The following is a 72089-nucleotide window of genomic DNA, read 5'->3' as shown; positions in this document are numbered from 1 at the left end:
GACTGTGAATTCTCTTCTAATTCTAGTGAAGGGATATCATCAGAAAAAGTCAGGAATGTGGTATGGGTATAGGGATGATAAGAGACTTGGAACCTCTTTAAAGAGCTAGGGTAGGGTAGTGATATGTTCTAGGCTGGGCCCAATTCAGGCCAGTCCCCTAGTGTTTTAGGTTTGATATAAAACAAACTGAGACACTGGTAGGTCATTCAAAAATTAAGAAAAGGAAATTAGCTTACAGGAGAAGGATATTCAACAAGGATAGTCATTGGGGACACACCTGGAGTTGATTCAGCTGAATGAATCTCCTTTGCCTGATATCCATAAAGACAAACTACCAAAAATCAGAGAAAACTTTCAGCTATTTAAGGCTACTTCTCACTTGTGTAATGTGAGACTGATGTCAATCATCTGAACCTTTTATCCTCTGAGATGACCAAGTTTCAAAAAAACTAAATACCTTTTAAAGAAAAGCTAATCTAACTTACAGGGCAAGGATTAACCTAAGGTAATGTTATTATTATTGATACTAAACCTCTTTTACCCTTAGTTTCCTTACCTGTAAAATGAGTCTAACAATATCACCTACTTTACTGGGTTGTTGGGAAGATCAAGTGAATTAATATATGTGAAATGCTCTGAAAACCTTAAAATACTATATAAATTCTACTTCCTGCTGCTACTGCTGCTGCTGCTGCTGTTGCTGCTGCTACTACTACTTACATAAAACCAGCCACTCAAAATTGACAATTTTTTATTTAAAAAATAACCATTTCCTTAACAAAAACATTAAAGAAATAGTAACATCATAGATATCCAAATAATAAAGCAAATACAGGAATAATGAATATACCATTATCTCTACATAAACCTGTATCATACTTAGAACAGTGCATTTCATTTCTCTGAGAGTGAACACACAATTACAGAAACCTGCCAAGCAAGCATGTGTTGGTGAAGAGAACTTAGGTACTTGAGGTTATTCATGACTCCGGAACTGTAAATTTCAGTTCCTTGAAAAATATTGCTTTTGTGTTGAAGAGAAACTGATACTGCTAAACTGAGTTGAGCCATGCTGTGCTTGACTAACATGTCACTGAACAGGATGTCTCAGTCAAACTAGCTGATCCGAAGTGACTTCTCCAATTCTTTGTGTCTATTTTCTTCTTCTGCTTAGCTGGACTTACTTTTTAACAGAAACTGAAGTTTACATCAGTTTCAGCTTCAACTTTAGCTGATGCAGTTCTGACACCTGTCTTTTCTCTCTGTGTCTTTCTTTGTCTCTTTGTCTTCCCTCCTTCCCCCAAAACTCCCCCTCCCCTTTATCTTTCTGGCTGTGGTTCATTTCTGCAAACAACTCTACCTTAACTTATGGTTAATAATCAAATTCTCCTCTTGGGTCTAAAATCAGATAAAATAGATTTATTCATAATCAGGAAACAGTTCTAATGCACATCTTTTTCTAGTATATTACAGCTTGCCACAATCAAACTCTTGAGTCAGATTAACTGTTTCTCTTTTGACTCTGAGCAGATTTATGTTCTAAAGGACCATTACACTTATATCTACTTTATATACGTATCTTGTAAATACCTATGTCTGTACCTATTAGAATCCATTAGAATGAAGCTTCCTGAGTCCAGGGACATTTTTATTTTTGTCTTTGGATCCCCAGCATATAAGAGGCACTGAATAAATGTTTTATTGCTTTATTTGATCAGTAAATATGTCTATGTTTTTTTTTTTTTTTAAGGAGAGCAGCAGTTTCTCCCTTACCACTAATCTCAGTTTGAATATCAGAAGTGATTACTACAGTTGCCCAGGAAACTAAGATTACTAAAATAAACTTTCCTCTGATGCAGGGGCATCCAGGTTTTTATATGCCTGTTGCTTGTGTAAACATACTTGAGGTTTTCAAGTCCTCTTACATCAAGAACCTAAGGAAAGGTGTTAGATCCCTGACAAGAGAACTCTTTTCGGGTAGGCAAATTCAAATGCTATTCTTTCCTGGTTCCTCAGGATTAAAGTAGAATCTCCTGAGGGTACCTTTTGTGAAAGGCAGGACTCTCCCAGAAAAGTCTTATTTAGCATATTCAGGGTGATGGTAAAGGCCCTGTGTAGGGGAAGTCAGAAACCCAGTGATACTTCTGGGGGAAGTGAGAGGAATATCAGGTAGCCAGAGAGAAGCTCACCTTGAATGTGGCCATAGAAGAAGGGGAGAAGTTTTCATATATTTTCCATTTAAAGTATTTTTTTACTAACTAGGTGCTAAGATTACTTGTTTCTATATTGCTAGATTTTAAGTATTCCCTGCATTTTAGTGTCCTGGGTCAGAACCCCATTGAGTTCAGTATAGTTACTGTTTTGTTCTTAGGACAATGTACCATTTCACCAGGGGTATGCTTTTCTCAGTGACCATGATTGTGTTTCCTCATCTCCAATACCCTTGTGGTTGAGTAAGGGAATATGGCAACTATGTGTGTAATGCTGACCCCATAGACCCTTGGGGCTACAGTGCCATGAATTTCCTACCTCTAAAAACAAACAGCACAGAAGGGAAAACTACAATTTCCATTCATTATAGCAGAGTTCATTTCATTCTGCCCATTAACCTGATACCCTTGTTCAGAGTAATGCTGCTGCATAAAGCCAAGTTATTATGGTTAAGGTTGTATGCTGCTGGGCTGGTAATTAGGAACCTTACAGCTTTATGTGACCCAGTGGAACAAGGAGGGCCTGTTGGCATTTTGTTAGTGTAACTCATTTTCCTTTGGAAAGAAAGTGACACAGGAAGAAGAACATTTTCCCCTTGCTCTAGGAAGGTGAGATTCTTTCATTTGATGTACAATATGTTGCTCATATTATTTCAAAAGGCAGTTGGTCCTGTCTTATGAGGGGGTGAGGTAACAGAAGTCACTAACTCAGTTCAATTTGGTAATTTTTGAAATCACCAGGGGGGTATGAAACTGAAACCCAAGCAATTTAGGATAAATATTTATATGATCAATTTTAACCTTAAATTATCATCAATGAAAAATAGTTCTATACGTTACAGAGGAAATCATCATTCTAAGAACATTTATGTCAGGTTTTGGGGTGGTAGTATTGATGATTTAGATTTTTTTAATGAAATTCTGTAAATGTAAAACCAGAATCCTTTTTTTTTGGCTTATAATGATAACAGCTCAGAATTACTATATGGTGTTTTACAGATTACAGTGTTTTCTCCACCAAAACTCTGTTTGCAGTTTCCTTTCCCTGAAAGAATGCAACCTCCTTGAAGGCAGGAGATGTTTCGCTTTTTCTTGGTATTCCTAGCACCAGTATAACATCTGGAATATAGGATGTACTTAATAAGTATTAGCTGAATGATTGTAAGTGGTTCAAAAATATTTGCCAGTGGTTACAAGGTCACAGGAAAGAATGACTAGATCAGTCTAAATATATCCCTAATAAAGAAAATACAGGGGACAGTGGATAGAGTGCCAGGCCTAGAGTCAGGAATACTTAAATTCAAATCTGGCCTCATATACTTTCTAGCTTTGTGATCTTGGGCAAGTGAGTTAACTTTGTTTGCTAGTTTCCTCCTCTGTAAAATGAGCTGGGGAGGGAAATGGCAAATCATTCAAGCATCTTTGTCAAGAAAACCCCAAATGGGGATCATGAAGAATTGGACACAACTGAAACAACACAGTAACAATAATACTGAAAAACAATTCAAAGCATACAATCTACTGATAATGGGCCAGTAGAAGGGGTGTGCTAGTAAATGTTTAACAATCAGCTCTCTGAAAAAAAGTATACATGGCACACATTTAATTTTAATTTGTTTTTAGCAACATTTTCTCCATCACTTTCTTAAGTCTAGATCATTAATGAGACTATAAATCAAGCTCTGATTTGCAGCTTTTGCCAATTTCTGAGATGCAGATTTTCACACTGAATATTTAACAATGGTCTCTCCCAAGGCAATCTGATCTGACTCTAGCATACCCTTGGCCCAGTAGCATCACTTTTGTATACAAATGGAAGCACAATGATTGTCACTCACTAACTGACTTGTGGGTATATTTCAGTGTTGTTTAAAACAGGTCAAAGAACATTAATCTTACTGCTTCCCCAACTTTATTACAATGAATCATGGCATCATAATGATAGAATCTTGGGAAAAATTATTAGGGAACTTAGAGACCATGTGATTCAAGCTCTATTTAAAGGCAAGGGAGATGGTGGAAATCAATAAACAATTACAAAGCAATTGCTAAGTGATTTCTAAGGACCCTTCCAAATCTAACATTTTACTCCTCTATGATTTTGAATGGTTAGTAAAGACTCACCTTGGATTTGATTCTTGACCCAAGAAACATGATATAATGGATAGGACATTGGACCTCAGTTTGGAAAGATCTGGGTTTAAATCCATCCTGAGACATTTACTAGCATTGTGCCTCCTGGGCAAGCCACACAATCTCTCCTTTCCTGAGTTTCCTCACTTGTAAAGTAAGGGAGATGGACTCAAATCACTTTATAAAGTTGTTGGGAGGATCAAATCATATAATATTTATGACATTCCCGGCACACAGTAGGCACTTACTATAAGCTTGTTTTCCCCCCTCTAAGTTCCTTTTTAGCTGGGAATCCATGATATTATTAAATTCCCTCAGGGTTAGTCTAAAATAAGGTAGCTTCATGCACTTGCTTCCAAAATCTTCCCTTTACTGTTCAGATTTTCACTGTTAATTCTAATCCTTTACCATTCTTTCTTGAAAGTGTCCCTGCCTTGGAGGCATGGAAAAAGAATGGAGAAAATTTACCTGGTTTGCAGAAGTCCTTTAGTAGAGTGATGCCAGAAGAAGGCCCTGCTCATATTACCTTCAAGAATATGCTCAAACAATCCCGTGTTTTGTTTAGATGAAATCACAGACTGACTCCAAAACATGAGGAAAATTTCCTTTTTCTTTTGGATTCTAGGCTTCCATATGGTATTTTCAGAACACCAAAGCTAAGCAGTCATGCTATGCTTCAGGCCCATTCGAGAGCAGACTATAGTCTGGTACCCCTTATCGCATGGCTTGTCTCCATTATGGTGGAGCTTCTTCTATGGGGCTTCTTCATGTTTTGTCTCCCCATTTTCCTGTCCTTGTATTTATTTTCCTTGCTCTATTTTGCCCCATGTCCAGTCTACACCAGCTTGTTCCTTTAAATTTGACATATCTGGTTCTTTGCTTACACCATAGTCTGACTTAACCAAAGACATTATCACCCACCCTTGGACTCCTTGCTTCCCACTACATGTTATCCAAACTTCAACAAATCTTTGGTCTGCTGTTTAGTTTTTCTTGTAGAAAGGAAGGGGGGAAAGATAGAAGACTACTCCCTTCATATGATTCATGGATACTGGGATGATTCTCTTAAATATTACCATTTTTCCTACTTCTGTTAAATAATCTTTGAAAAATTAGTTATTATTTTCCTATTACAGTATAAGTAGTTGATTTTTTTTGCATAAGCAATGGTAATGTTGAAGCTCATCTGTTTATTTTTCCCCAATTTTATTAAATTCATATCTTCTCGATTGCATGAGTTTTTTGGGTCCATAAATGATCATGTATGTAGAGCACCTTATTGAGAGCATCTGTTAAAACAAAGGAAAATTCCTTTCCAAGATTGTGTTTAGAATTCTATGGTGTTCCCATCTGGGCTAAAGGCCTTATTTTTCTTGATCATGTCTTTATTGTTTATGCTTCTTTTGTCAGTTCAGTAGTGACTATTAATGATTCCACTTGATCTTTGCTTATGTTGGGGGATATAATCTAAATTATTCAAATAAAACCTGTCAACTTTTGCTTCTAAGTCTTGCCTCGAGTATCTTCTGAATTTAAATATCTGCTAAACTTTACTTAGCAAATGCCTCTAGCATCCTCTCCATGGTTTCTTTTGTTGATGAAGTTTTATGTCACTGTGTATTTGATGACAGATAGCTGTGGTATTTTTTTTAGTCAGTAATCAAGCCCACAGCCCCTGCTATCAACTTCATTTTATCTTCATCAAAGCTGTTTGACTTTTCAAATAACTTTGTTATTGACTAGGCCAGATCCCAATTCGAAAGTCTTTGGCAGTTTTTTCTCTCAGTTTTTCTTCTAAGTGAATCCTTTTGTATGGGGCCCAAAGACCTACATTATACTGAATTCTAGGCTTTGGAGACATGAGATTTTAGTGGCACTCTCATTGATGTCTACTCACTCTGTCTTATCATCCCTCATAAAGGATACTTGATTTGACTGAAAGTAAATTTGACTCAGAACAGTTTATGCCTTGGATGAACTTAACCTTGGTGTGTACTTTCTTTTAATAAGCAAGAAAATTACATTTCAATATGATGTTTGTAGGTAGGTGGGATGGCATAATGGTATACTTGCAGTCAGGAAGATTTGGGTTAAAATTCTACCCAATATTCTAACTACCTTGTAGTCCCCATTGAACAGCAGGCCCGCTGCCTCTACCTAGCAACTCCTTCCCCTCCCCCCCCCAATATCCTAACTTCCTCATATATATGCCTCACTGCTCATTAGAATAATAGGTGTATCTATGAGCTCACATTTCTCAAAGAAACAGCAAGCATGTTCATGTGATGGGATCCCAGTCATTGCCTCTAGCTAACCACTGTCCCCAGACCCATTCCTCATATTTCCCACAGAAACAGCAGGTGTGTCCATGCACTCAACCACAACCACATCCATATAGTCTCAGACAGGACCACAGTACTCAGCCAATAAAAAAGCAGCACCACAAGGATGCCCAAGCAGTATGTGGATCCCAAAACAAAGAAGGGACTTTCTCTGAGTAGGAACAGTTCCTGTACAGTAATAGCAAAACTGTCTTTAGGTGAACTTGTGACATAGAGAGGCTTATTATGATATCATTATTGTACATACAAACCGCTCCTCCGCTCCCCCAACCCTCACTGGGTTTTTCTGTATGCTTTGTGGATAATCACATGCATAGTTCCACTGAGGCTGGGACTCCTTCCCTATTACTCAATCGTTTAACAAACCCTTCCTGCCCTTTTAATATTCATATTTTCTATTACGTAATTGCATCTTTACCCTATAAAAATCTGTCTTGCTTTCTCTGAAGTTGCTGGTTCCGCATCATGAGAGGCATCAATCTCAATAAATGCCTATACTTCGATTAGAAGTGGTCTGACTGAATTCTTTAGAATGGTTCTACCACAACACATAATGAAACTGCAACAATAGGGAAGTTAAAACCTGTTGACTCCTCAAAGCAGCTGTCTAAGATGATAAGTTATATATGGGCTGAGATCTGCTTCAATGAAACAATCCCCAACTGCAAGCTTCCATACCCACTATGTACCAGGCTCTGGGGATACAGACACAAAGAAGGAAATAATCCTTACTTGATAGGAGTTCAGAGATGAAATCATGGATCTTTGACTTATGCAATTCTTCTGCATGGTCCCACAGTTCCTTCACAGTTCTGCACAAGTCTTCCATACCTGGGTTAACAAGCAAGCAAGTCTATTTCCTCGGTCGAGTCTTTTTGGAGATCATATCTACAGTAACAGTAAAAGCACTGTTGCTTGATTAAGATCTCTAGTAATTCTTTAACTGTTCTCTCACCTTATTTGGTGGGTCTGTGATCTAAATTATTCTCCTCTCCCTGGTGAATTCCCTGCGCAGTTCCTTCTTTTCATCATTCTCAGCTTCATTATCTTTTTGCTAATATTTCAATTCTTAAAAATGGCTGAAATTTCTTTTGCTCCTTTGAGGAATTACAAATTCACTGTGTGTTTTATTAGCTAGTTATTCACCTGACTAAAGAGGTAAGTATGGAATCAGAAACTTACAGTGATTTTTATGTGCTATGATTTGATGCCTAGTACAGTGGTGGACACATAGGAGGTAAGTGCTCAGTAAATACTATGGTTGGTTGATATGGCTTACATGTACTTATTAATGCTTCAACCTATGAGCAAGATAATTGATTTTTCTCCTAGTTTGTTCGTGAGAAAAACAATTGTAATTTAAAATGTACAGTTCATTTATCAGCATTTAGTTAATTGTGACTATACTTCATTAATCTTTAATTTTTTCTTTATCTACAAACTCTATTCCTATTTCTTCACTCAGGCCTGTCTGGGAGAGTTCCATCCTTCAGTGATGGTTGGCAACTTCTCTGCATTTCCTAGGATCTTGTCTGGGCCTAGATGTGATGGCAACCATGTGACCTCAATGGGTGGAGCTATCTTTGATCCTACTTGCATTACATCATCTCTTTAACAGCCATCCTAATACTACTGTTACTTCTTATTTCAAAATTCTTACCTTCTGTTAGACTGCCCCATAATATCCTATTTCATCTCTGAAGGATATCCTTATCTGTAATCTCATTTGCAGAATTACAGTGCTTGATGTATCTTGTAATGGATGCTTATAGATTTAAAAAAAAATTAAAATTTTTATTTATTTTGTTAAATATTTCCCAAATGCATTAACAAAATTTTATTATAATTTTTTTTTTTTAATTTTGAGTTCTAAATTCCCTCCCTCCCTTCGGGGTCTCCAGCCAACTTTGAGAAAGCAAACAATAACATACCAATTATACATCATGTAAAGCATATTTCCTTATTAACCATGTGGCAAAAGAAAAACATGCATATACACACAAACAAGAAAAATAAGGAAGGTGAAAAAGTATTCTTCAATCTGCCCTCAGACTTCATCACTTCTCTCTGGAGGTAGATAGCATTTTTCATCATGACTCCTTTGGAATTGTCTTAGATCATTGTCTAAGGATTAGAGTGATGCTTATACAGTTCCAGGTTTTAGTAAGCAAGGATACCTTTTTTTCCCAGTCTGTCTTTGAGGATTCACTGGGATCCCTGCCTTTTCTCTCTCTCTCTCTCTCTCTCACACACACACACACACACACACACACACACACACACACACACACACACTCAGGATCACCACCACTACTGCCTACTACTGCCACCACCACACCAATCTCAAGGGAAGTATAGGCGCTTAATAAATGTTGGTTGATTGATTGATTGAAGTACATACTTCAATAGAACACACATTATACATACAATAGCAACTTGAGTCATAAAGAAAGAGCTGTTTTTGCACATAGGTTGCTTCAGATTTATTGCATCCAGTGTCCACATTGTTCAGTTGACTCTTGTTTACACAGCTTTAGTAGCTTAAAGTCATACTGAGATTGAATAGATAGACAGCATCCCATTCTTACGTAGACAATAAAGAGTCAATGGCTGAAAAGGATTAGGAGTTACAATAGCTGACATTCACATAGGGTTTTCAATTTTGCAAAAGTGAATTACATTTTAGATTTCATTTCATCTTCATGACAATCATGTGATAAGCATCACAGGTGAAATAATCCCCATTATAGACAAAGAAACTGAGTCTCAGAAGCTTACCCTTAGATACATGTCTAACAAATATCAGATGGGATTTTCAACCAGGTCTTTTTTTGATACAAATCTAGCACTCTACTATAGCAAGCTACTGTTAATTGATTCTCCTTCCCTCATCAGGTCTGACTACTCTTGCTTATAAGCCAGATAGTTTGAATATAGTTGAAAAAAAGGATAATGTTTTTTGTCATCTGTCTAGAGAATAAAATATCATATATATTAGAATTAGTTTTTCTTATAGATATAATGCCAGAAATGGGAAAGAAAAAAACAGATTGATCAACTCTCTCCTGGTATGTCTCTTTTATTTTATAACTTAACTTCTTAAGGTTAAAACACATTTCTAGCAAAATAAGGAGGCAGAAACTTGCACATTCAATGTGCATCTGCTTTCTACTTCTCTTTGTGCACTGCCCATTTTGACTCTCAACAACTGAAAAGGACAGATCTTATTTCCCCAGCCTTGGCCTAACAGTTCTTAATGAGCTAATGAGAAATTGCAGTAGTGAAAGGAATCAAGGCTGGAAGTTTGTGTGACCTCTGATGAAAGCAACACTGTAAGGAAGGCCATTTTATACAATAAAGAGAAGTTTCTAAAAATTTTCTTTTAAACAGAAATCAGATAGAATCATGGCTGGCATGTGGCTCTTTGCAAATAATTGAACCATTATTATCTATGCCTGGAATGTGCTCCCTCCTTATCTTTGCCATATAGAGTCCCTCTTTTTCTCAAAGAAGTATCTCAGGCACCATCAATCCCCTTAAAGATCTTATCCTTCTCAAACTATTTTACTTAAAAAAAAGATTTTTACTTATTCTTTATATTCAGGTCAAGTCATCAAAAATATTTGAAGTCACTGCTATGTGCCGACCATGACGTTAAGCTCTGGGGATACAAAGAAAGGTAAAAATCAGTTTCTGCTTTTAAGGAGTTCATTGTCTGCTGAGTAGACAACACGGGAAGAGGGCCATGAAAGTGGCAGAAGAAGGTTCTGTGGAATACTCAGATTTGGTCAGACATTGAAAATGTCAAGGTCATCCATTGCATCCTGGGTGCTCTTGATCTTTGTCTTGCCACTGGACTTGGATGACCCTGGAAGAGAGAATGAGGCTGATGACTTCAAGCAACTCTGCCTCACTTAAATTCAATTTACATTCAAGTCAAAAGGTACTTGATAATAATAGGAAAGTTAGAACTATGTAAAGGTTTGAGGGGAGAAAATTAGTTCAGTTTTGGACATGTTGAGTTTAAGATATTGGTGAGGCATCCAGTTCAAGCTGTGCAATAGGTGGTTGGAGATACGAGACTGGAGATCAGGAGAGATATTAAAGCTAGACAAATAGATCTAAGTATCATCTATGAAGAGGTAATAATTGGATCCATGAGAGTAATGTGATCATCAAGTAAAATAGGAGAGAGGGAGATGAGAAGAGAGCCCAGAACAGAAACCTGGGGGTTACTATCAGTTAGTGGATGTAACCTGGATAAAGATCCAGAAAAGGAGTTTTAGGGGTGGTCAGACAGATAGAAGGAGAACCATGGTAGAGCAGTATCATAAAAACCCAGAAAGGAAAGAGTTTCAAGGAGAAGTAGGTAGCCACCAGTGTCAAAGGCTTTAGAGAGGTCAAGAAGAATAAGGACTGAGGAAAACACACACACACACACACACACATACATTAAGGAATCCTTATTAATGATCTTTGGACCATTCTATCATTTGATAGGAAGCAATGAGAGATTTTAGGAGGGATAAAAAGGTTTGGAAAAGACATTGTTTTGACTGGAAGAGTGAATTGATTAGCAAGGTATAAAAGGATTGCCTGGCTCCATTGAGGAATGAGGTGAGATTTATGTAACAGATTTTTAATGGACCCAGTTACCATGGTTTCATGAGTTTCACTTTTTCTTTTAGCAGCATATGAGTGACTGAAGAAAGTGTGGATGGTGGGAGTAACCATGACTAAGGCTTGACAAGGAAAGATTTTGATAGGATAAGGGGGCAACATACTAAGAGAACCTAGGAAAAAAATGAGTGGTATAAGGATTGAAGGTCATGGTGAGGATGAAAAAAAGAATTTGGAGTTGCAATGCAGAAAGAGAGATGGAACATTGTGACTTCATAAAGGGATTTCAGAGTTTACGAACATGGAAGCAGTATTGGGGTGATGGCAAGATCTACAGTATGAACGTCTCTGTCTTTAGCTAAGGTAGTATAAAGGAGTAGGTCGTGTGAAATGAGTTAAGGTGAGGGAACTGTGAGTTTAGGTCATTTGAGAAAGTATCTTTATGTATGTGGAAGTACCCCAGTATGAGGGCTAGATCTGAGGCAAGAATTGAACTCATTGAGAAAGGAAAGAGAGTGCCTTAGAGGTAGACACCAGCTAGCCGAATCTTAATTAACTGATAAATATGGATTAATGTACCTCTAGAGAACTGGGCTTACTGAGTGATCATGGTGGAGGGAGAGCTTGTAAGTGGCAATAAGCAGCATGCAAATCCCCCTATTCCACCTTTGATCAGTAGATTGTGGGGTGTGAGTGAAAGAACAACTAGTGCTGGAAAAGGTGTTCAAGAAAACAGTAGGAGAGACTGAATTTTCAGTGAGTTCAAGAAGACAAAGGGACTGAGAAATCTTTGAAAAGCTTTAAAATGAATGCTAGTTTATTACCTATGGAGAAGGCAGCACCCCCTTATGCATGCATATGGACATGTGTGCACACATGTACATATGTATACATATGTATATAGACACATATACAAATACATATGTTTATATACATGTACATACATATGCACACATGCACACGCACATATAACTTGCTGTCTCCCCCATTAGAAAGTAAACTCATTGGGACTAGGGATTATTTAATCCTTTGTACTTATTTGTATCTTCAGCATCTACCATAATGTCTGGAACAAAGGTGTTTAATAAATGCTTGTTGAGTGATTTTTTTTCCTTATCTTTCTTTTACAGCAAATGTATTAGTAAAATTTTAAATCTTATTTTCTTGGAAGGTACTTAACTAATACAAGTTTGTTTTCCTCAAGAAATGAAGCCATCTGATTTATTTTGGTGTTTCTTAGGAAAGTTTCTTTAAATTCATAATTGTTAGTTTTTAACACTTTCTCATTTCCACTATTCTTTCTAATATTTTGACTTCCTTTATAATTTGCTCTACAAACAGAATATATTTATTGCAAATAACAATAGATAATAGTTATTTTGATTTCTACAACTTTGTCTCTTTGAATACTTAAATGCAAAGAAATATTACTTCATATGACTTTACTTGGTGATCTTATCAACTCCCATGGATTTAATTATATCATCTCTAAGCTGATAATTCTTGAATCAACCTTTCCTGCCCCAGACTCCTATCTCTAGTCTCCAACTACCTTTCAGGAATCTCAAACTCTATGTCTAGTAAACATGTAAATTCTATATGTCCACAGTGGAACTTGTTATCTTTTCTCCTTAATCTTCCCCACCTCCTATCTTCTCTGTTACTATAAAGGGCAAAACCATCCTACTTGTTCCACAGGGTCACAACTTGTGTGTAATCCCAGATGTCTCATTATCTCTCACTACTACATAAAATCTATTGTGAAGGCCTTTCTATTTCATCTTTGCAATATCACTTATATAGACCCCCTTCTCCCTTCCAGACTCCGCTCTGGTACAGACCTTCAAAACCTTATGTCTATACTACTGTAATAGCCTGTTGGTACATCTGCCTGTCTCAAGTCTCTCCTCACTCCTATTCATCCCTCATTCAGCCACCAGTGACTTTTCTAAAGTGCCCATCTGATCATCTCACCTCCCAATTAAATAAACTCTAGTGGCTCCCTGTTGCCCCCAGCATAAAATACAAAGTGTTCTGTTTGACTTTCAAAGCCCTTCATAACCTAGCCCTCTCTTACATTTCCAGTATGCCTTAGTCTTCAACTCACACTCTTTAGGGTGATACTGTCCTCCTGGCTGTTCTACAAACCAGAAATCTTTCAGCTCCAGGCATTTTCTCTGTCTACCCCCTGGGTCTGGAATGTTCTCTCTCCTCTGTTACACCTACTTTCCTGACTTCTTTTACATCCCAGTAAAATCCCAACCTTTACTGGAAACCTTCCCCAGCCCCTCTTAATAGCAATGATCTCTATTGTCTTCTATTTATCCTGTATATAAGTTACTTTGTATATATTTGTTTACATCTCTCCCTTATTAGACTGTAATTTCCTTGAAGGCAGACTGTCTCTTCCTTCTTTTTATTCCCAACACTTATCACAGTGTTTGGTACTTAGTAGGCACTTGATGATTTTATTTATTAAAAAGTTTATTGATTGATTAATTGATACTGGCCTCCTGGCGGTTTCCAAGAACAAAACAGTCCTCAGCTCCTGGCATTTTCTCTGGCTGTCCCCCAAGCCTAAAAATGCTCTCCCTCCAGAGCACTAACTACTGACTTTCCTGGCTTCTTTTACATCCCAATTAAAATCCCATCTTTTACTGGAAGCCTTCCCTAGCCCTGCTTAATTCCAGTGCCTTCTCCCTCTTGATTATCTCCTATTTATCCTGTATATAGCTTGCTTTGCATAAGTTTGTTTACTTGTTGTCTCCTCTATTAAATTTTAATCCACCTGAGGTCAGAGAGTATCTTTTGTTTCTTTTTGTATCCCCAATATTTAGCACCATGCCTGGTATAAAGGTACTTAAAAATAATTGTCGATTGGATTAAAATAGGGACTATTGCAACAATTCACAATTCAATAATGCACATTTTCTCCCCTTTTTTGAATATAAATTTCAGTAGAATATTGACTTTAACTGTCTGAATTTCCAACCTTCAGTAGTCTGTATTTTTAAAATTACACTGTGAACTTTTTATTCATTTCCTCACTGTTCACTGAAGCCCACTTGAATCTCTAATGTCTTTTCCAAAATGTTTCTACTACCTTTCCTCCCGATAAATACCACCGGTGGTCTCTTTGAGGGTACCTATTAACCTTTTAACATTTTATTACCTGTTAAGCAGCTGGAGCTTCATCTAACAGCAAAATTGAACAAGACAAAAATGTTACATGGTTGTTGACCTTAAAGATAGTATTAGCTGTTCTGTAATTTTGACCTTAGTGAATAAGTGGTAATGTTTTCTTGTTCGTGAAGTCTTATTTTCCATTGAGAAGAAGGTTTTACTTAATATTAAATAGATCTATTGTGATGGTTACCTTCTAAGTGCATAGCATGTTGTGGATGTATGCATGAGTGTCTAGTTAGCTTAGATGGTTGCATAAGAGAATGATGCAAATGAAGCAAATATCTGGGGTTCAGTGAATAAAACGATGAACAAGCTTCATCCTACTCTATGACCATAGACTAATTCAGACTTTAGCCAGCCATCTTTTACCATTGGCCCCAAGGTGGTGGGGAGGGGGAAAAGGGACTGTACGAGAGAGTGAGACTATTTGTGTAAATATACTCCTTAAAAAATGGAAAAAAACAGTTTCGCATATTCAATTCCATTCTGATGGTGTTAGCTTTCCCCTCTTTTTATACTAAGAATAACACATTTTTTTTTTATGGAATCAAAGATTCTTGGAGTTGAAAGTACATCAGAGCCATAATTGACAATTTTGGACTCCCCCTAGGACAAGCAGATTCATTCTTATGCCAGGCACAAGCTGTGGGAATTGTGCCTAGGACTGACAACACAAAATGGACCCTCAACTCAACTGTATATTTCATGATATGGAAATAATACAAAAAGGACAAATTAAGACACAGTCAGTTGGGTGGAAGGGAGAATCACTTCTATACTCCTGAAGGAATGCTTGTGTGTTACTTTTTGTAGCCTTTAATTTAGCATCCTGGGAATAACTCTAGTCACTTCTATCCTAGTTTTAATTCTGTTCAGAGGTTACCTGATCCAACATACCCAGGAGCAGGACTTGAGCTAGGGTCAGGTAGCATGACTATAATATGTCTTGCATTTATTTTTGTAATGATTTGTACAAAATATGTTTGTATATTTGGGAAGAGAATTTCAGAAAATGAGATTGGAGAAAAAGATGGTTTCACTTCCAAAAGCAATGAGCACAGAAGATACTCAATAAAGACTATTTGATGGGGAAGAGAATGAGGCACTTGGTGTTTTTCTTCAACTTTAAATCCCTGACAATGTTTTATTCTTCTGTTATGTTCATTTGTTATTTCCCCTTTGGAGCAATTGTCATATGTAGAAGCTGACAATTTTTCTTTCTCACTGTTATTTATCCCACCCAGCATTCTGAGTTGAGTTTTAACAGTTTTTTTTTTTACAAGTGAGATGTTTTTAAACTCAGTAGAGGAAACAGAAACAGCAACAAAAACAAGAGAACAAAATTTTCTTTGCAGTTACCTGATTCTGAGGGTTGACACTGGAAACAATACATTAGTATGTGGGAAAACAATTCTGTTGAAATTTAAAAATACTTTTCCCTTTAGGAGGGCCTAAATTTAGAATCTGAGTGCAAGTAGGGTTATTTCTTGACTGACTTCATTTGCAAAGAAGGGAACTTTAAGAGAAGTTGAAGACATGTTTTGATTTGTGATTTCATTTATATTAATTTTACACTTTTCCCTTCTTTTTCTCATTATATCCTGGCATGACACCTTCTGTTTTTGAAGCTTACACCATTATTTTACCTTTTTAGTTATGGACAAAAGGATGTGCCCTTACATTTTCAATTATTCACAATAGATTAGTAGAATGGTGTCTCTATGTGTACATATATACATATTTTCTGGACTTTGAAGTTAGGTTGCTAAAGACCAAATGTAGAGGTCGACTTGGGTTCTGGGTTGAGAGGGATGTTGTGGTAGAGGGGAATAGAATCAGCCAAAAGATCTGGGTTTGAAGCTTTGCTCTGCCATTTATAAGTCATAAGACCACAGGGCACTATGATACTCAAACCTTTACAGAATTCTAGAGCTTAAAGGGGCCTTTGGGGACATAATTGGACCTGTGCCTGCATAGTTGTCCTTTCTGTTAACACTCCTGAAAAGTTCTCATTTAGCTTCTGATTGGAAATATCTAAGGTGAAACTTACTACCTCCAGAGGCATCCCATTACCCTTTTGGACAGCTCCAGTTATTAGGAGATTTTCCCTTCTATGGGTCCCAAATCTTTCCAACTACCTCAGTTTCTTCATCTGTATGATTGGAATAATTTTTCCTATCTCATAAGGTTGTTATAAGAGCTGGTCAAAATAATGTATATATAAATTTATTTTTAAATCTTCAAGTGTGACATATGTGTGAACTATCATTATCTTTTGTTCCTGGGGATGACAGTTATCATGATTTTAGATAGATAATGATGTCATAGATTCCTCCAGTTGCTTGTTGCTCTATTACCACACCCTTCATAATAGTTCCTAGAGAAAGTGACAAGATCACCTTTCACTCTCAGATAAATAAAAGCCAGAATAAGATGTCAGGAACCACAGTGATGTAAGATACAGATTCTTAAGAACATTTGCATGTAATTTCCATGCCAACAGAGTAGCTAAATAAGCACACTGTATTGTCAAACTATCCATTTCTTGGTGAATGCTTTTGCATCACCTTTCAATTATTAGAATGATGTGCCCTTAAATTTTTGATTCTTCAAAATATAGCCATTTTTTCTAGCTACTTATTACTTCCTTTTAATTGACTAGCATTACATCTGAAATTAAAAAAAGAATACATGCATCATTTTACCTGAAATTACAGAGGCTCTCAAAATTTCCTTCTTAATTCTTTTCCAAAGTATCCTAGTTATTACTTATTTTACTGCTTGGTAGTCACCTTAGTATAGTTTCTCTAACTCTGTATTCATTTCACATCTACAAACATATATTAAGTGCCTGCTATGTTTAAGACTTGAATAGGAAGAAGAAAGTGGGCTGGATTGTTTTGAAAACCAAAAATTTATTTCCATGACCCTAGGCTTCTCCCTGAAAGATTCCCCCCCCCCCACCTTTTAACATCAGCATTCCACCAGTGAAGTTGTAAGATTTAAATCATATAATACTATAGTCACTAAAGATCAGAGAATGTGCAGCACCCAAGGGAATGAAGAGATGCATGTTGGATGTGAGTGGGTTGCAAAGCATTATAAACAAGAAATTATGAAGGAGAAGTGGTATAAAAGATGCCATCACAGAGATGTATTATCAAATGCTCAAAAATCAATTAATCAGTCAATAAGCATTTATTAGACACCAGCTATGTGTCAGGCACTGGAGATACAAAAACAAAAATGAAATTGTCTCCAATTACAAGTAGTATGGATAATTAATGAGTAGCCCATGTACTCCACTGGTATCATCATAATTCCAGAAGAATTCAAAGAACCCTCCTAGCACATTGGATCAACTCCCTGAGTTGAATTTTCAGGACATAATTAGAGGTATAAGAAAGGGGCAGGCAAAAATGTTACTTGCCTCTGTGGCAGGAATACACACATATTAGATATCACAGATCCATTGGACTATTGGAAAACTGACTTCTGAACCTCTTTTTTTATAATAGGAATAAATAACTAGGTGCTGGTGCTAGGTGCTAATGCAAAGATAAAGAAAGATATAGTTCTTGCTCTCGATCTTGCAAGAAGGGGGATGATATATAAATAGATAAATATAATACAAGACCAAGTGGGAAAGGGCAAAAAAATATCCAAATTGCTCAAGGAAAATTTGAAGGGAAGAGAATACTTTTAGATGGAATAATCAGGGGAACTTTACAGAAGAAGTGGTGGCTGAGTAAGGTCTTTACCAAAGGTCACAGATGGAGATGAGGAGACAATGAATTTCAGGGATGAGGAAAATTGGAATGGAGACCAGAAATGATTAGGCAAGGAGAATCTAGTAGTTTGATTAATTTGAGATACTGAGTTTGTGAAAGGGAGTAAAATGAAAGAAGTCTGGAAAGTTAATGTACTTTGAGGTCCAGCTGTCTAAGACTGAGAAGTTTGGACTCCATAGTAGGGATTTCTTGGAGATGTTTTGAAAATAGGAAAATATGGATAGACATTTATATTATGAATATTATTTTAACAATTGTTTGAAAGAGGATTTAGAGGGGAGAGACTAGAAGCAAGGGGCTCTCCCCCTTTAGCTTCAGTCTTGTATCTTCAGTTGGCTATTGGATATTTCCAACTTGAGATCGCAGAGTCATCTCAAACTCAACATTACCGAAATGAAACTCCAAAATCATGTCTTCTAAACTTCTCTATTTTGGTGAAGGTGCCAACATCCTATCAATCTCTGTCTGTAACCTTAGCATCATTCTTGACTACTTACTCTTTCACTCCACATATTCTGTCAATTTCTAAATTTTGCTATTTTTAATGTTTCAATGCCTCCTGCATCTTAAACTACCATATTATGTCAGCCCTCATCACCTTTCTCCTAGATTATTGAAATAGTCTTTTAGTTAGTCTCCCTGTCTCTTCTTTAACTTCTCTAGTTGATTCTGTACATTACTGTCAAAATAATTTTCTTGAAGATCAGATACATCCAGGTGACTCCAGTATTCAATCAATTCTGGGGTCTCGTTATTACTTCTAGGGTAAAAGATATCTAAAGGAGGCTGACCAATGAAGGGTCAGTTCTTATACCATGTTCAATATGCTTTACTTGTTTCTTGAAAAAGAATGACAAAAGATTGGCTCTTTACATTCTTAATTCACAGAATGAGCATCCTATCCTATGACTGTTTCCTATTAGCTTATCATTTAGTGATGAAAAGTCTTTTATTTGGCTCCTGAGCTGCATCTGAATAGCATACAACAGGCTTGAATATATGGACTTGATATTTCTTGCATTGTGGTAAGAGGAAAGAGCTACTCAAAGCTTTTGAGTGGGATTAGAGATAGCAGGGGTGGAAGTCACAGTGCTTCTTCATCCCTGCTTCCAGCTGTCAGCTACATTTTTGTACCATTCAGACCACTAGAGGGTTGTAAATGCATTATGATACTTTTTTGGTCTTTGTCTTATTTATAACAATAATAATAACTAACATTTATATAGCACCTATAATATGCCAAGCACTTTAAAAATATTATCTCATTTGATATTCACAACAACCCTGTGAGGTAGGTGCTTTTATTATCCCCATTTTACAGTTGAAGAAACTAAGCCAGAGATTAAGTGACTAACCATGAGTTACACAGCTAGTGAGTATCTGAGGTCAGTTTTGAACTCAGATCTTCCTAATGCCAGGCCCAGACCTTTATCCACTGAACCACCTAACTGCCCCTGAACAATACAACATAGTCTAGAGAAATCAACCTTTTTCCTCATGTATAATACTTCATCTCCCATCTTTGTGTCTTTGCATACCCTTCCCACATACCTATATTCTTTTCATCTCCACCTTCCAAATTGATCTTAAATGGATGACGACTAGAGATACAAGAATGAGCTTTAAAATGTTGGGGAAGCAACCAGACCCAGAATAGCTAGTGTTTGTAGTAAACTGTACAGTAGCCCAATAGCAAAGTCTAGTGAAGAACCAAATCTGAGATGTCACTTGATCCAGAAGCTGAGACTTTTTGTCCTGTGAGTGAGGAAGCAACTCATCATTGGTAGGCTATATCATAGCCAGAAGAAAACCTGGTTCAGGGAATGCTCTGTAGCAATGACTTTAAGTTTTAATACAATCTGCCAGGGACCAAGTGGGTTCAGAGAGGAAAGACTATGCCCTGTTCTGATAGGTATCCAGGACTAGAGTGACTACTTTGGCTTTTCCATCTCTTCTCAGTCAATATCCCTTTGTAAAAGATGACACTTGGTTAATTGATATTGAAGATAACCATTTGGTCAATTGTTGTGTGATGTTCAGAAGATATTATCTGGTGATTGATATTGGAAGAAATATACCCCCAGTAGATGAAGGATCATGAGCAATAGTACTATAGAACCCTCATCTTCCAACCCTTCAGTTTTACTCCTAGAACTCTGAGGGGAAGGAGTAGCTTTGATTTAAGGATCTTATCTGCAAGTTGGAAAGAGGGTTTAGAGAGTGAGTCCAGAGCATATATGCACTATGTATAAATTCTTCTGTTTAGCTTTTAAAGGCATTATAACCTGCCCCCAATTCATCTTTCTAATCTCACTGAATAATACTTCTTGAGTGGTACTATGTGATCCTGAGAAATTGACTTCTCTGTTCCTTACACATTGTGTCTTTGTCCATCCCACAGGCCAGTCCTCATATCCTCATTTCACAGTCATTCTCTGCCTTTAAGATTTATTTTAAGAACTATCTTCTGAAGGAAGGTTTTGCTCATCTCCTAGCTGCTAGTGCCTTCCTTCCCAAAATACCTTGCATTTAACTATTTTCTTTGTGTGTTTATATGTAATTATTTTATAGTGATGCTGGGCATATCCATATATGTACCCATCACCCCATTAGATGGAAGTTCTTTGCAAATAGGATTGTTTCATTCTTTTTATTTGTATCCTCAGTGCTTGGCATATAGTAGTCATGTAATAAATTTTTATTATTACATCAGGAACATGATGCCATGGCTTGCAAGTCAATTGGATTTAAGTGAGGGAGTATTGTGCAAAGTCACTGTCCTCATATTCTCCCCAGAGCCATCTGGGTCTAGAGTCTAGATATAGATCAGGAAAACTGGAGATGGCCCAGAACTTGGGCCCTATAGAAGAAGGAAGAGTATAGGATGACTAATGTTTTAAGCCTGGGTGATTGGGAAGATAATGAAGCCCTACACAGGAGGAACTTTCATTTGACTGGTCCAGATTCTTTAATATTTCATCTTCTTTGGTTAAGTTTTATTTCTGATAATGAATTCTCAGACTTACAAATAAAGAAGGGCCACACTCTTATTTTTCTTCATGCTCTCCTGAACACAATTCACAGCATGTGTTGTCACTGTGCTACACTTGGCAACTGAGTGAGTGGCAGATGAGTTATTTTCCTCTTATTGCATCATATTCTCTAGCTATCTATTTTTTTTTCCAGTGGGAGATCTGAGATTCTACACTATTGCAAGTAATTCAAATCTCTCTTTTTTTTAGATTGAGTGGCATGAGTTAAATCATTTGGTGTTGCCTCTCCCATCTTAGCAAAATAACTCATTAGTAACAGATATTCAGGATTTAGGAAACAAATACTCCTGGAATAGCTACAATGTGCAAAGAATTTATTATTCGAGATTCTGTGGAAAATATTGATTATGAGAAATTATACTTACCTGCAAGCAGTCAAAAATCGAATTGAGAAGATACAGTATAGATATATGATTTTATTAATCTAGGAACCTTACACTGAAGAAACTGTAGGCACCTATACAAACAATTCTTCTTCAATCTGAGGTCTTACACAGTTCCTTAGAGGTGCAAAATGATTTAGTGACTTGGCCAGGGTTACACCGAGGAAAAAAACACATACACACACATGTAAATACATACACTTATATGTGTGTATAGTTGTGTATGTATTTGTATATGTATACACACATATACGCACACACACATATATGAGAGAATTGAACATATGTCTAAGAGTCCATTTGTCTCTCTCTGTTTCTGTTCCTGTCTTCCCCTCATTGCCACCTGATACCATGTTATGCAATAGGAATGTGAAGACCAAATGAAATAAAAAAACACACTAGTTTTTGCCCTCAAGGAGCTTTCATTCTACCAGATAAATATATCCATGGTGATTTGAGAGTGGAGAAAGAAAGTGAAGAATCAATAAATTCACAAACGAATTCTCTTTTAACATATACCATGGACTCTGCTTGGTACTGGGTATAAAAAAGCAAAAATGACACATTCCTCATCCTCAAAGAGCTTGCATTCTCCTAGAGGAAATAACATATGCAGATAAATATAAAATATATAAAAATTATACATTTATATAATATATATACACATCTCTGTGATAGTAATGGAATGTGGAGATTCCCCTGTATTGGGCTTGGTTTTCAAATTGATTGTATTAAAACCCAGAGCTTGTTAATCCCACCTGTGGGATGGACTTTTTGATGTGAAAAGAAAGTCCTGACTGGGAGGAGCTGGTGACGTAGATTTGGAGAGACACTAGAGAGAGGCGGAAGCTTTTTTTTTTGGAAGCAGCACCTCGTGGAGAGGGGGAGAGACTAAGAGATTGCTGGTGGCCGCTTTGAATTGCCCTGGACTTTTGAGACCTGCCCCCTGAGCTGCCAAGGACTGAGGAGACATGGCTGTTTTGCTGGTACTTTGTCTGTCTGTTTTGATGTTATTTTGCCAGATTTGTCCACTGGTGAAAGACTGTCCTGTTGAAGAAGTCCTAGAACCTGGCATTTGGTTAAGAAGGCCTGAGACTGTCCTGCAGACAGAGAGTGAATACTGTCCACTGGTGAGGGACAGTACTGTTGTTGCAGGGGTCTGGAGACTGTCCGGCAGACAGAATGAATACTGTCCACTGGTGAAGGACAGTGCTGTTGTTGCAGGGGTCTGGGAGCCTTTCTGTTGGTTCAGAAGCCCTGAAGAAGGATTTTCTTGTTGTATGTTTACAGAAATCCTGGGAGAGGGCTTTGCTAATGTGTTCAGGGGTTCTAGGACTGTTCTACAGACAGAGGATAAATTCATGAAGGGACTGGCAATGTATCTTATGGCCTTGCTAAGCCTTGTCTCCCCAGGAACTAAGATTGCTGAGAACTTGCCTCGTGTCAAGATGAAGAAAAGACCTCCATTTGGGTATTAAGTGCTGTGTTTAAACTTGATGTAACTCTGGGGTAGATTCAATTGTGATCCAGGGGTGGGGAACTTTTGACCTTTTTGTGTTCTATGGTTGAGCAAATGAATGTATTTTACTTATGTTTGGAAACTAATCTCCATTTGAGAAGAGGGGCTTTGTGGTGGACTTAATTAAGGTATAGCCTAGGGGTGGAGAAGTATTTGGAACAGAGACTTTGTAATTGATTGAATGATTGGAAAGTCCTGGGGTGGGGTAGTACTTGGAGATTATTTAATCACACTTAGTAAATGCTGCATTTGGAATGATGTCATGTTTCGATCTTCTCTGTTCTGGGTTTGTTACTGAATAAAATAGAGAGCACCTATGCTGGTATTTCGAACCTGGGAAGTTGCCTTTGCTTGGTATTACATTACAATCTCTCACACACATACATACACAAATGGCCACATACATACATACATATCCAGCTATTCAGTCCTATCTACTGGATGAAACACTGCCCCCATATATATGGGAGGGGATGGAGGGGAATATTTACTAAACAAATTATTACAATTCTATTTATAACATTCTAAGTGTATAGGAAGCCATTTGTTCATTATTTTTCTTTTGGTCTCAAGAGGATGATGACATCAGAAACATAAGGCCACAGCTTACAAGTTAATGGGATTTAGGTGAGAGAGGGCTGTTCAAAGTAACCAGCCTCATTCTCTGTCTGTGTGTCTGTCTCTCTCTGTCTCTGTCTCTCTCTGTATCTCTGTCTCTCTCTCTTTTAAACAAGGGATCCAGTTTTATTCTCTGTCAATATTTGAGGAAGAAGTAGAGCCCAACATAGAAAAAAGTCTAGTGGAAGAAAAAAATCACACCAGAAAAAGGACAGATTTGAATAAAGAAAGAGGTACCCCCAGGTCTAGGGGTTCCTCTGACTGGTCCAAAAGACAGGGAGAGTCTCAGAGGAGTACAATAGATTGTAGAGTAATTTGGCTCTACTGAGGAAGAGGACCCTGAAGCAGACCATGAGGGAGTACTGGTTGGGGTGGGGAAGGGGTCCTCTTTGGTAGCCATAGGGTGGAGGTTGAGGGGGGGCATTAACAGAGGAGGCCATTGTATGCCATGATGAAGCATGGCCCTGGGGGACCCATGGGAGATCCAAAAGGGGATCTTCTGGGTGGCATTACCATATGGGGGGGCCAGGATGAGGCATTCCTGGTGGTGGTCATGGAGGAGCTGACCCCTGCACCTGGGGGCCCTGCATGGGGGTGTTCCAAGTCATGGGGACCATGGTGGGTGAATTGCATCTGAGACATACTGGGATGAGTCATCCTACCTGGTGGGAATGAATGGGGATGTGAGTGTCCATGTCCAGGATGTCCTGCCCCAGGGGTTCCTGCTGATGAAAGACCATGGGCTCCAGCCCCAGGAGGCATAGGTGGGGGTATTCCTGGAGGAAAAGCTCCAGGAGGTGGCACTGGAGGTGGGAATGAACTTGGTGGGGGCATATTTGGTGGAGAAAGCCCAGATCCCAAGGAACACACAACAGGATTAGGGGCAGAAAGGAAGGGGTGGTACATCAGCAAATAGCTGATGTTGCCAGTCTGCCTGAGACAATGGGTTCTGTGCTGCCAGATGTTTCTGGACTGCAAAGCCATGGTGTTCAGCCTCAGAGTCCTTCTTGAAGGCATAAGATACTGTGATAGGTTGATTACACAGATATTGCTATTCATGACCTCGATTGCTGCATCAGAAGCATTGAATGAAGCAAAATAAACAAAGATATGGCTTTTGGAGTCACCAGTGTCAGGGTCCTGCATAATCTTGGGAATCTGCAAAATAACTCCAAAGGTGCTAAAGGTGTCAGAGCATAGTTTCTCATTAATCTTGGGATCTAGGTTCCCTACGAAAATGTTAGTCCCCATGTGTAGGTTCTTGTAAGCTGATGCTTTGTTTACTCATATTGGCTTCCCATACAGTTTGATCACGTTCATGATCTTAATGGCATAGTCAGAATCCTCCTAAGTCAGGAATTCCACAGAACCATAGCCTTGGTGCTGACCTGTGACTCTCTCCTTCTGCATCTGAGTGTTAACCATAGGTCCAGCCTGCAGAAAGAACTCCCATAGTAGAGACACACTGATCTAGGCCCCCCACATACACAGTGACATCCTGATTCTGTTCAGAGATGGGCTCTGCCACCATACTGAATGTGCTCCTGCTGTCTTCCCTCACTCTCTCCTATGGAACTATCTGGGTACAGTGGCAAGACACAGATCAGGGTGACTGGAGTTGGCCCCAGAAGCAGTGAGAGATCATAACCTTTTTAAAGTCTTTCCCTGTTTCAGTTTGACTGAGATAATGACTACTCAGTGATTAAGGCTAGGTAAGAAATGAGACAAAGAATGACCTCTTTTACCTGGTTAAAGAAAAGCCCTTAAAAACCTAAAAAAACCAAGATCAATTTGGGAGAGGAAGACCCTCAGGGTTTCTGGCCAAAATAGACAATTGCTATTTATACTAATTCTGAGCTATCAGAGCCCATACAGTGACCAAGGGTGACTTGGGCTGGGACCTATTGTTGGCCAATCAAAGAGAGCCAGAGTGATTTGCATTTAATATTTCCTCTTCTAGCCCATAAACTGCAAGATATCTTCTGAAGTTTCAGCTATTGAAGATTGAAATTTGTATTCCTTTGGGCAGAGCATCTGTAGGTAAGGGTGTGATTCATACGAAGCCAAAATATTTAAAAAGGGATATTCAACTAACTTTGTATTACATAAAATTGGTCTGTACTAGAAGTATACAGTAGAAGTCCTGGCATATTGTAGGTACTTAATAAATGCAGTTAATTTTTTTTTTACTCATGCTGATGAACTAAGCTAGAAAAAGTCATACAACAAAACTAGCTCTGTTGACTACAAATTGATGTTATCTAATCTCAACTAAGCCTTCACTCCCACAAGGTAATATTACCTTTTATTCTTCACTAACTGACTTTCTATAAAGACCCAGGAGTGTGTGGCATACAAATACATACCCACATACTACATATGTAAATATATACATGCACACATATGCAACATAAGAGAGGTAGCATCACATAATGAATAACAAACTGGCCTCAGAGTCAGAAAGTCCCCAATCCAAGTCTAAACTTTGACACATAATGGCTATGTGACCCTGGGTAAGTGACTTAATATCTCAATGTCCCAGACAACTTGCTAAGACATAAAATGTCTAATCTGCATTGCTAGAGGAATTTATTCATCTAGAGAATCACAGGTCCAGTAAATAAATTAATAGAGAAATAGGTAGATAAACAAACAAACAAACAAACTTTTTTGGGGGTATGGAGTGAGAGTGCTAGCAACATGGGATTAGGATTCAGCAGAGATCTTATGGAGAAGGAGACACCTGAGATGAGTTTTTAAATTAGTGATTCTAAGAAATAGTGATCAGAAAGAAGTGCATCCCTCGAATAGGGGACAGGTAATGAAAAGGCATGGAGATGGGAGATGGAGTGTTATATGTGAGAAACACATAACAGAAAAACAGGTTAACTGTACATAAAGAGCATGAAGATAATACATAATAAATCTGGAAAGGTGGGATTTAGCCAAGTTGTATAATACTTTAAGCTAGAAATAATAGGAACTACTGAAATTTATTGACAAAGACTGAGGAAAGGTCATAATATTTGACATTTAATAGGGCTTTAGTAACTTTGGAGTGTTAAGGTCATAAGACCCACTAATCAATGTTTAGGCTTCAAGTTAGTAAAAAGTTTTGTCAATGTTACAAGACATGGTAGAGAAAGGTCAGCTATCCCACAGGGGAAATTTCCATCAGTTAAGAGAGATATGAATACAAGTTATGTCCTTGCAAATATATAAAATAAAATGAAGAGAAAAGCAAGAGCAGCCAGGTTAATGTAATGACAAGCAAAGAAATACTTAATACCTCCAGTTATTTAATTATTTATCACCTTGATTCAGTTCAAGTTTCTTTTAAGCCTCGCCCATGATTATGTCAAGTCTTTGTTAAGAAACTGAACTTGTGAACACCACAACTTGTGAACCCCTGTTGGTGATGCATCAGGAAGGAGAGGAGCTAATGACTATATATAAGGAGAAGCCCCAGCTTGGATTGAGAAGAGAACTCTTGTGGTGGCAGAGTTGAGAGGGAGAAAAGTTGTGGTATCCCAGCACTCTATGTTTGTTCTGTCTGTGTTGATTTTTGCTTGTGATACTTTGTACAGAAGCCCTGGGACCTTACTGGAAGCCCTGAAAGAGGATTTTCTGTTTGTCTGTTTACAAAAGTCATGGAACAGGGTTTTGGAGGTCCTGGGACTTTACTGATGATTTGTGCTGACCTCTTGGGCCTTGTTTGTGAGTCTCTGTTGATTTCACAGGCAGAGAGTGAATTGATGGTGGTGCCAGAAATGTGCATGAATGTTGTTTTGGCTCTGTTAAGCTTTGTTTCCCTAGAAACAAAAACTTCAAAGTACTTGAGGTGTACTGGAGAGCTTCAATATGGAACTGGATGAGGAGCTGAGCAGTGCCTACCTTCAAATTCAGGTGACGATTGGGTTGATTTAGGCAAGAACTGCGACCATGGAAGAGGAACCATGGAATCTGAGAGCCAGTCTTGAGTCAAGATGAAAAAGACCTCTTCTTGGTGACTTAATGCTGACTGAGAAGATCATGATTTACTGTGGCCTAGGGGTGGAAAACTTTGACTTTGTACTTTGTGTCCCTTAAGGAGGCTTGCTCCTTAAGGATGATTGAGTGAAGGACTTACTGAATGATACCTTTTATTTAAAACTATGTGGCCAATTTGGTGAAAACTATGTGACCATTTTTGTCATAAGTTGTTATGTCATAACATTGTGAAAGCTGTACTTTGATTTCTGTGAATGTTTTGCTTTAATTTATTGATGAATAAATACAGAGTTCACTATGCTATGTAATCAGAACCTTAGAGCTGTCCACAGCAGCTGTCTGGAAAGCTGCTCATGCTTGACTTTACATTTATGTCATAGTTGGCAGGATTACAAAATATAGCGCTTCTATTTGTTCCAGGATCCATGACCATTTTAATTGATATTGTAAGGCCAAGGATCCTGGTAGGGTGGGATGTAATGGCAAACAAAGAAGTACTTAATGCCTTGTTTCAGCTATTTAATTATTTAGCACCTTGTTTCAGTTCAAGTTTCTTTTAAGACTTACCCATGATTATATCAAGACTTTGTTAAGAAACAGAACTTGTGAACCCCACAATGTGTGAACCCTTGTTACTGATGCAAACAGAAAGGGGAGGAGCTAATAACCATATATAAGGAGAAGCCCAAGCTAGGAAAGAGCAAAACTGAGAACAGAACTTGTGGTGGCAGAATTGAGAAGATAACACTTATGGTGGCAGAATTGAGAAGGGGAACTTTGTGGTGGCCAGACACACTTTGTCTGTTCTGTCTGTGTTGATTTTTGTTTGTGATACTTTGTATAGAAGCCCTGGGATCTTGCAGGAAGCCCTGAAAGAGGAATTTCTGGTTGCCTCTTTACAGAAGTCCTGGAGGAAGGTTTCAGAGGTCCTGGGACATTCCCGATAACCTATTGAATCTTGTCTATGGGTCTCTGTTGATTTCACAGGCAGATAGTGAATTGATGATGGTGCCAGCATTGTGAATGAATGTTGTTTTGGTGCTTTTAAGCTTTTTCTTACCAGAAACAGAAACTTTGAAGGACTTGAGGTGGACTGGACACTGAACTTCAATGTGGAACAGGAACTGGATGAGGAGTGGAATGAGGAATTGAGAGCCACCTACCTTTGAATCCAAGTGACAGTTGGGTAGATTTAGGCAGGAGCTGGGACCATAGAAGAGGAGCCATGGAATCTGAGAGCCAGCTTCAAGTCAAGATGAGAAGACCTCTCCTTGGGTACTTAATGCTGATTGAGAAGATCATGACTTATTGTGACCTAGGAGTAGAGAACTTTGACTTTTGCACTTTGTGTCCCTTAAGGAGGCTTGCTCCTTAAGGATGATTGAGTTAAATACTTAATGAATGATGCCTTTTCTTTAAAACTATGTGGCAAATTTAGTGATAACTTGTTATGTTATAACATTTTGAATGCTGTACTTTGGTTTCTGTGAATATTTTGCTTTAATTTACTGCTGAATAAATAAAGAGTTCACTATACTATGTAATCAGAACCTTAAAGCTGTTCACAGCAGCAGTCCTCTGGAAAGCTGCTCATGCTTGGCTTTGTAGTGGTATAGTGAATTTTATTAAATACAAGGTAATAATGGTCCATACAGGGAGGGAGAAAATAGAATATGCAGTTCTCAGATATGGTTTTATGACATCTCATAACCTTGCTCACCTCAATGATAACTCTGATCCTATTTAGGAAAATATTTTGAAAGGCCTTGAAAAAAGACGAAAAAGTCAGGAAAAACCCAAATGCAAGGAAATATATTTTGTTTGCCTATTTTCAGTGATTTTGAGGCTAATTCTAAAATTGAGTCATGCATGTAAATGAAAGGTCAACATAAGGGCCCTCACTCCTTGCTTCCATAGGAAAAAGGCATTTCAGTTTGGTTTAGTAATGATGTCAGAAGCAAACTGTAAGTGAATTAGAGGAGAGCATGTAGAACCTATGAGGATAGATTTTTTGGGAGTTTGTCTAATAAAAGGGAACAAAGATATATGACAGTATCTCATGGCTATAGTAGGGTTAAATGAGAGATTGAGATATATTTGTAACCAGCAGGAAGGAGCTAATATATAAGAAACAATTCTAAATTTGAAAGGAAAAATCATTGTGAGGCAATCTGTTAGAGGAGTGATGAAATGGGATCAAGTAGACAAACCAAGGGGATTGCCTTGGGCAGTAGAAGGGCTACCTCTCCTCAGGCACTGAGGGAAAGCAGGAGAGAATGGGAATTGCTGGCAAGGGGTTTTGAGATGTATAGTAGGGGAAAATAGGAATTCACTTGAAATAGTTTCTATTTTCTTAGTAAACTGTGAAGTGAAGTTTTCTGCTGAGAGGGAGGGGTTATAAGAGAGGCTTGAAGAGAGAAGAAAAGGTTTGGACATTCTTTATATGGAATGGGAAAGACGAAATTAGGGAAGGGTAAAAATATTGACTTGTGGCACAGTGGTCCTGGCTGAGATTATGTAACAAAAATTTGTAGTGGACTTAGTTTTGTTATATGACTTTCTCCAGTAATATTCAGCAGTGCATAAGAAGGAAAGTCAATTGACTAGCATTTATTAAATGCCATAAAATGTGCCATACTTCTAATTGTGTGTTTTAAATACAGATTCTAATTCATTGATTGAAAGTTACTATGTACATATATGTATATGTGTACATATATGTGTGATACCCCAAAAACCATCCCTATGCCTGAACTCCTCCAAACTGAGGTCATTAAATGTTGAATTATATATTTTGTGTATTAAGTACTTTTATTAAGTAATAATGGAATAATTGTATATTAAATACTATCTTCCTATACTCTCCCCCTAACACATGAACATTGTTTCCTCCAGCACCGTTTCATTTGGTCTATGACTAGAGCAGCTACTTGGAGTTCTATATTTAGATAAACCTCCAGGTAACAGTCTAAGTTCAAGGTGAACCAGCTCACTCAACTGTGGAGGCATTTGTGCCCCTGGCTGTTCCTAACCTTCCTAACCTTTATAGTATTTTAGCTGTTATCTGAGATTCCTATCTAGGCTTTAAATTAATTCTCTCAAAATAATACCAAATGGCTCTAGCCCCATTCCTGACTTAATTCCCCAATTTTCTTTTCTTTTCTTAGCATGGTCCCCATATTCATTTTATGAATTTACTTAATTTACTTTTAGGTAAACTACATTTGTCCCATTTAAAATAAAATAAAAATGTGCCAGTAAGGCCTGAAGTAGTTGGGGACACTGGCTTGAACTTTCCTTATCCACTTATACATTGGATCTCTTTCAGGGTTGGTAGACTAGTGCAAGAAAACATTTCAAGATACACTTAATCTGTGGGCAATCAAAGTCACAGGATGAGTCCAACTGACTTACCATATCCCACCTCATCACTGACATCCTTCCTTACTCCTTTTATACAAACTACACACAATTCCTAGCCAATCAACCAACCAATTAATCAATCAACAAGCATTATTAAGCACTAACTATTGGTAAGACCTTATGCTAAGTTCTGGGGAACAGAATGAAAAAGCAAAAAAAAAATACCTGGCTTCATGGCCAGAATGTATAAGATAAATGCAGAATAGAGGGAAGGTAGTCATAGAAGGGATGGCACAAGTAATTGGTGGGATCAGAAAATGTCTCCTGTAGTAGATGGCTTATGCATTGAATCTTAAAGGAGTCCAGGTATTCCAGGAGTCAGAGGTTAAAAGACAGGGCATTATAAACATGGGGAAAAACCAATGTGCCAAGGTACAGAGATGGAAGATTAAATAACTTGGTTTGGGAGTAAAAGCAAGTATGCTAGGATGGCTGAAAAATCAAGTGTGTAGAGGCCAAAAGGATGGAAGAATGTTGAAAAGATAGAAAAGGGTTATGATGTGAACAGTCAAGTCAACAAGCATTTAAACACTTACTCTCTGCCCAGCATTGTACTAGGTGCTAGAGATACAAATAGAAACCAAAAGAAAAACAACTTTCATCCTTTATGAACTTACATTTAATTGAAGAATAAGTCACAGAAAAGGAAACTGAAAAGAAGAGTGCAGGGAAGAACTGTTAAGGAGCATGGTGGAGAAAGAAGTCTGGAGAGTCAGGAGCAAAGCGCAGAGAAGAATGAAGGACTGTACCTAGTTGGCTTGGGGGCTCTTCCTTAAAATGAAAGTTCTGGGAGGAATAAGCCAAGCAGAAGAAGTAAGTTTGAGGTATCTTCTATCACAAAAATGGTGCAGGAGTGAAGAGATCTTCTAGGACAAGTAGACTACTGGAGCATAGTAGCAAAGATGAGGCTTTGTACAAAGCTGATGAGAAAAACCAGGTGGATAAAGTTGCTGAACCATGGCAGACAAAGAAGTCCAGAGAATCAGGAAGGAAAAGGACTCAGGAAGGAATGGAAGAGCTTTACATGCCAAAAGGCTCAAATTCTCTCTGTCTCTCTCTCTCTGTCTCTATCTCTGTCTGTCTGTCTATCTCTCTCTGTCTCTTCCTCTTTCTCTGTCTCTTTCTTTCTCTCTCTCTCTCTCTCCATATACATAGACACACACACCACACACACACACACACACACACACATATATATATATATATATATATATATATATATATGTATATCTTAAGGGCTATTGGGAAACACTATAGCTTATTGAATTGGGGATGGTAATATCATCAGACTTAGTTTGTGCTAGTGAACTGTGGCTACAGGGGAATCCTGATATTGGTTCTAAGAACTGAGGTTACAACTGGGTTCTGAGACAGATCTTCCACACCAGAAGGTGAACATGTTTCAAGAAAGCTATGAATGATTTTCAGGGAAGATCCTACTTGTGGGGAGAGGAAGGAACAACTTCAATACAAGGAAAATACAGCTGGAGTAATGACTAAGTATTAGGAGGTTAAAAGTGAGCTGAAATTGTAGCAGTTACCTAATACTAAGGGAAAGGAGTAGAGGTACTCTGGGGCTCTTCAAACAGAGGGATGACCCAGCACCTGCACAAATGTTTGTTAATGTACCTTTGTAATCATACTCTTTTTGGAACATTAAGGACAGAATCAGAATCAAGGGTGGGGACCCTGCAGTGTCTAGGCCACATGTGGCTCTCTAGGTCCTCATGTGTCGTCCTTTGACTATGACTTTCTAGGTCCTCAAGTGCAGCTCTTTGACTGAATTCTAACTTCACAATTGAACAATTTGAATTCAATCAAAAGACTGCACTTGAGGACCTAGAGGACCACATGTGACCTCAGTGTCACAGGTTCCCCACTCAGGTACAGATTATTTATGACAAAGAATGCTTCTTTCTCAAATGGCCTTCTTTTATATCAGATCATTCAAGCTATCACTTGCTTCTTTTATCTAATGAAAGTAGCATTTGGTACTCATATAGAACACAGAGCTGTTTCTCAGTAACCTAATTATTGATAATTTCCTTGAGTCCTTTTTTTTTTGTTTCACAAATGAAAAAGAAAAAAAATATTTTTCAGAAGGTCAAAATTAAGGGCTTTTACTTTTTGGATAAGCTTTGGTAGTTAATCTAAAATTGTTTGACTGACAGCTAAGGATCTTCTGGATTTATAATCTTGAAAAAAAATCAGTTTAATTTTGTTTTGTGTTAATCTTTCACTGTTATCTGCAAGATAAGCAAAATCTCCTACTGCAGTCTATTTACCTCTCTGCCTGCAAGATAGACCCCCGAGGTCTTAGAGAACCTAAAAATAAACAAATAAGCTGGAGTTCAGGAAAATAGACTTGTCTGAGAAGGTCATATTCCATGTGCTTTACTTAATATTTCTTTGTAGGTTGAATACCTAAAACAGGCCTGTATTCTTAGTGGTGAAAGTGTTCTTATATAACTCCATAAAGTATTAGTCACTCTTTCAGTGAATAGCTATTTGGCAAAGAGAAGAATAATTAACATTTAGGGCAACATTAAAAGGAAATGCAGTTTATTCACTTGGAAAGGAGAAATAATCCTGTCTTTATTTTTAAAAGTTTTTTTCCCCCTCTCTAGCTTTATCTCTCTTATGTATTTGGAGAAATAAACAGCCTGCTTCCCTGTGGGAGACTAGATTGTACACGTCTTATTTTATTTCCTTGTAAGAAAAGAAACTGAAAATTCAGAGATTTTTAAGATTTCAGCAGCAGGGCTCTGAGAATTGTACAGGTTAACATCATAAAGTTCTGTGACCCACTCTGTAGATAGTCCCATTTTGGTGGTGATAAGAATTAGACTAGTGGAATTCAACATATTATTCCTTAGATTATCTGGCAATTTTTAAATTTAGATGTCAACACAGTTCCCTATAGATTATAGGTATGATCACAATGATTAAAAATAAATTTAATAACACATAGCTGTCAAATGGTGAAACATAGAATGAAAGGAATAATAATGCTAATCAAATGATTTCAAGAGAAAGTACAGATGATAGCATGGCACCCACATGGGGAGAAATGGCAGCTTTCTCATTTGTCAGTGAGATATCTTGATTTCCACACCTATCAAACAACAGAAAATTTAGAGAATCCCACATATTATTGCAGTCAAGGAGGTGGCAATGTTGGGTCTAGTTCATGGCCTAAATACCAGACAGATATTGAAGAACTGAGGTCTCTAAGAAACAATAGCATTTAGAAGACATAAAAACAGTCTTCAAGCATCTAAAGCATTGTTACAGCAGTGAAGTATCAAATCTGTTCATCTTGGACCAGAGGACAGAACTGGGGGCTGTAGGTAGAGGCTGCAGATAGATAGATTTTGGCTACATGTAAAGAAAAACTTGCTAAAAAGTAGAATTGGAAGGCCTGTCTAAGGGAGATTGTGGGTTCCTCATCACTGGAAGTCTTCAGAAAGGAACTTTGTAAAGATTATTACTACTCAGGTAAAGGTTGGACTCAATGACCTCTAAATTTCAGTGAATCTATGATCTAGTGACTAGTATGGTCAACTTCTCTTCCCCACATTCTAGGAGAGCTGGTGATTTAGCTCTTTTCAGCAGTAACAAATGAGTAATGTAAAGTTATATCCCATTATTAAGAGATTCAAGAAAATGGATTGGATGAGTCAAAATTAGCTAACCACCTTCCTTGCATGTACTTTATACTTTGTTATGTGTTGCAAAATGCATTATGTTTTACTAATGGTTATTGGTTATCCATATGGTATGAATTCAGGTATTAATGCTTGTTGACTTTTGAGAAATGCACCTGTTTAAGTGTAACTGAGGTGGTAATTTTAAGAGGGAAAAAGCAGTGACAAATAGTTTTCTTATCCATCCTATAACAACAGAAGTATATATTCTAAAATGTAATGGCAGATTTATGACTTACTTTTTTGATGAAAAAAAAATTGCCAGATGCAGGAACAATGATATAGCTCTATCAATTTAGCTTTTTTTCTTTACATAGAGATAAGTATTTTTCTACATCCCCATTCTTCTCCATTGATCTATTTGAGAAAACATACTATTTGAGAAATTAATTGTTAAATGTCTTTTTTAGGTATATGGGGAACAACCATGCATCGATGTAAAGAAATGAATCATGTCCTTAAGGAATTTATACACTCCCTGAAAGCATGTGGATAATCTTAGCTCTCTGTAAACAAGAGGAAATAGCAGATATGCCAAGGATGTCAAAAAGAGTAGATAGAATCAATGTGGGAAAAAATAGAAAGGGGAAAAGTATGGCATTAAAGTCTAAACATATTTACTGAGTCAGTGAAATAGAATGATAGAACCCCTCCAAAAATCCTCTCCCTTAATTCAGAACAATTGAAAGAATTTCATTCTCCATTAATAAAGTATGAATCTTAAAATTATTTGACATATTATATTATTTTCAAATACAGTGCATATTGTCTGCTAACACATAGGTGACTTTTGGCAAGTTAAGGAAAATAACACAATAGGTCTACATTGCTTAATATCATAAACATTAAAATCTAATAAATAAACAGTGTCTTGCATATGGTTACCACTTAATATATGCTTGTTGCATTTAATTGAATTGAAGAATTAATTGCTGACACAAATTAAAGACATGTTTCAGTAATCCTTAATTTCTTGGGCTCTTGCTTAATAAAAAGCTACTAATATTAGAAGAGAGTTCCCTCAGTCATATGTGGGATCCTGAATAATTATGGAGGAAACATTTTTTCATAATTCTTTAGTTAATAAGAATCATAGCTACAGTGCATGAATTAATCAAAGTTCTGATTAAATTGAGTCCAAGTAACTAAAGTTCTAGAATAATCTGAGTTAGGGTAATACATTTATTTACCTCCATGATGAACCTAGATTTAATAATTTATTGATGATTATAAAGGGATTTTGGATGTTAATTATGTTGCTGAAACACATCTTTAGATAAAAGTTATTTAACCATCTTCTTTACTAGTTATTCATTTCCAGAAGAGTTTGGAAAACCATTAGAGAGCCATCAGGAATAGTTTCTGTTCATTTTGCACAGAAACTAGGATACAAGGCAGAATTTTCAGCATTTTCCAGAGATACTAGAAAAGGGAGGATATCTTAATCCACCTCTCCCTGATGAGTTATGAAAGCTCATTAAGAACAATTAACCCAACAGCAATGATCCAAAGGGTGATGGAATAACATATGGTGAGAATAAAGAGTTTCTAATATATTACCAGTGATTATTTGCATATAAGATGTGCCATAAAAAATATCAAATAAACTCTGAAAGATTTAGCGGCTCCGATCAATACAATGATCCAAAAGACTCATCATGACAAATACCATCCACATCCATAGAGAGAGCTGATGAATTCTTAGTGCAAACTGAAGTACTATTTTTCACTTTATTTTTCGTACCTTTTTGCAACCTGGATAATATGGAAATATGTTTCTCATGACTTCACACATATAATTGATATGTCACATGCCTTCTCAATGGGCGGAGGAAATGGAAGGAGGGAGAGAATTTGGAACTCAAAATAAAAAAAAAAGCATGTCAGGAATAAATAATAAATTTAAAAAAGATATCATCAAGGAAATATGACCAGAAAAGGATATGGGTCAGATGTTTTATGGAGAATAATGGACAGCCTGAGCAATATTTAGTACCCTCGAAATTATAAAAGTACAAGCGAAGTTAGTTGGAATCATGTAACTAGAAATATAGAGGAATAGTTCTCTAAACCTCCACAAAATGAATTATATGATAGATATAGATTAGCTAAAGCTGCAGTAAAAAGATAAGAAAGAAACACCACATGTTTGAAAAACCTCGTGGAAAAAACTTCAGAGAACTTAAATACGTAGCACTCCAAACAATCATCCCTTCTTTGTCCCAGCCATTGAAAGTGCCAGTAACCTCATAAGCTTGTGATGACAATGTTTTGCTGTGGAGATCTCTCTCTACCTGCTAACTCTATGGTAGTGACTAATACTGAATTGCTCTTACTATACAAGAAATGGTAGACAAACATTGAGTACCCAAGTTAGGTAAAGTAAAAATGACGATGATGATGGTGAAGATACTTAACATTTATATAGCACTTTCAAGTATTTAAAGACTTTCTATACATAAACTCATCCCATCATAATAACTCTGTTATGTGCATGCTATTATTATCCTTTTTTTTTTTTTTTTACAAAAAATGAAACTAAGAATGAGAAAAGTTAAGTTGACTGCTCTAGGGCCACACAATAAGTATATAAGGTGGTATTTGAAATTAGGTTTTACTTATTCCAAGTCCAATGCTGTGTTCACTGAATCACATATGGATAACAACTGGAGGAGAGAGGCAGAAAATATGAGCTGTCTGGAGTACAATCCAATGCTTTACTTTAGAGGGAAAAGAAATTCCGTGATTCAGGGAAAGGAGATGAGAAATAAAGATAAGGTCAGCATAGTTTCCTCTGGGAATGGCATAAGGCTGTGTTTCCAAGCCATTCAGTAAGAGTTTGTTAACCATCGCCAGAATTCAGTCAGGTGTCTATACCTCATTGGAAGGGCAAGGGGTGAAAGAATGAGGAGTCATGTGGCTGTGAATGTAAGAAAAAAACAACTGAAAGACCAAAAGTTCATTGGCGTAAACCTGAATGGAAACTTTGCTCATTGGGAGCTAAACTAATAGAGAAGATCATAAAGACAGAAGAAAGAAAGAATGAAATCTCAAAGAGAGTCCAGGACACTATGAACTTATACTATGAAGGACAATGAAATTGCATTTGGGATTACTAGAACCAGAAATAGAAGAATGTGGCCTTGTGATTAGAAGCCAATCATAATAAAGAAAAAAGAAAGTACTGGGCCTTAGGGTTTCTTTTTTAGAAATTAATTTTATTTTTAACTCTAAATTTTTTCTTACCCCCTATTGTGTATCCCTATCCTCCCTAATTACGAAAAGAACAAAATCTATTATAGACATGCATAGTCAAGGAAAACAAATTCCCCCATTAGGCATGCCACCCCCCTGCCAAAAAAAGAAAGCCCTAATCAGTACTCTGAGTCCATTGGCTCTCCTTTTGGAGGTGGATAACATTTTTTCATCATGACTCTTCTGGAATTGTGATTGGTCATTTTCTTGGTCAGAGTTCACAAATCTTTCAAAGTTGTTTTTCTTTACAGTATTGTTGTTATCATCTAAAATATTCTGCTCATTTCACATCAGTTCATGCAAGTCCTCCCTGATTTCTTATGGAGCCATCCCCTTCATATTTCTTATAGCACATTACTATTTTATTACAGTCTGATATCACAACTTATTTAGTCATTCCCCAATTGATAAATGGTCACAGGATATGAATAGACAGTTTTCAGAGGAAAACATCTAAGCTTTCAATAACCATATTAAAAACATATTCTAAGTCATTAAAAGTAAGAGAAATGAAAATTAAAATAGCTTGGGTATCATCTCACACCCATTAGACTGACAAGGAAGACAACAATGGAAAATACTGGAAGGGCTATAGGAAAACTGTACATTAATTCATTGTTGGTGGAGCTATGAACTAGTTCAGCCATTCTCAAAATCAGTTTGGAGCTATGCCCAAAAAACTGTTACAAAGATGTTTATAGGAAATTTTTTCATGGTGTCAAAGAACTGGAAATTGACAAGCATCATGATTTCAACACAGAATGATTCCTACCAAAGAATATAGCTTTCATCTGATATTGGTACTCTTATAAAGTGATAATTCTAAGAATGAGACACAGTAGAAACAGGGAAGATAGGGGTAAGATCTACAAAGACAATGACAAAGATAAGATAGTAGAATACGCTCAAATCAGCTACTTCAAAATTTTTATTCTTAAGAGGGACACAAATAAAGTAAAGAAGGTAGAAAGGAGAACCAAGAACCAGAGAATGAAATTCGGCATAGTCTAAAATGAAAGATAAATTAGAGGTGGGCTGGAGGGGAACAAAGGAAAACCTCTTAGAAAAGGGAGCAACAGAAAAATGTTACATGCAGTAGTTATAATTTTTATTGTAACAAATTAAAGCCAACTAAATAGCTTCAGTAGCTTAATGTTCTCTCATCTTCCCTTCCCTGTCTGACAAGTTTTCTGCTGTCCAACTTCTTGATACAGATTAAAATTCCTCTCAGACTCTTCGAATTCCTATCCCTCTGTTTTTTCTTGAAGCATTTCGATTTTTAAAAGACATACCTTGTTCTTCCAAATAATCTTAAGGGTAGGACAATATTCTTTGAGACAGTGTAAAGGTTTTCCTTTATGCTGTTGATTTATTAAAAATATTAAATAATAATAGTCACATTACTGGGTCATCCTCCAACTGTTTAAACTTCTGTAATCATAGAGTGGTTATTTATTCCTATATTTCAAATTCTTTGTGAATCAGTTTTTATCTCTGGTCAAGCAACAAATACAGATCCAGCTTCTGCTTTGTGTAATGCATCTGGCACATTAGATACTCGGGAGGTAAAATGATAAACAAGTCACAGTTCACCAAAAATGCTTCCAAACAGCTCTCGAGAATATGCAAAACTACATCCTGATCACAAATTCCAAGAAAATAACAATGAATCATTTTTATAGTTTAGGTTGGTTTAGGGAAATAGAGTAGTTTACAGACATTGGGACCATGATATGGCCAGAAAAACAAACAAAAGAGAACCAAAACAAATATGAAGAATGTTCCACTGCAGGGGGAGTCTATGCACCAGGGAAGAAGAGACTCAGATCCAGAAAAGCAGAACCAACATTTGTTCAGGGTGCATGCATATGTACAAAATAGCACCTCTGTTGCTCACCAATTTCCAGGTGACAGATTCATGGTTGGTTGAAAAGGAGGGTGGTATTTCAGTGTGATTAACATTCACAGGACCTAGGCTTTGTGTTAATCAAGGAGTAAATTCTAAAGTAAGTAGCAACTGTGTGTCTTGGGTTCCAGAAATGAAGTGGGGTCTTATTTCTAGCTTCTGGTCCAGTATGAAGCCTGAAGAGCAATAACCAGTGCAGAAATACCAGAACAAAAGGGAACTTGAAGTTCTGTGATTCTGGACCAGCACAGCTGTCCAGCTGGCTGATAGTGGCTGAATCTAGTAATGGTCTACTGGAACACCAAATGGGTCAAGCTCAGACCCAAATATAGATCACGAATTTTCAATTCTAAGACTAGGAGGTAAGAAGGAAGACTTTTTCTTTATACTAGACAAGTTTGGGAGCACTGAAAATTTCCAGGTTTCTGGCCTGAACTGTCCTTTGATACTGGAAAAATATAACATTCAGTATCTCAAAAAAGAAGCATCAAGAAAAGTCCATATATTTCCTTCAGAGGTGCACAGGTATTGTCTTTAATGTAAAGTCCAAAGTCTAGACATATGCTGGGTAAATGATAAAACAGACAAAATAAAAAATGATAAAACAGACAAAAAAAATCCCACCATAAAAAGCTATTATAGTGATAGAGACACTCATGACACAAACCCAGAAGAAGGGACTTACTTCAAAGCAAGAGAATTACTCTGAAACATCTCTATAAGCAAAGTCTCAAAGAAATACATAACTTTGGCATAATTTCAACTCAAACTCAGAAGAGATGAAACAAGAGTTAAAAAGTTTTTTTTAACAAATTAAATGAGTGCTAGAGGAAAAAGATTGAAAAAATATACAAGTACTTTTGAAGAAAAAAAATAAATGGCACTTTATATAAAAGGCCAAGCAAAAGCTTGATATTAGAGGTATACAAACTTGTCCAAACAACAAACTCATTGAAAATTAGAATGAACCAAATAAAACCTAATTTCTCCATGAGACAACAAAGAAATCTTGAAACAAAGTCAAAGGAAAAAAGAGGACGATAACTTAATCCATCATATAGCAAAAACAATTAACCCTAAAATAGATTGAGGACAGATAATTTAAGAATTACTGAACTACCTGAAAGCTATGATCAAAATGAACCTAGACATCAACTTTCAACAAAGTATGAATAAGAACTGCCCAGATATTTTAGAACCAGAGAACAAAGTTGTACTAGAACTACATACCTCCTGAAAGAAATCTCAAAATGGAAAATTCTAGCAACATTATACAGAGATTAGAGGTGAAAGTAAAAGCACTGAAAGCAACTAAAAAGGAAGGATTCCAGTCCCTGTATGCCACAGTCAGGATTGCACCAGATATTGTAAGCATAAGTATTAGAGGTGCAGAGTATACATTATTGAAATACATTATTACAGAGTACCAAAGATAGAGACTTACAACCAAAGATTACTTATCTAGCAAAACTAAGTATAATCCTATTGGAGAAATAGGGAATTATAATGAAATTTCATTTTTCTATGAAACCAGCAAGAACTATGTAAAAACTTTGAAATGTAAACACAAGAATCAAGAGAAACATGTGTGAGCAAAAAAAAATTAAGAGATTAAATGATGATAAACTGTTTACACTCTAATACAAGGATATAATACATATGTCTAAATCCTATCATTATTAGTGATCATAAAAGGAATGTAATTAGCCAGAGGTTATATCAGTCACTCTGTTATATCCTGATGATCTTAAAAGAATAATATAAAGTAAAGAGTAGAGGAATACATTGGGGTGGAGAGAGGAAAAGGGAAGGTTAGGGCAAATTCTTATATATCTGTGGTATTATAAAAACATATGCACACATTAGGTATGGAAATATAACATTCAACAGGGAAATGGAAGGGAGGAAAAGGGAGTGAGGAAAATAAGTGGAAGGGTTGATTAAAGGGGTATTAGTTCAAAGCAGAACAAACTCCAAACAAGGATGTACAAAAATGATTATAGCAGCTCTTTTTGGGGTGGTAAAGAATTGGAAACTGATGGGGATGTCCATCAATTATGTAATTACTCAGCAAGTTATGGCCTCTGGAAATGATAAAGAGGTTGATTTCAGAAAAACCTGGGAAGACTTTTATGAACTATTGCTGAGAAGTTAGCAGAACCAGGAAAACAATGTACTCAATTTGTAAAGACAAATAACTTTGAAAGACTTAGGCACACTGATCATTGCAATGCTTTTCTTGCATTCCCAAGGACTATGCACTCAAAATGAAGAATCACATAGACACATATTTTAATATTTAAATCCAAAGCTATGACTGTGTCTTTCTGTCTCTTATCTTCCATCTATGATGTAGCCAATATGGGAATGTATTTTGTTTTCTCTATATATTTATAATGGGGATTTTATTTTTCTTTCTCATTTTTGGGGTCTGTGGGAAGGTGAGAAATTAGATTTTTGCTGACAAAAACTATTTAAAAAGGCAATTTACCCTTCAGGTAAATTTAGAGCTCAAAAAAAGAATGCCTTCACCCCAAGATAACTCAGTTAAAAAATAGTTCATAGTTTAATATCTTAACATAATTTTTTAGAGTCCAAGTGCATTTTGAACTTCATAGTTTTTTGTCCTATTAAAGAACCCATGTAGAGAGTCATTGTCCCATAATGGTTTTCCTTAACTGATTGTGTTTGTTTACAAACCTAACCAATTTTCCTAGTATAGAAGTGATAAAATCTAATCTTTTGTTTCCAGAATCTTCCCTGGAATTTTTCTTAATGAGAGCAGCCACATTTGCAATTTACCAGTACTACACGGTGATCATTAGTAATAAAAGTTATGTGTAACATTGTATGAGTCAAGAAAGAAGTGAAATTTATCAGAGAGGTGAGAAGAGAACCTGGTTTTTCCCAGTTTTAAAAATTACTATATTTACTTGTGACTCTTGAATATTTTCCATTGAAATGGATAGTACAGTAGCCAGATTGGGAACATGTTTCCCAATCTAAATTTAGAATTTAAACTACATTGAGAAATTTGAGGAAACACTGAGATTTTGCTACAGCTTGTGGGATTCACTAAAATTGGCTATGATGGAGTTGATATGAAAATTGATAATAATGGGCTAAGGTAGGAAAGGGAATGACTTACCTTGAATACAATTTTATACCCAAATTAGAAAAAAAAAACTTGGAAAAATAAACATGAAGCAATAATGGAGAAAAAGGGATTATGCTTTAGTACACATAATTGATATGTAGTGGGAAGATTCTCATAATGATTGTCAAAATTAATAGGTACAGTCTGTGTGGGAGAGAGTGAAAGGGAAGAAAGGTGGCACTGTGTGCCAAAAATATTTACTAAGCTACTGAGAGACATTCAGAAATATAAAAGGAGAAAATAGTTTGAGTAAGGACAGTAGTTAAAGAAAAATATACCAGCTACTAAGATTGAAGAGGGTTATGAAGCACAATTCTTTGTTTGCTGCTGAGTAACGCTATCCCCAGGAATAGGGAAAAGCACCTTACTTGCTTCCTGTCAACTTCCAGGATCCCAATGGAATGAGACAGATGTTCTCTTCACTGTGTGAAAAGATAGGCCTAGGTTAAAAAAAGAAGTGTCTAATAGCATTCCTTGGAGAATCCCGAACTATTTTGCTCTCTTGTCCTTATCACCATCCTTCTCTCTGTGACTATCTTCAATTTAGTCTGTATATAACTTGTGTGTTTGTAGTTCATTGCATGCTATATCCCTCATTTGACTGGGAGCTTCTTGGGATCAGGTATTGCTTTGTTTTTTTCCCCTTTCTTTGAATATTGAATCTCTAGCATATTGTATAGTACTTGGCACATAGTAGGTGTTGCACAAATCTTTCTTGACTTTCTATTCTTTTTTCATCCTTTTCTGCCTCCCAAAGTTGAAGAATGTCAGGACTTGTTCTAGGAACAAGGAAGAATTCTTTTTTCATTCATCTCAAAATTCAGCTCACTTTCTATATAAAACCTTGTGTGGTTGTTCTGTATGCTAGTGCGCCCCCCCCCCCAACTCTTTTAATTCTATTTATATTTATTCAATATATACTTATACCTGAGAGAGAAAGTGCTGTGTAATAGAAAGATCCTGGCTAAGCAAGTAAGTTTTTTTTTTTTTTCCTTTTTGGAGGGCAGTTGGGGTTAAGTGACTTGCATAAGGTCACATGACTAGTAAGTGTTAAATGTCTGTGGCTGGATTTGAACTCAGGTCCTCCTTACTCCAGGGTCAGTGCACTATTCACTGCACCACCTAGTCACCCCAGCAAGTAAGTTAAAACTCTAAGAGCTTTAGGTTACTCTCTTCTTTAAGACTATAAATTGAAGAGAAATTGCTGACCTGTATTGGTAGAAGTAATTTTCTCATCTGGGAGTCTAATTAATGGAATCACAGGTTTAGTCCTTACATTATCCTTATATATGGATGCATTGTCTTCTCTTATAAAGATAATTTCATTCATTATGGTTGTATATTCTATGCCTAGCAGTGTATCTGGCATATGGCAATAGTTACTAAAGGCTTATTGATTGATGAATAGATCTCTATTCTTTTGAATAAATGAAATTTTCCTCAAATCACTATAGTTCAGCTCTCCATTGTCTTATACCTAAATTTTTATTATTTATGAATACAAAACATTTAATTTCAAATCTTATTTTTAATTCTATATTTTATTTTAGTATCAACTTTAATTATGAATATATTTTACTCTATCCAGGGAATTAAGCCTTGATAATAAACATTTTAAAAAGAAAGAAAAAACAGGTTTAGTAAAACTAACAAAGCCATCATGTCTGATAATGTGCCCATAATCCCTCTTCCCCCACCAACTGCAAAAGAGATCATAGTAGAATTACTGCAACAACTTCCTAAGAGGGGAAAACTTTGGTTTAGAATTTTATAAGTATAGTAATGTTTCCCTAGATCTTCTACTGTCAAGTTTTCACCCCCATTTCTACCAAGTATTTTACTCTTTCCCTTGAACTGGGACAAACTTATTATTTTATCTAAACTTTTATGACACTGATACATTTTTTAAAAAATCATATTAGTACATATGTGGACTAATGTTTTTTCCTCTTAGTTCAAAAAGTGTAAGAGAGTTTGTTTTTTTACAAACCAGAAAAGGGGCTGGATAATAAAGAGTTAAAGTAACTATAACAAGTATTCATGGATGATCCTTTATGAAGTATGGATTATTTCCTTGTTTGAGTTGTGATTCAGAAAGGAATGAAAGCAGAGAATGAAGAAGCATATGCCACGATTCTGTAAGGAAACCTAGCTCCTGATGAGATGAATAGAAATTGGAGAAAGGGAAGGTGGGCTTATGAGAGTGGAAACATAGGTAGATGCTGTAAAGACTATGTGAAGTGAAGACTATGGTAGCCAGGCTTTTTTGGTTTGTCTGGGAAAATGCATGTCAGCAGTAAAACTGTGCTACTGAACTATTTACCTTTTTTCCCACAGACTTCAGAACCCAAGTTGGGGTTTGTAAAGCCATGCACAAGCAGCTTTCCAGAGGACTGCTGCTGTGAACAGCTTTCAAGGTTCTGATTATATTGTATAGCGAACTCTCTATTCAATAACAAATCAGCAAAATATTCATAGAAAATCAAAATACAGCATTCACTATATCACAACTCAACAACTTATTACTAAAATGGCTACATAGTTTTCACCAAAGTAGTCACATAGTTTTAAACAAAGTACATTTATTTAGTCAATCACCAAGTACAAAAGTCAAAGTTCTCCACCCATAGTAAAGCATAACCTTCTCAGTCAGTACACAGTATCCAAGTAAAGTCATCTTTCAGCTTGACTCAAGACTGGTTCTCAGCTTCCATGGTTCCTCTTCCATGTCCCAGCTCCAATTGGTACCTGGGTTCTAAGGCAGGCAGCTCCCAGTTCCTCATACAGCTCCTTGTTCCAGTTCTTCATCTAGTTCCCATTCCATATTGAAGCTCACAGTGTCCAGTCCACTTCGAGTCCTTAGCACTTCCTGTTTCTGGAAAGACAAAGCTTAACAGAGCCACAATAATATTCATACACGTTGCTGGCACCATCCTCAGTGCACTATCTGCCTGTGAAATCAACTCAGACCCACCAACAAGGTCTGAGAACTCAACAAAAAAAAAATCAACATAGAAATCAACGTAGACCCACAAACAAAGTCCATGAGGTCAGCACAAATCATCAGTAAAGTTCCAGGACCTCCAAAACCCTCCTCCAGTACTTCTGTAAACATGCAACCAGAAAATGTTCTTTCAGGGCTTCCAGTAAGGTCCCAGGGCTTCTGTACAAAGTATCACAAACAAACATCTACACAGACAGGATAGACAGAGTGCTGGAATACCATAAGTTGTCTCCTTCTTAACTCTGCCACCACAAGAATCCTCTTCTTAGTTCTGATATCTGTAGCCAAGACCTCTCCCTTTATATGGTCATTAGCTCCTCCCCAGGAGTTCACAGGTTTAGGGTTCACTAGTTGTGTGGTTCACACATTCCATTTCTCAGTAGACTTGATACAAGGCTCAAAAGAAAGTTGAACTGAAACAAGGGGTTAATTCAATAGCTGAAAAAAGGTGTGAACTACTTCTGTGCTTGCCATTACAGGGTTCTATTTCCTTTTTGTCCTTTTTTTTGAGCTCTTTCATAGAAATCTGATTGGTGAAATGAGAAATTATTTTAAAGGTTTACTTTGTATTCATATAGAGTGTCAACCATTGGGCATTTATTATCTACTTACTGAGATTGAAGTTGGAAAAAGACAATTGAGGGGTAAAGATCTCTAGAGAAGAAAAAGATATAGATATTACACTGAGGTATTTTGCCAGTAGCATTGACTCTGGTTGGGAATCCATTTTTAGCAAGTGGATAAACATAAGTAGGGATCCTTTGACATTATTTTCTAGAGAAAAGGAATGTCTGTATTGGGATACACATCTAAACACTGAGTTAGTAGTATGGTGAGGGGAAATTAGAATGGTTGATTAACCCTGATCACCACCCCACCTCACCATTGCTACACAAAATTGGAATTTTTCAGAAAATAACATTTATTAAGAAACTGATTCCAGGAGGAATACTCAATACTTTTCTAAAGCTGATGCATGTATCTTCTGGGAGGGATTAAGTATTAGTAAACAGCAGAAATTCATAGAAACATATACAATCACTTAGAATTTTTTTAAAAAGCAATTGGGGTTAAGTAACTTGCTCAAGGTTACACGGCCATTTGTTTTGTGTGGGTGTTAAGTATCTGAGGCTGGAACTGATCCCAGGTCTCTGCACCACCTGGCCACCCCACTTACAATTTCTTTTAAAAAATTCTCTAATCTTTCTTGCTTATTTATCATATTTTCTTATGTTTTATTTACATATTTCAAAATCCATATTTGTCTACTGATCCTAAAATTAATTTTAAGAAATAAAAACAATAGACTCTAAAACAAAAGAAAACAAAATTAAAAATAAGCACAAAGTGAAACAAAGCAAAACCAGCAAAATATGAGAAATAATATTTAATAGAAAACTTTAAACCAAGGGATGCCATGGAAAGAAGAGCCTGCATTCCCTTGGGAGATATGCTCTCTTCTTTTGACTTAAAGATTCTATCCAAACAGTTTTCTGTCTGGGAAAATTTATACATGGTCCCTCTTTCCATTCACCACGCTGGCTACTGAGATTAACTTCTCCAGCACACAATTCAGGATATTATTGAAGATAAGTTTATTAAAGGAAGAGAAAAACCAAAATAGAAACCCCTAAGTAAGAAACATTATGTCTCAGATGTTCAAGCAAATCCCATGAGTCATTAGTAGTTCAAAATTTGTTGGGTCCCATATTTGGATGTACTCCAACAAGTCCTTAATGATACTCACAGCAGAGGTTGGAGGGTGAAAAGGAAATGGGACATCTGAAAATGAGATGATATAAAATAAACAAGATTCAATGAAACATTTAAAAAAGAAACCCCTTTTTATATTCTCCTGGAAGTCATTTCCATACATACTGTTCCCCATACCTTTTATACCTCCATGATGACCCACAACTCTGTAATGTCAGGGTCTCCATATCATTTCTCTCTCCAAAGCATCCTCACAATGTCTGTTGCAGAGCACTGTATTAGTGATGGATAGATGGCCTCCCTGTTCATCTTGTCTAGATCTTCACAAGGAACAGTATTGCTTCACGACCTGTGGCTTAGCTGAACTTATTTTTGGTAAGGTGTAATGTCTTGTCAGGTGAACCAGGAAGCTGTTGGGCTAGGTTGTGCAGATCATGAGGGAAAGGGAGAGCTGTACTGATTCTTCAACAGGTTCAGCTTCTGTGAGACTGGTTTAGGCAGTCATTGGGCACTGGCTTCCAGACAGAGGGTAGGCAGGCAGTGCTGCTGTCAGGTTGGGTGAAGTAAGTTGCTCTTAGGTGGGCTTTTATCAAAGAAGAGTTTCTCTTCTGGATAGGTCAATCTACTAGCTTTCTGGGATTATTTCTCAATGAACAATAGCAATCTTTTTCCATCTTCAGCCATTGGTATGACTGACTAGTACTGAATTCTAATCACCTTAATTGTCTTTAGGCTCTTTTAGTTGTCCTAAAACAGAGCTCTATCAGATAGGATAATGACAGCTTCAGATCCTATGATTTTTTTGGAGCCTTCAAATCTGAGGTAGTATGTTACTGCCATATAAAAGATGGGAGGGATTTTACCTGCCCTATCTGACAAAATCTTTCTGACACAAAAATCTCCTCCCTCAGTATGCCACTCTATGTTACATTATAGTGATTAGCTTTAATTCAATTAGTTTCATTTCCCATATTCCTTAGAGAATATTATATTGGAGGAGTGGTTAGAATTACTTAGCATATAGTAGGTACTTAATAAATGTTTATTGACTGATTGACTTGTTGAATTTTGTCTGTGTCCTGGAAGGAAATTTGTTGTCATATTGACTTTTCCATAAGCAATTGAAGTATCAGCCCTCCTGTCCTTCCTAAGGTGGGAAATGCCTATTTTTTCATGAAGTATTTCCTTTTTACATGTCAATGTCTATATATTTTAGCCACTATAGAACATCAGTTTTTGCTGAAAACTCACTGGGGCATCACTTTTAAAATTTGTATCATTATAGTCAGTTTGTCACAGTTGTTTCCTTGTGTTTACATTCCCACAGTTTCTGGTATTTGGCTTTGCTTACTTTATTCCTCATCAATTTATACAACTAAGTGCATGTCTTTTACTTCTTTGTATCCACAATTCATTTCCACTCAACAAACATTAAATGCCCACTATGGGCATGTGAGAATCAGACTAGGAGTCAGGAAGAACTAATTTCTAGTCCTAGCAATGACACATACTGTTTGCACAACACTGAAGAAATCACTTAATCTCTCAATGACTTGGCAAACTTTCTAATTTTCAGAATTGTAAACTTTCTAAATTGTGAGCCACTTAGTAGTCACAAAATATATTCATTGGTGGAAGGCATTTGCTTTCCTGGAACTGCCTATAATAATGAAATTACAAGTGCATCTTGCACAACTTCTCTTTCTGATGTTGGATTGTTTGCTTTCTCTATTTCCTAATCCACGTATTATATGTTTTTGTAAATTTCCATCCATCCTTGCTATGAATCAGATTTATCAAACCAGGCTAGTTGAATTATTCAGGTTCTGGATTTGGATGCAATGAAATGTTAAAATTCAATAAAAATGAATTTACTCCCAATAAGATTAAAAAAATTACTAAAAATATTTGCTGTTCCACTTCTCTTGGTTAAGAAAGGCATCACAGGACAATGATAATTCCAACAAGTCTCAGGAACCCCATCTTCCCATAGGCTGGCATTTTTATGCCCTTGGTCTTTTGAACCAACCAAATCTGGAAGGCATCCTCTTTACCCCATTGAAGAGATACCATTCTAGCCTTCATCATGAATGCTGTTACTACCATGATCTAATTTAAATTTTCTATTTTGTTGGTATGTAATTGAGCATAGAAGACCCTAGTGATTTTTTAAAAAAGAATATTTTTCCTTTTCTTTTTTTTTTGGAGAGCAATTAGGGTTAAGTGACTTGCCCAAGGTCACATGGCTAGTTTTTGTGTTGTGTCTGAGGCCAGATTTGAACTCAGGTCCTCCTGACTCCAGGACCAGTTGTTTATTCACTGTGCCACATAGCCACCCCCAATAATTTTCCTCTTCTTAATTATTGGGTAATTTGGTTTTCACTCAAATTAAATGACCTATTATATGCATTATTTTGATCTTAAAAACAGTTTTTAAATCTTCTTGGCTCAATAGACTGTTAAAATTTTTCCTCCTCTTTGAATTTCAAAATTTCTCTTTTTAAACCTTTGTGGTTTAATTAACATTTTGTTGAATTTCTTTTTTTAATATGGCATTCTTCAAGTATTTGTTAACTCACTGTTTATGTAACACTGAAGAAGTTACTTAATCTGTTCAGAGATAGACTTTCTCCTCTAAGGCCTATTTTAGCTTCATCCTACTGATTTTAGTTTGTTGTTTCATTGTTATCATTTTGTGATTTGTTCTTTGACCAAATTATTATTTACTACATTATTTAGCTTCTATTTAAATTCCTTTCCCTTTTGATCTTTCTCATAATTTTATTGTGAGAAATTTTATTTACCTTTAATATTGTCTTTAATGTTTCTGTCTTTCTGCATTGTAATGCCATGCACAGAAGCTTTCCAGAAGAATGCTACTGTGAACAGCTTTTAAAGTTCTGATTACACAGTATAGTGATCACTCTATTCCATAACAAAAGCAAAATGTCCACAGAAAATCCACAGCATTCACAATATTACAACTTATCACAGAAAATCACAATATAATATTCATGACATAGACTCAAAGTAAAATAGTCACTGTTAAGTTAACTCAATCAGTCACTTGTCAGTAGTCTCAAAGTACATAGTCAAAGTCTTCCACTCATGGGGCAAAGTCTTGATTAACTCAATCAGTCACTTATCAGTAACAATATCTCAAAATACTCAAAGTACAATCAGTCACTTATTCAGCAAAGTCTTACTAAGTATCATACACAAAACCCTCCACCCCTTAGGTAACTAGTAAACTATAATTTAATAATTATTCAGTACCCAAGGAAAGGTCTTTTCATATTGACTTAGGACCTGTTCTGAGATTCCCTGGATCCACTTCCATAGTCCCAGATTCTACCTGGATTCACCAGACTGTTGCCTGGGTTCAATGGCAGACAGCTCCCAGTTCCTTGACCAGCTCTTTGGGCAGGTCCTACTCCACACTGAAGTTCACAAGTTCTGGTCTATGTCAGATCATTCACCATTGCTGCTCCAGGGAATTCAAGGCTCAACCAAGCCACAAACAAAGTCTCAGCACCCCAGTCATGCCTCCTCAGTCACCTGGGCTCCTGGCTTCTGGGCTCCTGAGCTCTGAATTCTGGGCTCCTGGATCCGGGCTCCTGGATCTGGGCTCCTGGGATCCTGTTGAGAAGAAGCTCCACCACCACAAGTTCTCAGGACTCAGTTCTCCATTCTTCTGTAGCTGCTCTGCCACCAGATCTCAGTCTCAAGGGAATTCTGACTGTGCCTCTCTGGGGTTTTTCCTTATATACATACAGCCTGTTTCAGCCAACCCCTTCCTGTTATATCAGTAATAGGAGATAGAAGTTCATACCTTCTATTTCCCCAACATAGGCTTTCCTGTTACATCAGTAACAGGAGACAGGAGTCTTGATCAGTTACTAAGTGCTAAGTACCTGCAACTTTTGCCAACACAAAGGGATCTTCAAATTCAAAATTACATTACCATTCCATGCATTTAGTTATAAAGAAAGGTCACCTGTTTTCTAGTAGGTGGTCAATTATGTATAGGTGCCATGTTCTGCTGGTAATAGGTATATTTTTGTTATATTCCTATTAATCACCATATTTTTCTAATATCTAGATTTTCTAACCTTATGTAAAGATTCTCAATTAATTTATTATTTATCTCTCTTTTATATTTTCTAATTTTCAGAGGCCTGTTGAAAATTGCCTTATTTTTTTTCTTCTTAAGTTTTACAATAAAGTAAATGGTTCTTTTGAGTCTATAGATTCTATGCCATCTAGTGTGTGTGTGTGTTTGTGTGTGTTATGATATTGATATTATTTCATCATCTATGGTGCCTTTAATCATGATGTGGCTTTCCTGTTTGTCTCTCTTGACAGTTTCTGTTTTTATTGTTGCTTTATCTGAGATCATAATTGCCATTCCTGCTTTTTTGAATTCTGCTCCGGTATAATAAATATATTCTACTGTAACCCCTCATTTTAACTCTGTATGAATGTATATACTTAAAGATGTTTTCTTATATAGAGTAAATTATTGGGTTTAGCTTTCTAATCCATTCTGTTACCTTCCTCCACTTTATGGATGGGTTCACCCCATTTCCATCCATGGTTATAATTTATAAATTTGCATATACATCCTTTAAATATCATAATTTTAAAATTTTCTTTTGAAAAAGAAAGAAAAAAAGCAACCCAAGAGGTGTGAATTTTATATTTCTTGTTACAATCCAAACCCAGTCTCTTCTTTTTCTTCTCCTTTCCTTACCTAGACCTAAATTACTTGTTTTGACTCTGATTCACACAAGCTTACAAAAAAAGGCCTCCATAATTCTAGTTGATTTGTTGATTTTTTTACTTGTGCGAATCCCCTTCCTGACACACCAAACTTAGGTTCAGTTCTGTCTCTTCCTCCTTTCAATCCTAGTTCACTTCCCTGCTTAATTTAATTCTATTGTATGTATGTATGTGTGTATGTATACATATATGTGTAAAGCTCCTTTTGTTCATCCAATGGGAAAATGTGTTTTATCTATTTGTGAGTCTCCATTCTACCAGACATCTCTATGTTTAAGTGACTTTTACTTGTGCTATCACAGGCTCAAGAAATTTTAATATATTTTCTCCTCATTTTCTCTCCTCTTAAATATGTTTCTTTTGAAAACCAAATTATAGTTTTGAATACACCTTACTCCCAATAATACTTAAAGAAGGTTAAACTCTGGATAGGTCACAGAGCTCTTAAAACTATTTAAGTTTATTTTACTTGCTTAAGGATATTTTTGTTTTGGTACATTGTGATTTCATTTCTAAGAATCTGCCAACCCTTGTACTCTCAAAAGGAATATTTGGAAGTTGTGTATTCTGATAAAAATTAATGCTACTTGTCAGGATAAATTATTTTTTGATGAAAGACATTTTAAAATGCATGATATTCTAGTCTTTTTTTTGATTCCCTTGCTAGTGAACAATCCTGGATTATTATGACCATTTTTCCTCAGTTCATAATTTCCCTCTAATTCCTGTCTCCCAACCCTGGCTCTTTGACCAAGGACCTCTGTTAGGTGGAATTGGTGAGAGTAAGAGAATTTCAGTTTCCTTCAGACTTTGTTCCACCTTCCAGGCACTTCAAGTGCTTCTGATTTTCAGCTTCAAGAGAGAAGACAGAAGAGGAAACCTGCGCTCCCAGTTGTGGACAGAAAAGACACTATGAAAACAACAGAGGAGCTGATAGTCTTTATCATGTCCTCATCCTCAGTTTACTACACAGAGACTTCATAGAACTTCCCTTTGGGTGAGATGTAGTATTCTTTCCCTCAGTTGAGCTGACTCATCTCACTCCTTATGGGAGAGCTCTTTCACTCTCTATTGTCTAGTTTATATTCTCCGATGTGTACTTTCTCAAATTTATGTCTTGCTATGATTTGGAGAAATCTTTGCTATTCTCTATGTGTTTTATTTATTTAGGGAAACTGACATTAGATGTGAAAAGTCTCAAGTCTTAGAGTAAAGCTTAAGCTTCCACTACCTCCCCTGGTTTGAATTGCAATCAAAAGTAAGTTTGAACCTGACTAAAATATTTAAGGGAAAATAGATATAATTCTAGTATAGTATCCTACTCTCTGAGGAGAGAAGCATAGCCAAACTGCCTAGCCCCAACTTACTGCTTCCCCACCTTATGAGAATTAAAGTCTCCCTTGAAGAAGTATAGTAGAGGGGAGAAGAAGGGAGAGATGACTCTCTTGCCTCCCTTTGAGCCACTCGATATCCCCATGCTACATATGTGGGATAGCCCCTTGCAATGTTTTGGGGCTCCTCACCACATGTGAGGCCTCTCTATATTAGTGACATACTATAGTCTACTTATACACACCATACATTTTTTCATTGTCAATAAAGTGGTATAATGGATAGAGCATTGTTCCTGGGGTTCAAAAGATGTGAGTTGAAATCTGGGTTCAGACACTTACGAGTTGTATGACTCTAGGTAAGTCACAACTTCTGTCTCTCAGTTTCCTCTACTGTAAAATGGGGATAACAGCAGTTCCTACCTTGCAGCATTGTTATGAGGACCAAATATGATATTTGTAAAGCATTTACCACAGGGCCTGACATATAATTGGGACTATATAAATGCCCATTCTCTTCCTCCTCCCTTCCCTTCCTTGGGGTATTTTCATTTTTAATTATTCTGAGATCAGCATTCCATAACTCACCACCTGATATAATCACTTGTAGATTTTTGGCCTCTAAGATTCCTTCTAGTTCTAAATCTATGTCCTATTTTCACATTATTATTATTTTTTTGCCTATTTTAGAGGGGAGAAGCCAAGGCAAGTGGAATTAAGTGACTTGCCCAAAGTCATACAGCTAGTTAAGTGTCAAATGTCTGAGGCTGAATTTGAACTCAGGTCCTCCTGACTCCAACGCAGTGCTCTATTCACTGTGCCACCTAGCTGCCTTTCACATTATTTTTTAAAAGATTCATTTTTGTGCTGAATAGTTTGGTATCATAGAAACAACTATAATTTTCCAAATGGCATTCATTTTAATTCTTTTAATCCATTATTTAGCTAATAATCTATAATATATATCAATGGTCTAACGTCAAGAGCGATGGTCTACTTGATTGCCATAGTGTACAAAACTTTCATTTTTCCTCTATTGTGTTCATTTGAGTTTTATTGTTCTGATATAGATTGCTGTGGACTTCACTGAGAAGCCTCTATAACATTCTAGAGGTCAAGACAATCCATACTATCTGTAAACAGGAACATTAAGATACTTTATGATTAATAGGTAACCCTTTGGACTTGTGCAGGTTAGCTTCTATGTCACTGGAGAAAAGCTGAATAAATGTTTCTCTGTTTTATATTTTATGATATAACTATCCCATTCCCTAGTTCTGTCACTTATGAACTCTTATGTAAAAAATATATGCCTGAGACCCACTTTTATTTGAAGAAAGAGCCTCAAATACTTCATTTTTCTTTGTCAAGCCAAATGTCTATTAGAGTTGCCCATTGTCTATAAACAATAAATAGAGTGAGATCTTATGTTTCGGTAAATTATGCCTCTGTAAACTGTATGTATATGATCTATTATAGAAAATAAAGTTTAAAAGATGGTCTATTCATATTTTCTTCTCAGATTTCCTATGTCCAGAATGCTTGTACAGATGAATTTCAAAAAGATTTTGTAGAAATGAGAAGGTAAGCATACATGTCAGCGCTTTCTGTTATCTTCACCATTTGGTAAAATCAATGTCTTATCTTTTCCTTGGGAACCTTCTCTTTTTTGAAATTTCTTGGTAACTGATACTTGAGCACCTTAACAAAATCCTATCACTTTTAGAACAGATTTCTCCTCTGTTTATTTAGGTCTAAATGCCCTGTTCAGTTTCTGCCTCATAGGTGCCATTACTATTCTTCCACATAGATAGGGAAATAATACAATCCAGATGACTTGGTTCCACTGTTGTCACTGATGAAAATGGGTCAAAGTAAAAAAAAAAGCCACAAGAAATTTATTTTACTTCATTTATGTTATTGTTTTTTGTGTCATTTATACATACATTTTTAATTAATTGACTGATCTGGAACTCACAGAAAGCCATATGTAGGCACATTTTTCTCTTCATTATTCTGGAAAACTGCTTTCATCTTCCTCCTCCTCTTCTATATAGCCTTAAAAATGAATTTTGTGCTCTATAGTAGTGTTACCCTTGGCTATTATGTCTTTCTGTTTTTTTTTTTTTTCATGTTGGAAAGTGGTATGATCAGTGGAAAGGATTTGGGAGTTGGAATTAGAAGACCTGAGTTTGAATTAAATCTCTTTTACCTATTTTGGTTTTATCTCTCTGAGCTTTAATTTCTGCTTTCCTCTTCTGTAAAATGAGGGAAGTGTACTAGATGATACCCAAAGTTTCTTCCAGCTCTTATATTAATGGACTTCTGTCTATTTAAATAATCTTTGTTATTGTTTCCCATACCAAGTGCCAGAGTGCCATAGAATGTCAAGTTCAAAAGGGATTTAGAGGTAATCTCTTCCATCCTGTACATATTCACTAATTTGTTCAACATCAACCTTCATAAGTGGCCTCCTGGCTTCTATTTGAAAACCTCCAGAAATCAGAAACTCACTACAAATTAATGCAGCCCATTTCACTTTTGAACAACTTCAGTGGTTAGGAAGGTTTTTAGAAATTGTTATTCTTTCTATTCAGCAGAAATACTTTTAGTCCATGATCTTTTGTCTGGCATCATCTACACTTTATGTCTACATGTATTTTGAATGTACCTGTGATAACTTAGGGTACCAAAGTAGTTTAGAAAAGTTCTTCCTTCCTTTACCCTTCTTCAATTACTCATCCTACTTCTAATCCATCATTAATAACCATAGTCTAGGAATACAACTCCTATGTACATCATCCCCATTAATTGTCACACTCAAGGTAGGCAAGTCAACCTAGTTAAAGCAGAAAGTCATCTGAGGGAGATACAGGAGGCGACTTTATTTGTTCTACTTCTTCATATTCAAAGAAGTACAAAATGACATCATGATGTTGGGAACAATGTATAGTGTTAGATTGTGGATGATCAGACCCAATGTGATCTTGAGAGGTTTTTTTTTTCTTTTTGGAGTGGGGGAAGGCAGGGCAATTGGGGTAAAGTGACTTGTCCAAGGTCACATGGCTAGTAAGTGTTAAGTGTCTGAAGCCAGATTTGAACTCAGGTGCTCCTGACTCCAGGGCTGGTGCTCTATTCGCTGCGCCACCTAGCCCCCCCAGCTTGAGAGGTTTAATCACAGGTTGGAGACCTGTTGGAGTCCATATGAACATTTGGGATGGAGATGTCTAAATTTGTGCATCTTGCATTTCATTTGAGCTACTGCAATACTGCTTTGCTCCTAGAGCACAGCATCTTCTATCATGTAGGCATACCATACTAGATGGTCTTGTGGCAGTGTCTCCCATGTCTCATAATCAATACCAAAGTACTTCAGAGAGACCTTGAAAGTGTCTTTATATTGCTTCTTCTGATCTCTGTGTGACCACTTCCTTTATGTGAATGCTCCATAAAATAATCTTTTAGGTAAATATGTTTTTAGCATTTGGACTATGTGGCCAGTCTATTGGAGTTGTGCTCTCTGTGCTAGAGTTTGAATGCTTGGCAATTCAACTTAAAAAAGTACCTCAGTGTCCAGTACCATATCTTACAAGATGATCTTTGTAATATTCTTAAGAAAATTCAAATGGAAGTGATTCAGTTTCCTGGAATGGCACTAGTATACTATCCAGGTTTCATAGGCATATGTCAATGAGGTCATTACAACAACACAAACCTTCGGTTTAGTAGTCAGTCTAATACATTTTCTCTCCCACATTTTTTTCATAGCCTACCAAACTCTGATCTAGCCTTGGCAATGCGTTTGTCAACCTCATCATCTATGTGTACATCTCTGGAAAGTCTACTGCCAAGATAAGTAAAAATTTAGAAGAATCAGAATTTCTCCATCTTCTGTAACTGATGGTTCTATGTATGTTAGTATGGTTTCGGCTGGTGGAGAACCTGTGCTTTCTTGTTGTTAATTGTCAGGCCAATTTTAGCACAAGTGGCACAGAATCAATCCATACTCAGTTGCATCTCAGTATCAAAGGCTGCACTAAGTGCATGATCATCTGCAAACAAAAAGTCATGTACCAATTCTCTTTCCACTTTAGTCTTGGCTTTTTGCCTTTTCAAGTTAAATAATTTACCATTAGTATGGTAGTTGACCTTGATGATATTTTGGTCCTCGTTGAAAGCATCTGACAACATCACTGAAAACATCATGGCAAAAATCATGGGAGCAAGCACACAGTCCTGCTTAACTCCACTGCTGACTGGGAAAGCATGGAGAACATTGTTTACTATCTAGCAAACATGCTGTCATGAAGCTGTGTGATAGTAATGGCAATTAAAGATTCCCCTGTATTGGCTTGGTTTTCAAACTGATTGTGTTAAAACCCAGAGCTTGTTAATCCCACCTGTGGGATGGACTTTTTGATGTGAAAAGAAAGTCTTGAACTGGGAGGAGCTGGTGACGTAGATTTGGAGAGACAAGAGAGAGGCTGAAGATCTTTTTGGAAGCAGCACCTCGTGAAGATAGAGAGACTAAGAGAATTGCTGGCGGCTGCTTTGAATTGCCCTGGACTTTTGAGACCTGCCCCCTGAGCTGCCAAGGACTGAGGAGACATGGCTGTTTTGCTGGTACTTTGTCTGTCTGTTTTGATGTTGTTTTGCCAGATTTGTCCACTGGTGAAAGACAATCCTTTTGTTGAAGAAGTCCTGGAACCTGGCTGTTCGCTAAGAAGCCCTGAGACTGTCCTGCAGACAGAGAGTGAATACTGTCCATTGGTGAGGGACAGTGCTGTTGTTGCAGGGGTCTGGAGACTGTCCTGCAGACAGAATGAATACTGTCCACTGGTGAGGGACAGTGCTGTTGTTGCAGGGGTCTGGAGACTGTCCTGCAGACAGAATGAATACTGTCCACTGGTGAAGGACAGTGCTGTTGTTGCAGGGGTCTGGGAGCCTTTCTGTTGGTTCGGAAGCCCTGAAGAAGGATTTTCTGGTGGTATGTTTACAGAAATCCTGGGAGAGGGTTTTGCTGATGTGTTCAGGGGTTCTAGGACTGTTCTACAGACAGAGGATAAATTCATGAAGGGATTGGCAATGTATCTTATGGCCTTGCTAAGCCTTGTCTCCCCAGGAACTAAGATTGCTGAGAACTTGCCTCCTGTCAAGATGAAGAAAAGACCTCCATTTGGGTATTAAGTGCTGTGTTTAAACTTGATGTAACTCTGGGGTAGATTCAATTGTGATCCAGGGGTGGGGAACTTTTGACCTTATTGTGCTCTGTGATTGACAAATGAAGGTACTTTACCTATGTTTGGAAACTAATCTCCATTTGAGAAGAGGGGTTTTGTGGTGGACCAAATGAAGGTATAGCCTAGGGGTGGAGAAGTATTTAGAACAGGGACTTTGTAATTGATTGAATGATTGGAAGGTCCTGGGGTGGGGTAGTACTTGGAGATTATTTAATCACACTTAGTAAATGCTGTATTTTGAATGATGTCATGTTTTGATCTTCTCTGTTCTGGGTTTGTTACTGAATAAAATGGAGAGCACCTATGCTGGTATTCTGAACCTGGGAAGTTGCCTTTCTTTGGCATTACATTACATTACAAGCTGGTATATGAATTGATGAACTTCTCTGGGCAACCAATTTCACCATGATTTTCCATAAGTGTAGCCATATCAAAAGTCTTGATTATATAGATGAATGTTGTAAAGACCTCTCTTCTGCTCCTGTCATTTCTCCTGGAGTTAGACAGCAAACAACATGTCAATTATTCCTTGGCCCTTTCTGAAGCTACCCTGGCTTTTGGGTAGATGACCATCTTCCAAGTGAAGGATTAGTTGATTAAGGAGGATTTTGGCAAAAATCTTGCTGGCAGTGCCTATAGAGAGCAAAACTCATTTGTAAAGCTATATAGACGAGGAGGAGGAAGATAAAAATTTTGCTTTCTAAAACAGTGGAGAGGAGAAAAATGTGCCTAAAATGGCTTTCTGTGAGCTCCAGATGAGTCAATTAATGATTGTTATAAGACAATCTATTTCTTTTCTCAGGAAGCAGCATGTGCCAGGCAAAGTGATATCATCACTGTCACCTTGACCACCATCTCTCCTCAGACTGTCGGAAACAGCCCTAAACTCTGAACTCAAGTGCCTTTGGAAAGCAATGCTACCAGGTAAGTGTTTGTAACCATCATTCTGGGAAATAACCCCTTTGGAGATTCTGCCTGGCACCTGTTCCTGCAGGTGCTGCAGCCACAGCTTCTGAATACCCAGAAAAGAAAATTTTTATAATTACAGTCTTTAGTGCTGTCACTTGATTTGATATCACAAAACAACATGATTTTATTAGTGGAAAAGATATTAAATAGCAATTGCCATGTACTTTATCACCACATTTTAGGGACCATGAAACCTTCTGTTCTGACTTGTAGCTGAAACCTTCCAAATGTATTGTCTCCTCCATTAGAATGTAAGCCCCTTGAGAGAAGGGATTGTCTTACTTTTTTATTTGCATCTGCAGCAATTAACACAATGAAATCCACCTAGTAAGTACTTAACAGATTTTATTTAATTAATTAATTTATTCATCCTAAAAGTAATAAAACTATCCTCAGGGCATGAATAGCTCAGGGGTCTGGGTTCAAGCCAAAAAGCTGTTGACACAGCTTCCTGGTAGCTTCAAAGCATGTTAACATAACTTTCTGTTTACCTGTGGGCATAAAAAGAAGTTCTAGGTCAAATCTGTCTTTTTGAGACTTGACAGATGTACTAAGGCCAATTGCTTATCCACATCTTTCATTGCTGACTAGATCTATCTCAGTAAGGAGGGTGAGAGGGAAGCAGGGGTATACTCAAACCGCCCTCACAATCTTGAGGGAGATTGTGAAATCTTCAGAATAAGACATCAACAATTCCTTCAAATTAGAGCTGGAATTTTTGTTTTGTTGGTTGCATAGACTTAACAAAGTTTTAACAATACAGATTATTTCTGCAAACTTATTTCAAGACAATCTGATTGTTAAACATTTGCCAGCACCCTCCTATAATGTTCTATATAAAAACATTCCTTATTGCAATAGGAGTGTAATTAAGTCATCACCACACTGGAAACCTGGTTACTGTAGGCTAATAATAATGGTAATAGTATAAATAATAATGGGCATTTATATAGGACTTAAGCATTTATATAACATTGGCATTTATATAGCACTTAACCTTTCAGAGGGCTTTTTTTTTTACATCATTTGAGCCTCCTGTAAAGCCAATCATGAGCAGCTCTCCAGAGGACTGCTGTTGTGAATAACTTTAAGGCTTTAATTGCATAATATAGTGAACTCTTTATTTATTCAGCAATAAGCTAAAATATAACATTCAAGAAAGTAAAGCATAATGTTCACAACAAAATAACATAACAACTTATTACTAAGGTAGCCACATAGTCTTAAACAAAACATATCATTCAGTAAGTTACAATCTCCTTAGTCAATACAGAGTGTCCAAGTAAAGTCTTCTTTCATCTTGACTCCAGGCTGGCTTCTGATCATCCTTAAGGCTATCATCTTAAAGGGATAGCAGAAAGTACAAATACCACCAACCCCTTGGTCACAGTAAGTCACGATGTCATCAGTCAAGTAAAGTCTTCTTTCATCTTAATTCTAGGCTGGCTTCCAAACCCCATGGCTCCTCTTCCATGGACTGGGGCTGACTATTTCTAGCTCTTGCCTGGACTCACACATAGACAACTCTCTGCTCCTGTTTCGTACCTCAGCTTATGAGGACTGCTCCACTCCAAGTTCTTTGAAGTTTCTGGTTCTAGGAAGACAAAGCTTAACAGAGCTACAACAATATTTACATACATTGTTGGTCCTATCATCTTAATTCACTATTTGTCTGACAAAGTAACCCAAATCAACAGAGAAAGCTTCTGTCTGAGAAATCAAACACAAATCAACAGTTAAGTCCCAGGACTTCTGCAACAGCAGTAAAGGCCTCTTTCAGGGCTTCTGTAATAGCAGTAAAGTCCTCTTTCAGGACTTCCATCTAGGAACAACAGACAGGGTGCTTTTGTCTGACAGAACAACAGACAGAGTGCCAACATCACAAACATTCTCTCTCTCAGTTCACAGAAAAGTAACACAAATCAAGAGAGCACCAAAATCACAAGCATTCTCTCTCTGTTTCCAGAAAGAAACACAGATTCACAGACTGCTGAAATTACAAGCATTCTCCATCTCTGCTCTGCTTCATCCCATTCCGTCCTTATTGCTCTATCCTTCCTGTTCTGTTCTTTTGGCAAGCTCCTCCCACCATGGGCTCCATGTGATGATGTTAGGCCTGTTAAGGGCAGGGAAGGTCTCTAAACTCCCTTAGACCTATTAAGGACAAAACAATGTATACTGTTTCCAACAAAGACTTTTGGTACAATCAAAGGCAAGGCTCAAAGACTTTTGAATAGCTGAAACAGGAGCAAAATACTACTTTGCTTGCCATTACACCTCAGAACACCTGGGGTGGGACATCTCAACTTCACAAAACACTGAATGCTGTATATTTGTTGAGTGTCCTTTTTATATTATGGCTAACTGAATTCCTTTTGGGTGGTTAGGTGGTATATTGGATAGTATTGGGCCTGTATAGTACTCTTCCTGAGTTTAAATCTGGTCTCAGATACTTACTAACTGGGTAACCATGGACAAGTCACTTAACTGTTTGCCTCTGTTTCCTAACCTGTTAAATGACCTAGAGATGAAAATGACAAACTACTCTAGTATCTTTGCCAAGAAAACCCCCAAAAGGTCACAAAGAGTTGAATATGACTGACAAAATAACTAAAAAGCTCTTTTTGTGGATTTTTGAATGCCCTATATTACATTTTATTATTGGACCTAAACTACCAGGAGAACAACCTTAGTCAGGCTTAATTCACTTCAATATGTATTTGTTTACATTATGTCTCCACTAATAGAAAGTAAACTCTTTGAGTATTATCAATAAATCAAGAAATATTTATTGAGAAACTACTGTGTATCAGACACTATGATAAGAAATACAAAAACATACAAAAAGAGGAAAATGAGAGTCCCTGCCCTCAAAGAGCTTACAATCTAATTGGGGAGCCAATATGCAAATAAATACATACAAAGAAAATTACATATAAGACAAACAGGAGATAACCAAAAGAGAGAAGACATTAGAATTAAGAGAAATTGGTGAAGGCTCTCTGTCAAAGTTAGGATTTTCATTGAGACTTAAATGAAAACAGGGAGTTCAATAGTTGGAGTGGAGCAAGGATAACATACCAGATATGGGGAATGGACAGAGAAAATATTCAGAGCTGAGAGATGGAGTGACTTGTTCATGGAAAAGGTAGGAGGCCCAGTAACACTAGGCTAAGGAGTATGTGTCAGGAAGAAAGGTGTAAGAAGACTCAGAAAGGTTGGAGGCAGCTAGGTTATGAAAGTCTTTGAATGCCAAACAGTGTAGTTTGTATTTGATCCTAGAGGTATTAGGAAGCCCCTGGAGTTTATTGAGTTAGGAGGTTATGTAATCTGATTTTGTTTTTTCTACTTTCTTTGTATTCATAGTGCTTAGCACAATGTTAAGTACTTAATACATATTTCTTAATTGAATTATTGATTGAAATAAATATAATCTCATTCAATTCCATTAAAATGTATTAAATAGGGGCGGCTAGGTGGCACAGTGAATAGAGCACCAGCCCAGGAATCAGGAGGACCTGAGTTCAAATTTGGCCTCAGACACTTGACACACTTGCTAGATGTGTGAACTTGGGTAAGTCACTTAACCCCGATTGCCCTCCAAAAAAAGCAAAAAAAAAAATTAAATACATATATTGTATTAGGCATTGTACTAGATATTTGTTATACAAAAATAGATTTAATAAATACACATAGGCATTGCTCTCAAAGATTTTACAAACTAATGCTTAAGAATCTCCTTCTAGTCTTGAAAGTTACCTGCCATGTACTCCTCCAAAACCATCTTCATTCATCTGTTTCCTTCAATTGATTCCTCCATGACATGGTTTCAAGTTCTTAAACCATTTTGATTATCTTACGTTCCTTCTAACCCTAAAACTATAAGCCTATGTTCTTGGTATCTGCTCTAGCTTCTCAAAGTCCTTCTTAAATATAGTATTGAGAACTGAGCATACTATTCTAAATGTAGCCTGATCAGAGTAAAATATAACTGGATATAGCAGCAAGCACCCCAGCAGTGCCAAGGTGGCTGCCAACATAGGTTCTTAGATCTGCTTTGCTAAAGGAAAGCAACTCAAAATGGGTTAATGAGCTTACTTTAATCAATCAAACATATATTGTTTACCTAGTTCAGGGGGGAAAAGGTCAGCACCCCAAAATTCAGAATATAGAGAGGTTACAAGCATAAGTTACAAGAAAATTTAGCAGACAGGCTTCCAAACTGTCCAACTATTTCATACATTCATACCTAACCACAGTTACCAGAGAGGGAAGCATCAACATCTGGATTTTCAAAGCTGGAGGGCTCTCAACAGCTTCCCAGAGTCTCATATGGTCAAATCATACAACACTTCTCAAAGTGAGCCCCAAAGCAAAGCCTCACATCAGGGCTTATATAGCCTTCTTCTGGCTCAGAGAATGTAACAACCTTCTTGACCCACTGCCCAATCACAAAGTATCTCCTGAGAAACAAGCCTCCCACCACAGGCTCCAGGTGCACTTAAGCCTAGGGGCAGGGAATATCTTAAAAACTTACATTCCTATAACATTTAACACTGGTCTATGCCCTCTTCCTGGACACTGGTTGATTCTCCCAATATTACATAAAATTGTATTGTTTCTGGTGAATAGGATTTGTACATATTATTTTGTTGGCTCATATAGTGCTTAGTACCAGTGTATTCTGAGAGATGCCATATGGCTGCATATGGTAGAATAACAATTTTAAGGAAGTCAGAATTACAAAGAATCCAAAGAATCATGAGTAGTTGTGTGATGGGTACAAACTGACTGCATTTTATTACAAAAAATGACATATGAGAGAAGTAAGTATAAAAAAAATTGGAAACTTATATAACTAGAAAAGGAGGTGAGTAACTTCTGCATTCAGTTGAAATAAAGTTGATGAACAATCAAAAGATTATCATGGCAACCCTGTGATATTCAACCAGAGAAGAACCTCTCGAACTTTGGGTCAAGTATGTATGGTAAATTTACGAAGAGAAATAGATGAAAACTTTATTAGGTGAGAAAGAATGGAGGGAAAGAATTCAGATTGGTATAAAAAAATAACTATACAGGGGCATCCAGGTGGCACAGTAAGAGCACTGGCCCCAGAGTCAGGATGACATGGGATCAAATATAGGTTCTAATACTTAGTACCACACCCAGAAATAACTGGCTGTGTAACCTTGACAAAGTTACTTAACCCCAATTGCTTAAAAAAAAGAAAGAAAATAACTATACCAATGAAAAAAACCTATGGTCCTTTCAAAGTATCAAATTCTATATATCTTAGCCTCCTTAGCATGTATGGACATGTTTTTTTGAGTTGGCTTTTTGGAGGCCTAAAAATTTGTTCACTTATTCACAAATTTTTCTTTTTAAACAAGCATAAGAACAGTTAATTTTCCATGGTGTGTGTGGGGGGGGAGCCCATGGATTTTCTTACATCATACCCTGTCTCTAAGAGGGACAGGATTTGTAACCTAGTTGTGGAAGGATCTCTGTTAAGCCTTGTACTCACAATTGAGTTTAAGGGAGCTCAGTCCTGAGTTCTGTAACAGCTGTTAGAGATGAACTGTGATCTGTAAAAACCCATACAGGATTTTGATGTAGGTCTGCAAAAGCAGTTTACTATTTCTAGGGAAAGAAAGTTGGGTATGATGATACATTGAAAGAAAGGGAAAGTTATTAATAAATGAATGAGCTTTCCTAATAGTCCTGTAAAGGGGATATAAACTGATAAGGACAGGAAAAATCTAAACACAATGTTCTAGAGCCAGAAAATAAATATGAGTAAAGAATAAGAAGTCAAAATTAAACTTGAAAACACATAAGCTAATACATCTGGGTAAAATAATTAGAAAGAAGATATTCGTTGAAAAGACCAAGCTGAATATAGTAATGTCTGAAAGACTTGTGGTAATAGAGAGAAACACATTAGAAATGAGGCTGCAGGAATACTATTATAACTGGACTCCATCTGTGGAAGCATCCCATTAGGAAGCAAGAGGTAGCTGAGACTCTTTGTAGGGCAGGAATGTGATCACAATTGCAATAATAAATAATACTTCTGTTGGGGGCATCTCATTTCCAGAAAATTGCAGTAAAAATGGAAGAAGTACATAGAAGAGAAATAACAATGGTTAAAAAAACTGTAGGGATTTGCTGCTGGAAGGGATGATTAAAGGAATTAAATAACTGGAACAAGGAAAGAATAAGGGGACAAAGCTGCTTATGATTACATAGAGACCACTAACCCTGAGGTGAAATCAGTGTTGATTATTTAACAGAGAATGAGGGTTAGAATTAGACACAGTTCAGTGAGAAAAGGAAAAGGAGAATTGAGGCAACAGACTACAGACCTCCTCTAAAGTAATTTGTGAAATGAGCTGAGAACATAAGTATAGATTTAGTATTTCTAATTTTGGTCTCAACAGTTTATGTCTAAGGATCTTTTATGTTCCTCCCCCCCCCCCTTTTAAATCCCCTTGCTTCCCTCTTTCTTTGGTCTTCATTTTAAACTTGAGTATTGTGGTTCTTTGTGTTGATATGTTTTATAGAGCGTTTGTGAAATTCCTGCCCACTTAAATACACTAGCTTTCAAAAGTTATGTTTCAACCTTGAGCTAGCAATCATCCTGGAAACCACAGAAGCAGGCTTTTGGTCCCAAGCATACCTCCCTGCAATCTACAGGGCTATGATGCTGTCAGTTCCCAAATACTGGATTTCTATAGAAAGAATTGTTCAATATTCTGCCAAAAAACATTAGAAGGCACTCATGTCTGTGACTTGCTTTTTTAACAGTATATCATGACTGTGAATCAACAAGGGCTTTCCTGACTACCTATTTTGTTGTAATGGAAACTTTAAATGGGCTTGGTTTTGAATTATGTTTGCTTTGAGAGAGATCAAAATGTATAAGGAATAGCAGAAATGTAAATTGGGGGGTTGTTTTTCTTTTATTGTTGAACAGCTGTCTCCTTTGAAAAGAATGATAGCACTTCTGGAAAGACTGCAATCTAAGCTTTATAATGGAAGTAAGAAAAAGGAAACATTTTAGTGCTTTGTTGATGAAGAGGGAGGGATGGTAGAAACAACACCATTATCCTCTATGGTGATGTAGCGGCAAGCACCCCACCCTACCCAGGGTGGCTGCCAACACAGGTTCTTAGATCTGCTTTTCTAAAGGAAGGCAACTCAAAATGGGTTAACAATCTTGTCTTAATCACTCAAACATATCATTTACCTAGTTCAGGGGAAAAAGTCAGCACCCTGAACTTCAGAGAATACAAACAAGTTACAAGAAGTCAGAGAAACATTTCAAGCAGACAGGCCTCCAACTGTCTGACTATTACATACATCCATACCTAGTCACAGTTACCAGAGAGGGAAGGATAAACATCTGGGTTTTCAAGGCTTGGTGGCTCTCAATGGATGCCCAGAGTAAACACTTCTCAAAGTGAGCCCCAAAATAAAGCCTCACATCAGAGCTTATATAGCCTTCTCCTGGCTCAGAGAATGTCACAGCCCTCTTGAATCACTGCCCAATCACAAAGTATCTCCTGAAAAACAAGCCTTTTGCCACAGGCTCCAGGTGCATTTAAGCCTATCAAAGGGCCTAGCGGCAGGGAAGATCTTAAATTCAGATTCCCATTACATGTGAAGAACTAGGAAACATGCAGCCATCTCTTGGTCATGAAATTGAGATCCTATATAGCATTCATACCCCAGAACATGCATTATAGCAAAGAAGACATGTACTACCTATGTGACCATGGGCAAGACACTTATATTTTTCTGGGTCTCAGTTTCCTCATTGCAAAATAAACAGTTTAGGCTAGATGAACTCACATCCTTTTCAGACCTTAATCCATGATCTGGAGTCAAAAGAATAAGTATTTATTTTTTAATGGGTGACTCAGGTCACCACAGAAAGAAAACTTTTTATTAAGAATCACAGTATTGCTGATACTATGCACAGTGATCTCCCAGTTATCTCCACTTCACAATACATCAGTTCATACAGGTTTTGCTATTTTGTTTTTCCAGAAACCATCTCCCACTTTCTCCTTGTCATTTCCTTTAGCACAATAGTATTCTATCACAGTCATATGTCACAACTTGTTTAGCCATTCTCTCTTAATTTCTAAATCTTTGCCACCACAAAAAGAGCTACTTTATTTTTGTACATATAAGTCCTTTTCCTTTGTTCTTTTTGAGTTAAGATTTATTAGTGGTATTGCTGTATCAAAGAGTATCCACAGTTTTATATCATTTTGGACATAATTCCAAATTTTTCTCCAGAATGTTTGGACCAATTCACAACTTCACCCACAGTTTATTAGCAAATCTATTTTCCTTCATCCCCACCCACACCCCCAGTATTTGTATCTATTTTCCTTCATCCCCACCTCCACCCCCAGTATTTGTCATTTCTAACAGGTGTGAGGTGGTGCCTCAGAGCTGTTTTAATTTGCTTTTTTCTTATCAATGGTTATTTAGAGCATTTTTTTATATGTCTGGGTTTGATTTTATCTTCTGAAAACTTCCTGTTCATATCCTTTGACCAATTATCAATTGGGGAATGGCTCTTATTTTTTAAAATTTGATTTTTTTCTGTATATATTTGAGAAATCAGACTTTTATCAGAGAAACCTGCTGTAAAACTTTCTATTACCTAATTTTCTATGGTACTTTTTAGCTAAATATAGTTTCCCTAATATGATCTCTTTTAGCTTTTGCTTTGTCTGAGATCATGATTGCTATGCCTGTCTTTTTTGTTTTTAACATCAGCTGAAGAATTATAGAGTCTACTCCAGCCCTTTATTTTAACTCTCTGTGTGTGTTTTAGTTTCAAGTGTGTTTCTTGTAAACACCATATTATTGGGTTTCTGGGTTTCTGGTTTATGAGCCATTCTGTTGTCTACTTCTCCCTAATGCATGAGCTTATACCATTCACATTAACAGCTATGATTACTATTTCCCTCCATCCTATTTACTTATATTTATCCTTCTCTCTCTCTTTCTCTCTCTCTCTCTCTCTCTCTCTCTCTCTCTCTCTCTCTCTCTCTCTGTGTCTCTCTTTCTGTCTCTCTCTCTCTCTGTGTCTCTCTTTCTGTCTCTCTCTCTCTCTCTGTCTCTCTTTCTGTCTCTCTCTCTGTCTCTCTCTCTGTCTCTCCCTGTCTCTCTCCTTTCCCTCCTCAAATATCTTTTTTGCTTCTGCCCATTCCCTTCCTTAATACACAGTCCCTTCCCTCCCCCCATATCTTTTATTCTCTTTCCCTCCTATTTCCCTTTTGGGTAAGGGAGATTTATATATCCAACAGAGTATGCATATATGTTCTTCCCTCTTTGAATCAATTACAATGAGAGTGAGGTTCAAGCATTGTTCACTATCCATCCATTTCCCCCCTCTACTATGAAAGTTCTACCTCTACCTGTCCACCTCTCCCAGTTCAACTCTCCTTCTCATCCCTTTATTTATTCATTTTTTTTGGGGGGGGAGATCATCCCAACAAAATCAACTGTCATTCATGCCCCCTCTCTATGTAGACTCCTTCTAATTATCCTAATAGTAGTAAATTTCTTAGATATTACATACATCATATTCCCATACAGTAATACAAACAGTTTAACTTCATTGAGCCGTTTGTGATTTTTTAAATGTTCCTTTTTATGCTTCTCTTAAATCTTCTATTTGCATGTCACATTTTCTATCCAGCTTTGGTATTTTCATCAGAAACACTTGAAAGTCTTCTGTTTCATTACATATCCATTTCCCCACTGGTTATACACAACTTTGCCAGGTGTGTTATTCTTGGTTATAATCCTAGCTCATTTTCCTTCCTAAATATCATATTCCAAGCCTTCTGCTCCAATAACATGGAAACTTCTAAATCTTGTGTAATTCCAACTGTGGCTCCATGATATTTGAATTGTTTCTTTCTGATTGCTTACAATATTTTCTCCTTGACCCAGGAGCTCTAAAGTTTGACTACAGTATTCCTGGGAGATTTCATTTTGAGATCGTTTCAAGAGGTGATCAATGGATTCTTTCTTTTTCTTGTGTAAACATATATATTTTATTTTTTTTGTTTTCATTATTCAAATGCTTTATTAACTTCTGATTTAGATCATTCATTTCCACCATATTTTGAGTTACACATTTCACCATGTTTTTCCCCACCCACTGCCCCAAAATAGCAGTCCCACAGTAAAACCCCTCCTCTAATCTGCTCTCTCCCATATTTTCTCTCATACCCCCTTTGACTTTTCTAGTAGGGCATGGTGGATATCTATGCCCCATTGCCTGTATATCTTATTTCCCAATTACATGTAAAATGGTATTATTAATAGTATATATATATATATATATATATATATATATATATATATATATATATACACTCATATATTTAAACATTTGATATGAAAACTTTGAATTCCAGATTCATTCCCTTACTCCCTTGTCATCAGCCCTTACTGGAAAGATAAGCAGTTCAGTATATGTTGTACATGTGTAGCTTATGTGAAACATTAACATAGTTGATATATTATAAAAGACTGACTATATTTCCCTCCCTCCTATCCCACCTCCCACTTGTTCTATTCTCTACTTTGATCCTGTCCCTTTTCAAAAGTGGGTGCTTCCAACTTCCCTCCCCCCCCAGACTGCCATCCATTCCATCATCCCCCCTTTCATTCCCTTCCCCCCTACTCTCCTGTAGGGTGAGATATCCTATTTAGTGTATATTTTGTTCCCTCCCTGAGCAAAATTCAATGAGAATAAGTTTGACCCATTCCCTTTTGCCTTCCTATTGTTCCCCTCCATTGTAACCATTTTCCCTTGCCTCTTCTGTATGAGATAGTTTGCCCCATTCTCTCTCTCCCCATCTCCTCTCATTATATTCATCTCTCACATCTTAATTTCACATTTCAAGTATCATCCCTTCCTATTAAACTGGTCCTGTGCCCTCTATCTATGTATACCTGTAAACATATATACACACATTCACATATGTATTCATATACCCGTATACCCTGCGATATAGACATATATGTATATATATATATATATATATATATATATATATATATTCCCTTCAACTATTTTCATACTGAGAAAAGTTTCATCAATTACAATTATCATTGTTCCATGTAGGAATGTTAATAGTTCAAATTTGATAAGTTCCTTATGGATTCTTTCCACTGTTTACCTTCTCATGCTTCTCTTGCTTCTTGTATCTCAATGTCAAATTTTCTATTCAACTCTGGTTTTTTCATCAAGAATGCTTGAAAGTCCTCTATTCCACTGAATGACCATATTTTCACCTGAAACATGATACTCAGTTTTGCTGGGGAGGTGATTCTTGGTTTCAATCCCAACTCCTTTGCCCTCCAGAATATCATTTTCCAAGTCCTTCGATCCCTCGGTGTAGAAGCCAGATCCTGGGTTATCCTGATTGTGTTTCCACAATATTCAAATTGTTTTTTCCTGGCTGCTTGTAATATTCTCTCCTTTATATGGGAATTTCAGAACCTGGCTGTAATATTCCTAGAAGTTTTCTTTTTTGGATCTTTTTCAGGAGGTGATCGGTGGATTCTTTCAAGCTCTATTTTGCCCTCTGGTTCTAAAATATCAGGACAGTTTTCCTCGAGAATTTCTTGGAAGATGATTTCTAGGTTCTTTCTTTGATCATGGCTTTCAGGTAGTCCAATAATTTTTAAATGATCTCTCCTGGATCTATTTTC

At 36.9% G+C, this 72089-nt stretch overlaps 1 pseudogene; it reads right to left on the bottom strand.

The window, feature by feature from the left end:
- Positions 1-24100: 24100 nt before the first annotated feature.
- Positions 24101-25386, bottom strand: LOC138153183 (splicing factor 3B subunit 4 pseudogene; annotated as a pseudogene).
- Positions 25387-72089: the final 46703 nt, after the last annotated feature.

The sequence above is a fragment of the Petaurus breviceps genome, unplaced genomic scaffold (genome assembly GCF_028583685.1).
Source record: "Petaurus breviceps papuanus isolate PSGF00001 unplaced genomic scaffold, PetGlider_PUasm1.0 90977, whole genome shotgun sequence".
NCBI classification, from domain to species: Eukaryota; Metazoa; Chordata; class Mammalia; order Diprotodontia; family Petauridae; genus Petaurus; species Petaurus breviceps.
This window is presented reverse-complemented; position numbering and strand designations above follow the sequence as displayed.